This window comes from Rana temporaria, chromosome 7 (genome assembly GCF_905171775.1).
Source record: "Rana temporaria chromosome 7, aRanTem1.1, whole genome shotgun sequence".
Lineage (NCBI taxonomy): Eukaryota > Metazoa > Chordata > Amphibia > Anura > Ranidae > Rana > Rana temporaria.
Window position 1 is genome coordinate 5,318,462 of NC_053495.1, and position 72,089 is coordinate 5,390,550.

Below are 72,089 nucleotides of genomic sequence, written 5' to 3' on the forward strand. Positions count from 1 at the left end.
GGAGGGCGCTCAGGTCAGCGGGGCCCCCAATGCGCCCTTCTCCCCTCCACACGGGGACACAGCAGATCTCTCACTAATACAGGAGGGGGAGGGGAGCCGACAATCGGGGAGACGCAGGAAAAATCCACCAAGAGTCGCGGGAAGATCAACGATAAAAAACACTGCGAGGAAAATGTGAATATTAGAGGAATAGTGGGTGAATAATAGGTGAATGATGGGGGGATAGCAGAGGACTAGTGGGTGAATAACAGGGGAATGATGAGGAGAAGGCAGGGGAATATTGGGTGAATAAAGGGGATGGCAGGGTGCAGTTGCTGTGGGTTGCATTTCTGAATGAGGAAGTCAGAATTTGGCCAAGTTTGACCCGGGATATTTCGATGGCGGCCTCCAGCGGTCCCCTTTGAAGTATGGCTACCTATAGAAGTAAATATATCCATTTTCTGGATTGTTCTCCCCCCCTTGACTTTTATTGGAATAAAGTTGTATCGATTTTTGTTACAGCCAGTCTCAGCGGTGTTCCCCTTTAAGGTGCCCAGGCTGGCGGGTGAGGGGCATGGCCCCTTCTATCGGGAATCCGGTGCTGAGAACTTGTGCCGGGAAATTCCAGCTCTGCGCAGCTCTCAAAATAATCCTCCCGGCGTATTTGGATAGGTGCTTGGCAGGGACGTCAGATAAGACGCCGAGTCATCCCGCCTGTGGGTGTGATAGAACGAGCGGAGAGATCGGAGCGCGGCACCGCTGTGCAGGGCAGCAATCGGGAATTATGGGGCCCCTTACACAGCTTCAGGCATGGGCCCCCTGCAGAGAAAAGCGGGGGGGGGGGTGCTGCCACCTGAAATTAAGAAAGCGGGGGGGGCTGCCGCAAATTGGGAAGCGGTGGGGGCCCTTTACAAAAAAATAAGAAATAAAGAAAAATATTTATAAAAAAGGGGGGGGTAGCCATCTGGGGACCTCTGGGCCCTTTAATAAAAAGAAATAAAAAATATGTATAATATATAATAATACATATCAGATCGGAGAGCGGCACCGCTGTGCGCAACATCAGCTTCCGACTCCGGAGCGGAGAGATCGGAGCGCGGCACCGCTGTGCGCAACATCAGCTTCCCACTCCGGAGCGGAGAGATCGGAGCGCGGCACTGCTGTGCGCAACATCAGCTTCCCACTCCGGAGCGGAGAGATCGGAGCGCGGCACTGCTGTGCGCAACATCAGCTTCCGACTCCGGAGCGGAGAGATCGGAGCGCGGCACCGCTGTGCGCAACATTAGTTTCCCACTCCGGAGCGGGAGAGATCGGAGCGCGGCACCACTGTGCGCAACATCAGCTTCCCACTCCGGAGCGGAGAGATCGGAGCGCGGCACTGCTGTGCGCAACATCAGCTTCCGACTCCGGAGCGGAGAGATCGGAGCGCGGCACCGCTGTGCGCAACATTAGTTTCCCACTCCGGAGCGGGAGAGATCGGAGCGCGGCACCGCTGTGCGCAACATTAGTTTCCCACTCCGGAGCGGAGAGATCGAAGCGCGGCACCACTGTGCGCAACATCAGCTTCCCACTCCGGAGCGGAGAGATCGGAGCGCGGCACTGCTGTGCGCAACATCAGCTTCCGACTCCGGAGCGGAGAGATCGGAGCGCGGCACCGCTGTGCGCAACATTAGTTTCCCACTCCGGAGCGGGAGAGATCGGAGCGCGGCACCGCTGTGCGCAACATCAGCTTCCCACTCCGGAGCGGAGAGATCGAAGCGCGGCACCGCTGTGCGCAACATCAGCTTCCCACTCCGGAGCGGAGAGATCGGAGCGCGGCACCGCTGTGCGCAACATCAGCTTCCCATTCCGAAACGGAGAGATCGGAGCGCGGCACCGCTGTGCGCAACATCAGCTTCCCACTCCGGAGCGGAGAGATCGGAGCGCGGCACTGCTGTGCGCAACATCAGCTTCCCACTCCGGAGCGGAGAGATCGAAGCGCGGCACCGCTGTGCGCAACATCATGTCCCACTCCGGAGCGGAGAGATCGGAGCGCGGCATCGCTGTGCGCAACATCAGCTTCCCACTCCGGAGCGGAGAGATCGGAGCGCGGCACCGCTGTGCGCAACATCAGCTTCCCACTCCGGAGCGGAGAGATCAGAGCTGATGAGACTGCACTGATAGGCTGCACTAATGGGCCCTGATAGGCTGCACTGATGGGCATTGATAGGCTGCACTGATGGGGCTACACTGATGGACACTGATAGGCTCCACTGATAGGCTGCACTGATGAGACTGCACTGATAGGCTGCACTGATGGGCACTGATGGGGTTGCACTGGTTGTGATCCCATCAGTTTGTGGCTGCTCCTCGTTGTAATGGGGGTGTGTCCTTGACCAGGCTGCTCACACTCTGTAGACTGTACTGAGGTCCATGGGAGAGCAGAACCTGGCTGTGGTGTCTGGCAGGGGTGCTCAGATCACAAGACTGGCCGAACAGAATCACAAATCCCTTGGCAGATTGGACATACTGTGTTTAGCTGTCCGCCTGGCGCTCTGAGTCTTCTCTGTGTATGAAGAGTCTGTCCCGGGACGATCGGAATGTTGTGGGAATGCCGGGATGAACTGCGACCGTCTCCAGCACTCCATTATCATGCCAGAGGCTCCTTATCAAAGGACAGACTGAAGTGCCGCCAGAAATAAACCGTCCGATGGAGATGACAATGAGCCGATTGTTACCCAACCACAAAGACTGAATTCAGAGGAGCCGGCCAATGACGTCCCTCCAGTGTCACCGCAACACAGGATCAGTGTACAGAGCGCGGTCACCCACGGCAACCAATCAGAAGGCGGCTTCCATCCTTCTGGTGAAATCTGATTGGGTGATGGCCCCCTGTGCTGCTTTATTAAAGAGACACCCACTGAGAGGAATAGTGCCCCATCATTGGTATCAGTGGGAGGAATAGTGTCCCATCATTGGTGTCAGTGGGAGGAATAGTGCCCCATCATTGGTGTCAGTGGGAGGAATAGTGCCCCATCATTGGTGTCAGTTGGAGGAATAGTGCCCCATCATTGGTGTCAGTGGGAGGAATAGTGTCCCATCATTGGTGTCAGTGGGAGGAATAGTGTCCCATCATTGGTGTCAGTGGGAGGAATAGTGTCCCATCATTGGTATCAGTGGGAGGAATAGTGCCCCATCATTGGTGTCAGTGGGAGGAATAGTGTCCCATCATTGGTGTCAGTGGGAGGAATAGTGCCCCATCATTGGTGTCAGTGGGAGGAATAGTGTCCCATCATTGGTGTCAGTGGGAGGAATAGTGTCCCATCATTGGTATCAGTGGGAGGAATAGTGCCCCATCATTGGTGTCAGTGGGAGGAATAGTGTCCCATCATTGGTGTCAGTGGGAAGAATAGGGCCCCATCATTGGTGTCAGTAGGAAGAATAGGGCCCCATCATTGGTGTCAGTGGGAGGAATAGTGTCCCATCATTGGTGTCAGTGGGAGGAATAGTGTCCCTTCATTGGTGTCAGTTGGAGGAATAGGGCTTCTTCGCCTGTACTGATGAATGGGGGTGACTTTAGCACAGCTGCAGTGTTTTGCAGTCACTTTTCTTTCATTATTTGGTACCCCGCCGCTGTGTACATTCTTCTATTTAATCGGTCAGCTCCAGCGGCTCTGGGCGAATCCCGACACCGATGGCGCTGACTCAGCGATTTCACACTTAGTAGAGCAACTTTCACAATAACGGCCGGAGGGGAGCGGAGGGATCCGGGCCGGGAAATTCGTAATAAAGTGATATCACCATGAATAACGTCTTTATCAGACGCTTCGCTCCGCCCACTTCTCCTGCGGCTCCCATTCACAGAGGAGGCCGAGGAAATAAATATTTTTTGTATCTAAATTGTATGAATTGCGGTCAGAGAGACGCGTCCCAATCATCCCAACATCCATTCATTTCATCCATTCACACTGTCATGGGGGGAGGGGAGGATGGACAACGTTTGTTTTTGTTCAGACCGTAAACTGAAAAAAATCTCGCAGTCTGCGGCCGGCGTAACGCAGTTTATTATTTACTACATTCAGCAGGCCTTTCACAGTGTTTTCAGTAGGTCTGCAGCCGGTTTAATCTGCATATTTAGCTGTTTGTCTGGACTGTAGTTTTAGTGTCACATTGTATTGGGAGGGTTAATTGTGGCGCTCATCCGCGGCGATCTCTCAGCGTTCCTCTATCACCGAGCGCTCAGCCCAAACTTCCTTCCTCTACCTCTGCCAAGCTGCGAGCCCTGCAGGGTGGGGTGTCAGATCCTCCTGGAAGGTCTGGCGGGGGGGGGGGGGGGGTGTCAGATCCTCCTGGAAGAACTGGAGGAGTGTAGCATCTCCTGGAAGGGTTGGAAGGTCTGGCGGGGGGGGGGGGTGTCAGATCCTCCTGGAAGGTCTGGCGGGGGGGGGTGTCAGATCCTCTTGGAAGAACTGGAGGAGTGTAGCATCTCCTGGAAGGGTTAGGAGGATGCAGGTTGGGGTGTCAGAGCCTCCTGGAAGATCTGGTGGGGTGTCAGGGCCTCTCAGAAGGGGTGGTGTGGATGCAAGGCGGGGTATCATGTCCTTCTGGAAGGTCTGGATGAGTGAAGCATCTCCTGGAAGGATTGGCAGGATGCAGGTTGGGGTGTCAGAGCCTCTTGAAAGATCTGGTGAGGTGCAGGGTGGAGTGACAGAACCTCCTGGAAGGACTGCTGGATTGCAGGGAGGGGTGTCATATCCTCCTGGAAGGTCTGGCGGGGTGCAGGATGGGGTGCTATATCCTGGACGGTCTGGCGGGGTGCAGGATGGGGTGTTATATCCTCCTGGAAGGTCTGGCGGGGTGCAGGATGGGGTGTTTTATCCTCCTGGAAGGTCTGGTGGGGTGTAGGATGGGGTGTTATATCCTCCTGGAAGGTCTGGTGGGGTGCAGGATGGGGTGTCATATCCTCCTGGAAGCTCTGGTGGGGTGTCAGGGCCTCCCAGAAGGGCTGGTGGGGTGTCATGTCCTCCTGGAAGGTCTGGAGGAGTGCGACATCTGCTGGAAGGATTGGCAGGATGCAGGTAGGGGTGTCAGAGCCTCCTGGAAGGACTGTTGGATTGCAGGGAGGGGTGTCATATCCTTCTGGAAGGTCTGCTGGGTCCAGGATGGGGTGTCATATCTTCCTGGAAGGTCTGGCGGGATGCAGGATGGGGTGTAATTTTCTCCTGGAAGGTCTGGCGGGGTCCAGGATGGGGTGTCATTTCTTCCTGGAAGATCTGGCGGGGTGCAGGATGGGGTGTCATATCCTCCTGGAAGGTCTGGCGGGGTCCAGGATGGGGTGTCATATCTTCCTGGAAGATCTGGTGGGGTGCAGGACGGGGTATCATCTCCTCCTGGAAGGTCTGCTGGGTCCAGGATGGGGTGTCATTTCCTCCTGGAAGGTCTGGCGGGGTGCAGGATGGGGTGTTATATCCTCCTGCAAGGTCTGACAGGGTCCAGGATGGGGTGTTATATCCTCCTGGAAGGTCTGGCGCGGTGCAGGATGGGGTGTCATTTCTTCCTGGAAGATCTGGCGGGGTGCAGGATGGGGTGTCATATCCTCCTGGAAGGTCTGGCGGGGTCCAGGATGGGGTGTCATATCTTCCTGGAAGATCTGGTGGGGTGCAGGACGGGGTATCATCTCCTCCTGGAAGGTCTGCTGGGTCCAGGATGGGGTGTCATTTCCTCCTGGAAGGTCTGGCGGGGTCCAGGATGGGGTGTCATTTCCTCCTGGAAGGTCTGGCGGGGTGCAGGATGGGGTGTTATATCCTCCTGGAAGGTCTGACAGGGTCCAGGATGGGGTGTCATATCCTCCTGGAAGGTCTGGTGGGTCCAGGATGGGGTGTTATATCCTCCTGGAAGGTCTGCTGGGTGCAGGATGGGGTGCCTGAGAGTGTAAAGTTGCACCAATAAAATGCATAAAAAACGCAACAGTTGCATTTTTGTTGCGGTTCCTTTGAAGTCTTTTGCACCAAAAACGCACAGAAAGTCCCCGACCCTTTAACAAAAACGCACGGGACTGAAAACACACCGATGGGAACGTCTCCCGTAGGAAACCATGCAAAATGGCTGAAAAACGCCCTAAAAACGCATTGGTGTGAAGAACCCTCCGCCACAATACAAAGCCTTTGTGTGAAGAGGCCGGAGGGGCATGCTGGGACTTATAGTCCCTCCGTGTTACCAGGACTGCCTTTTGTAAAGCGTCCACAATCCAGACGCAGCCCGGCGACCTCTGGAGGAAATGGCAATAATGACAGGAAATGGCGTCATCACACACAATAAATATTATTCGTCGCCTCGTTACCTTATCAGCCTCCGGAAAAAAAAAAAAACGTTCCGCTGCAGATTAGCCAATCACAGCCGAGACCCAAATTCTGCGCAGGAACAATGGAGGCGGCGCGCACAATGGGCTCCTTTATACTTTGTAATAAAGCGATAACGCCCGTCCAGGTCATTGATACCCGGGGGGGGGGGAATAAATTGTATCAAACGAGTTCTAGGGGGTGATTCTAACTGTTAGGGGGGCGTGGCTTGCCGTGACACGTCACTGATCATTGCTCCCGATGGGAACAGACGATCGGTGACATGTCACTAGGAAGAACGGGGAGATGTTGTGTTTACACCGACTCATCTCCCCGTTCTTCAGCTCCAAGACCCAATCGCGGGACACTGGGGGACATCGAGTCTGCGGGTCCCACGGGCGCGGTCACGGAGCTCGCAACAGGGTCGAGAGTGCACCGCTGGCAAATGAAAGGGGACGTATATATACGCACATTAGCGTAGCCGTGCCATTCTGTCGACGTAAAAAAACGTGTGCGGCGGTCGGCAAGCGGTTAATCTGTAGGGGGGGGGGTAAATTTGGGTCACGCCTGAATTTCTCGGCATCTACAGGGAGGAGGTGGCAAGCCGGAGAACCGACCGCGGCGCGGATTTTCCACAGAGGTCCTATGACAAGAGTGCTGGAGGACGCGCATGTTTATTATTATATTAACATTGTTATATAGCGCCCAAAATGTACGCAGCACTTTACATACCGAACGTCCAACGTCAGTTTATTGCGTTTGTAGACACCGGCCGCCCTGTGCTGAGTGATGAGTTCTAAAGTCGCCGCCAAACGATGCGGCAATGAGCCCCATAAACTATTGGTGGCGCACGGCGAGAAATCGCATCTGGAAAAAAAAAATGCAAATTGATCCACATCATCTATTATATTGCAATAAGCGTATTTTATAAGGAGTCTCGAAGCACACGCTGTGCCGGGCGCACAAATGCGCCTATGTTAGACGTATAAAATAAATGCGATTCTTTTCAATTTGTGAGATTTCTGTGAAATGTTGCAAAACGTAATTTCCCAAATTTCACAGGAAAATGCAATTTTTTTATTTTTGTTGTTGTAAAAGCACAAATGTTGCAATCTGTTCTATTTTAGTGTTTGTGCGCGACTAAAATAGCGCAAGTTCCTTATTTATGGCGATGTGCCAAAAAAAGAATGAACTCCCCGCCCCCGATGCATAATCCTAGAGAACAGGGGCAACCGTTTTTCAACTTAAGGGCCAGAATCAATGTGAATGCAGGGAGGGCCCCATTTTCCTGCTAATAAATGAAGATAATGATCTGGAGGCCTTTACATTACACAGCCCCATAACTCTGGACCCCTTAACATTACACAGCCCCATACCTCTGGACCCCTTTACATTACACAGCCCTGCACCATTGGACCCTTTACATTACACAGCCCCATACCTCTGGACCCCTTGACATTACACAGCCCCATAACTCTGGACCCCTTTACATTACACAGCCCAGCACCTCTGGACCCCTTGACATTACACAGCCCCTGTACCTCTGGACCCCTTTACATTACACAGCCCCTGTACCTCTGGACCCCTTTACATTACACAGCCCCTGTACCTCTGGACCTCTTTACATTACACAGCCCCATAACTCTGGACCCCTTTACATTACACAGCCCCTGCACCTCTGGACCCCTTTACATTACACAGCCCCATAACTCTGGACCCCTTTACATTACACAGCCCCATAACTCTGGACCCCTTTACATTAAACAGCCCAGCACCTCTGGACCCCTTTACATTACACAGCCCCATAACTCTGGACCCCTTTCGATTACACAGCATGCACCTCTGGACCCCTTTACATTACACAGCCCCTGTACCTCTGGACCCCTTTACATTACACAGCCCCATAACTCTGGACCAATGCTGTATCCTGGCCTAGGCCAACAAGGCCCAGGCCTAGGGCAGCACTTTGCAGGGGGGCAGCACGGACAGTGTCCCCGCCGACTTGCGCTACACTGTTGGGCAAATTAGTTTCGCGCCCCCATAAATCCGCCGCACTGCTTCCAGTATGTGGGTGGCTGGCATTCTGCAACTGTGGGGGGGGGGGGGGGCGTCGCTTCTAATTTTTTACCATCCCTGTCCCATTGTAGAGATTTCCCTTCACTTCCTGTCCCATAGCCAAACAGGAAGTGAGAGGGAATATATGCAAATTAAGGGAATCCATTGCCCCCCCCCCCCAGACCATCAGAATTAGTGTCCCCACTTGAAAATTTCAGGGTGGGTCTTAAAATGCAAGGGGTGTGGCCTTGACAGGAAGGGGTGGGTCATATTTAAATTAGGGGGTGCACGAGTTTAGTCAGGCCTGGTGCAGCACAAAACCTAAATACACCCCTGCTCTGGACCCCTTTACATTACACAGCCCTGCACCTCTGGACCCCTTTACATTACACAGCCCTGCACCTCTGGACCCCTTTACATTACACAGCCCTGCACCTCTGGACCCCTTTACATTACACAGCCCCGTACCCCTGGTGTTTCCTAACACTGAGCAGCCAAACAGGCACTGTGTATGGAGGCCTATAAGGCATCCAATTATAGCAGAGGATGGGAGAAGACATCAAGGAGCGTGGAGGACATCGCCGCCATCACCCGTTTCCTCACCAAGACAGGTAAGTGTCGGTCGGGCGATGCACACTGGCAGCATTTGATGGGCACAGTAGTTGCAATTGATGGACACGGTGGCAGCAATTGATGGCCACAGTAGCAGAAATTGATGGGCACAGTGGCAGCAATTGATGGGCACAGGGGCAGCAATTGATGGGCACAGTGGCAGCAATTTATGGGCACAGTGGCAGCAATTGATGAACACAGTAGCAGCAATTGATGGACAAAGTGGCAGCAATTGATGGGCACACTGGCAGAAATTGATGGGCACAGTGGCGGCAATTAATGGGTACACTGACAGTAATTGATGGGTACAGTGGCTGCATTTGACAAGCACAGTGGCTGCAATTGATGTTTTTTTTTTTTTCAGTTTGTTTGCGCCCCCCCAAAAATTTTGAGCAGCAGCCGCTACTGGACAGTGGCATGAATGCTACTTACACATGTGGTCATTGGGATGCATTGCCCCCTTACAGATAGCTATATGGTGTCAGTGGGAACGTATCTGAGAGACAGAAATTGCTCAAGGAACCCCTAACAACCTCTGGAGAAACCCTGGTCTATCACCTAAAATCCCAATAAAATACGTTTACGTTTTTGGTTGTAACATGACAAGATGTGGAACATTTCAAGGGGTATGAATACTTTTTCAAGGCACTTTAAATGTTGCAACTTGTTTGTTATGTAATGAAGAAGATTGCATACGGTTGTGGTGTAATAGTGGATTGTTGTGCAGAACTCCTTATGTAACATAATACTGTAAATACTTTGTTGCAATTTTGCAGATCATTTTCCTGTTGGAATTCCTCCCTCCGCACCGACAATAGTTTATTGGGACCGATATTTTGTACAGTTAAAACAAAGCAATCTGGATTGTATTCAATTTGTAGAATTATATGAGATTTGTATGAGAATTGTATGAGATTTGTATGAGATTTATATGAGATTTATATGAGAATTGTATGAGAATTGTATGAGAATTGTATGAGAATTGTATGAGAATTGTATGAGAATTGTAGGAGAATTGTAGGAGAATTTTATGAGAATTGTATGAGAATTGTATGAGATTTCTATGAGATTTCTATGAGATTTGTATGATCACTGTATGAGATTTATATGAGAATTGTATGAGAACTGTATGAGAACTGTATGAGATTTGTATGAGAATTGTAGGAGATTTATATGAGAATTGTATGAGAATTGTATGAGATTTATATGAGAATTGTATGAGAATTGTATGAGATTTATATGAGAATTGTATGAGATTTTTATGAGATTTGTATGAGATTTGTATGAGATTTGTATGAGAATTGTATGAGAATTGTATGAGGCCGGGTACACACGAGAGGATTTCCGCGGATAAATCCTCTGGCGGATTTTGATCTCATGGTTGTACTAACCATGAGATCAAAATCCCCGCGGAATTCCGTCCGCGGTGACGTGTCGCGCCGTCGCCGCGATGATGACACTGCGACGTGCGCGACGCTGTCATATAAGGAATTCCACGCATGTGTCGAATCATTACGACGCATGCGGGGGATGGATTCGGACAGTTTGATCCGGTGAGTCTGTAGAGACCAGCGGATCAATCCGTTGGACTGGATTCCAGCGGATCGATTTCTTAGCATGTCAAGAAATTTTGATCCGCTGGAAATCCATCCCCGGGGACAAAAATCCGCGGAAACAGATCTGCTGGATCGTACACACCAGGGATCTATCCGCTGGAGCCGGTCCGCGGATCAATTCCAGCGGATCGATCCTCTCGTGTGTATGGGGCCTGAGAATTGTATGAGATTTGTAGGAGAATTGTATGAGATTTGTATGAGATTTATATGATATTTGTATGATATTTTTATGATATTTATATGAGAATTGTAGGAGATTTGTATGAGATTTATATGATATTTGTATGATATTTTTATGATATTTATATGAGAATTGTAGGAGATTTATGCCCCGTACACCCGATCCGATTATCGGACGAATGATCGTCCGTTTTATTTTGTATGCTAATCTCATGTCGAATCTGATGAGTTTACTAAAGTCACGAAAATTCTCGTACGGCAGAATAAAAAATCGGAAGTGATGTCATGTGTTGTAATGCATTTGTATTGCATTTTCGAACGACAGCTGTACTGATTGTACGAAAATCGGACGATCTGGCATCGTACGAAAAAGATTTTTGTGCATGTCCGATAAATAAAATCGGATGAACTGTCCCGATCGGCTCTCGGAAGCGCTGTACTAATGATCTGATTATCGTACGATCATTTCGAAAGCGGCATTTTCCGTACGATTTTCGGATCGTGTGTACGGGGCATAATATGAGAATTGTAGGAGATTTGTATGAGAATTGTATGAGAATTGTATGAGAATTGTAGGAGATTTGTAGGTGATTGGGTGTGTGTGTGTCTCTGGTCGCAGCGGCGGAGGATTTCTGCACACGGAAAATTTAGTCCTGGAAGAGAATTCCACCTGTCAGCAGATTCCAGACTCCCCCCCCTCCCCCCCCTGCGTCCAGCATCATCACCTCCTCCAGTGCAGGCGGCGCAGGACCCCCAAGAAGTGACAATCCCCTCCATTATCAGATCCGATCTGCGCTCGCCCCGCGTCTGTACTCGCACCGAACACCGCCCTGGCCTCTGTCAGCACCGGCAGCCATGAGAAAACATCCGATTCCATTCAGGAGAGGAAATCAGCAGAGATTTGGGTGGGGGAAGCCGGGCAGGAAGGAAAGGGGGGGGGGGGAGAGCAGCGGGGGACGGGGTGAGATAGAGAAGAGACGCGGCACAAGTGCACAGCGGACAGGCAGCGGAGGTGGCAGGACCTCATACGGGCGCAGGTGAGCGAACGGGGTGTCGTTGGGGCGGAGGGGACACATTGGGGCTGATTTACTAAAGGCAAATAGACTGAGCATTTTCCAAGGGATCTATGAGGTGCAAAGAATATCCAATCACATGCAAGGATACGGACTAAGACTGGGATGGCATTAAAGTTCATGTGCGTGTAAAGGCAGGCGTCCCAATACTTTTGGTAATACAGTGTGGGCTGGATTCAAGAAGCAATTGCGCCTGTGTAACCATAGTTACCCCGGCGTAACGAATGCTCCTGATTCAGGAACCTCGTTCCCCCGACTGCAGCCTAAGATATGCGCGGCATAAGGCTCTTATGCCCGCATATCTTAGGCTGCATTCTTGCGATGGCCGCTAGGTGGCGTTCCCGTTGTGCTCAGCGTATAGTATGCAAATTGCATACTAACGCCGATTCACAACGTTGCGCGAGCCCTGCGTACGCAGTTTACGTCGTTTCCAGACGGCGTTTTTCACGTAAGGCTGCCCCTGCTATTAGCAGGGGCAGCCAATGTTACGTATACCCGTCGTTCCCGCGTCGCGAAATTTCAAATGTACGTAGTTTGCGTAAGTGATTCGTGAATGGCGCTGGACGCCATTCACGTTCACTTTGAAGCAAATGACGTCCTTGCGACGTCATTTGCCGCAATGCACGTCGGGAAAGTTTCCAGACGGAGCATGCGCTCTACGATCGGCGCGGGAACGCGCCTAATTTAAATGATTCCCGCCCCCTACGGGATCATTTAAATTGCGCGCGCTTACGCCGGGCATTTTGCCGGCGCGCCCACGCAATTTACGGAGCTACTGCTCCGTGAATCAAGGGCAGCGCAGTAAATTTGCAGGGGCGCAGGGCAAAAACGTTGCCCTGCGCCTCCGTAAAAGCTGCGCAAAGGTACCTGAATCTACCCCTGTATGTATAGAGGAGGACAGGGAGGTGTGTGTATATATATGTGTGTAAAGGCAGGCATCCCAATACTTTTGGTACTATAGTGTATATGTGAATATATGTATATGCGAATTGTGGTCCATAGACATATAGAAAAAAATTCGATCCGGATGGCCGCACTCCAACAACAACTTCTTTATTGGTTAACCACTTCCATACCGGGCACTTACGCACCTTCCTGCCCAAGCCAGCTTTCAGCGCTGTCGCACTTTGAACGACAATTGCGCGGTCGTGCTACACTGTACCCAAACAATTTATTTATAATTTTGTTCCCACAAATAGAGCTTTCTTTCGGTGGTATTTGATCACCTCTGCGATTTTTAGTTTTTGCGCAACAACTAAAAAAAAAGACAGATTTTTAAAAAAAATAAATATTTTTTATTTTTTTCTGTTAATTTTTTTTGTAAATAAGTACGTTTTCTTCTTCAATTACGGGCACTGATAGGGCGGCATTGATGGGCACCGATGAGGTGGCACTGATAGGCGGCGCTGGTATGCGGGACTGATGGGTACTTATGGGTGGCACTGATGGGTACTTATGGGTGGCACAGATGGGTACTGATAGGTGGGCACTGGGCATAGATGGGCACTGAGAGGTGGCCCTGATGGACACTGAGGGGTGGCACTAATGGCATTGCTGGGCATCACTTGTTTATTTGCTAATTTTTGCCAGTCAGTGCCCATTTGTGGGCACTGATTGGCATCTATTGTGCTTATTTTTTTTACACGTGGATGGCCATGGGGGATGTCCCTGGTCGTCCACATGTTGCCCCTTCCCTGGTGGTCCAGTGTGGGCATCCGAGGGGGGGCTGCGCTGATAAACAATCAGCGTGAACCCCCCCTGTCAGGAGATGCGCCGATCGGCTCTCCTCTACTCGGGTCTGTCAGACGCGAGTGAGGAAGAGCCGATCAACGGCTCTTCCTGTTTACATCGTGATCAGCCGTGATTGGACGCGGCTGATCACATGGTAAAGAGCCTCCGCCGGAGGCTCTTTACCAAGATCGGAGATGCAGGGTGTCAGATTGACACCCCGCACCACCGATCGCCGCTCTGCGTGCCCTCACGGGCGCGCGCCGGCATGGTACCCTGCTGGACGTCAACAGACGTCCAGTCAGGATAACGCAACCACTTCCCGGACGTCAATTTACTATTGGCCGGGCGGGAAGTGGTTAAAAAAAGCATGCTGGTTGTACCCAAGTTGATGGATCGATTTGGGTACAATCAGCCTACCCACAGCGATGGTCCGGATCTCAGCTGGTCCCTGCTGAACCGGTCACCATCTATGGTCGCTCCCTGTGTGGATGTATAAGTAAAAAGCGTCAGACGGAATGGGCTGTTGGTCTTTTTCTGCCGTCACTCTTCTACGTCTCTTATTATAATCTCCGGGGGATGGGCGGGTTTATACATCGGTTTATGACTTTGGCGGGTTCTGGCAGTAGAGGTGACCTGGGTGGGGGGAGAAGTTGGGGGATCCTCACCCCGGCAGTGGGTGTGCCCGGCCTGAGCGCTCAGTCCCACGCTGCCATGGTGTCCCTTTTCTCGTGACGGGACTCCGCCCATATTTGTTTCTTCTCCATTAATCCATCAGAGGAGGGTGACACCATCACTTGGCTTTGCAATGGCTGCAGCAGTTTGGTGACAGATCCTCTGCCGGGGGGGGGGGGGGGGGGGGCATTCCCTGCTGGGGAGAGATAAGGAGCCGGATCTAACTTTTCACCAACCGTGGTAAACAAAATACCAGTGTTGGGTGGAGTTGGTTGGCACGCTCTGTGGATCGCTCGCCCTGAGTGCGCCTGTAAATAACGTACAACCCTCATAGTCTGCCCACGGCTGAATGAGGACCGGGTACAATCAGATTCAAAATAGATACAATCAGATACAAAATAGATACAATCAGATACAAAATAGATACAATCAGATACAAAATAGATACAATCAGATACAAAATAGATAAAAAATAGATACAGTCAGATACAAAATAGATACAAAATAGGTACACTCAGATACAAAATAGATACAGTCAGATACAAAATAGATACAAAATAGATACAAAGGCCCAGATTCACATACATTGGCACATATTTATGCCGGCGTAGCGTATCTTTTAACGCTACGCCGAACTAGCGCAGAGAGGCAAGCACAGTATTCACAAAGCACTCGCCTCCCAAACTGCGCTGGGTTTCCTCTGTGTAAGCCGGGGTAGGTGGAAGTGGGCGTGAGACATGCTAATGAGGCGTGACCCCATGCTAAAGATGCGCCGAGTGCCAGACAAGTACTTTAAATGAACGGCGCATGCGCCGTCCCGTGGACGCATCCCAGTGCGAATGCTCAGAATCACGTCGGAACTACTCCCTAAGATACGACGGATCACTGCCTGAACGTAACCTACGCCCAGCCCTATTCACGTACTACGTAAACAACGTAAAATACGACGGCTGTGTTCCCTGGTGCAGCAATTTGCATGGATGCTGCTGACCTACCCCTGCTTTATGGGGCATAACTTTACACCGGACGTACGACTTACGCAAACCGTGTATATTATGCGCCGGGCGCAAGTACGTTCGTGAATCGGCGTATCTCCCTCATTTGCATATGTGAATAGAAAATCAATGGGAGCGCCAAATACGTCCAGCGTAAATATGCGCCCAAGATACTCCGGGGTAGGAAAGTTACGTCGGTCGGATGAAGCCTATTTTCAGGCGTATCTAGTTCTGTGGGTATGGGCGCACAGATACGACGGCGCATATTTACACTTACGCGGATACATCGGCGTAAGTGCTTTGTGAATCCGGGCCAAAATAGATACAATCAGATACAAAATTGATACAAAATAGATACAATCAGATAAATATTCAAACATTTCACTTGGACTGATTGGAATTGTTCGGAAGTTTCCTGTGAAGGATTTTAGTTCCCTCTTACTGTGCTTTGAAAAAGTATTCATACCCCCTGAAATTCCCCACATCCTCTCATGTTACAACCAAAACGTGAATGTATTTTATTGGGATTTTATATGATGGACCAACACAAAGTGTCACATAATTGTGAAGTGGAAGGAAAACGATACAAATAAACATGTGAAAAGTGTGTGTGTGTGTGTGTGTGGGGGGGTGCATTTGTATGGCGCCCCCCGGAGTCAATACTTTGTAGAACCCCCTTTCCCTACAAGTCTTTACCAGCTTTGCACATCTAGAGAGGGACATTTCTCCCCATTCTTCTTCTCTGTAAAATATCTCAAGCTCTGTCAGATTGGATGGAGAGCGTCTGTGATCAGCTATTTTCAAGTCTTGCCACAGATTCTCAATGGGATTTAGGTCTGGCCTGTGACTGGGCCATTCTAACACATGAATAGGCTTTGATCTAAACCAGTGGTCTCCAAACTGCGGCCCGGGAGCCAGATGTGACCCCTTGCTTGATTTTATCCGGCCCTTGGGGTGCTTTTTTATTCATTGGCACCAATGATGGGGCAGAATTCCTCCCAATGACACCAATGATGGGGCAGAATTCCTCCCAGTGATGGGGCAGAATTCCTCCCAATGATGGGGCAGAATTCCTCCCAATGACTCCAATGATGGGGCAGAATTCCTCCCAATGACACCAATGATGGGGCAGAATTCCTCCCAATGACACCAATGATAGGGCAGAATTCCTCCCAATGACACCAATGTTGGGGCAGAATTCCTCCCAATGACTCCAATGATGGGGCAGAATTCCTCCCAATGACACCAATGATGGGGCAGAATTCCTCCCAATGACACCAATGATGGGGCAGAATTCCTCCCAATGACTCCAATGATGGGGCAGAATTCCTCCCAATGACACCAATGATGGGGCAGAATTCCTCCAAATGACACCAATGATAGGGCAGAATTCCTCCCAATGACACCAATGATGGGGCAGAATTCCTCCAAATGACACCAATGATGGGGAAGAATTCCTCCCAATTACAGGTCAGTATTCCTCCCAATGACACCAATGATGGGGCAGAATTCCTCCCAATGATAGGGAAGAATTCCTCCCAATTACAGGGCAGTATTCCTCCCAATGATGGGGCAGAATTCCTCCCAATGATAGGGAAGAATTCCTCCCAATTACAGGGCAGAATTCCTCCCAATGACACCAATGATAGGGGATTTTGTACTCCTGATGGCCACAGTCCGGCCCCCTTAAAGTCTGAAGGACAGTAATCCGGCCCTTTGTTTGGAGACCCCTGCTCTATCACATAAAATCCCAATAAAATACATTTATGTTTTTGGCTGTAACATGAGAACATGTGAAGAATTTCAAGGGGTATGAATACTTTTCGATGTTCCTCTTCTCTCTGATCCCAGTCCTATAATATCACTATTGGCTGCAGAGAGTCCCCGTCAGACCTCCAGCAGATAACGGGGTCTCCGGCGTCCTCTACTTTGGCAGCCTCTTTCATTCTTCTCTACTAAGGAGTTCTGACTCTTTTTATTTTTTTCGGATGACTTATAAAGTCACATTCTCTGACACATTTTCCTGTTTCTGTGGGTTGAGGGGGGGGGGGGGGCAGAGTAGCCATTACTCACAATGCAGGTTGATTCAACACTGATCGCCCGCTGCTGTGATCTCCAGCAACGGAATCTCTCGCTGCAGTGGACGGAGGGGGCACAGAGCGGGACATTGTAGGAGGTTGGTGGTCACCGGATGCCTTGTGTGTGCGGTGACAGGGGGGGCTGCCGGCGTAGACTGGGAATTGTAGTCCAGGAACAGCTGTGCGGTCCGGGAGTAATGACTGAGGTCAGAGGTCAGACCCGGGCGGTTTGATTCAGCCGGCTGGAGTGAGGCAACAACAGAAAAAGGGGAAAGTGACCCCTCAGGGCTATTCCCGTGTCACGCAATGGGCGGAGCTAGCTTATCGTAAATTACAGCTACAAGGGCTTTAATCATAGATACTAAAGGCCCTTAACCACTTCAGCCCTTGACCATTTAGCTGCCCAATGACCGTGGCTACTTTTTACAATTCGGCGCTGCGTCGCTTTAACTGACAATTGCGCGGTCGTGCGACACGGCTCCCAAACAAAATTGGCGTCCTTTTTCCCCCACAAATAGAGCTTTCTTTTGGTGGTATTTGATCTCCTCTGCGGTTTTTATTTTTTGCACTATAAATTAAAAAAAGAGTGAAAATGTATAAAAAAAAACAAAAAAAAACAATATTTTTTACTTGTTGCTAATAAATATCCCCAATTTTTTTTTTACAAAACATTTTTTTCCCTCAGTTTAGGCCGATACGTATTCTTCTACATATTTTTGGTAAAAAAAAATCGCAATAAGCGTATATTGATTGGTTTGCGCAAAAGTAACATTGTCTACAAAATAGGGGATAGTTTTATGGCATTTTTATTAATATATATATATTTTTTTACTAGTAATGGTGGCGATCAGCGATTTTTATCGTGACTGCGACATTATGGCGGACACATTGGACACTTTTGACACATTTTTGGGAACATTGCCATTTTTACAGTGATCAGTGCTATAAAAATGCACTGGTTACTGTGAAAATGACACTGGCAGGGAAGGGGATTAACCACTAGGGGGCGTTGAAGGGGTTAAGTGTGTCCTAGGGAGTGATTATAACTGTTAGGGGGAGGAGCTACCAGTGACACGTCAGCGATCACTGCTCCTGATCACAGGGGACATTCGATCAGTGACAGAACAGGGGAATGCCTTGTTTACAAATGCATCCCCCCATAGGCGTGCGCACAGGGTGTGCCAGGTGTGCCTGGGTACACCCTAATCACCCTGTGTGGTGCACATTGTACCAAAAAAATACTACATTAAACTGGCACTAACACACAGAAAAATACAGCATTAAACGGCACATAACACACCAAAATATACTACTTTAAACGTGCACTAATGCACAGAAATATGCTGCATTAAATGTGCAGTAACACACTGGAATATAGTGCGTTAAACATGCAGTAATGCACAGAAATATACCCCCAATATTTCACAAAAGCTCCCTAATGGGGCTCCTAAAAAAAAAAAAAAAACTACTGACACTGTCCTCTGCCCTACTGATACCGTCCACCGCTCTGCTGACACCATCAGTATACTGTATATACACATGCAAATATGTTTGAGCTTTGGGGTTCACACCCTAATGCAATAGGCTGCGCACACCTATGCATCCCCCCCCCCTGTTCTGCCTTTGCTGACCACGATCGCGGGCCGCCCCCCGGAAACATCCAGTTCCCGGGACCCACGGGCGCACTCACGATGCACGCGGCGGGGCGCATGCGCGCGCGCACAGGGCGGCAAATTTAAAGGGACGCGCAGGTACGCCCATTTGCCTGCTCGTGTCATTCTGCCGACGTATATCGGCGGTCGGCAAGCCCTTAAGAGAGTGCTCCTAATCTCAGCTTGTTACCTGTATAGAAGACACTTGGGAGCCAGAAATCTTGCTGATTGATCGGGGATCAAATACTTTATTTCTCTTGTAAAAATACTAATCAATTTATACCTTTTTTGAAATGTGTTTTTCTGGATATTTTTGCTGTTATTCTCTCACTGTTATTATAAACCGACCAATAAAATTATAGACCGATCGTTTCTTTGTCAGTGGGGCAAACGTACAAAATCAGCAGGGGGGTCAAATACTTTTTCCCCTCACTGTATAAATAATGGGTAGATGGTGTACTTCATATATCCGACTCTCCCACTCTTGGCTGCGCTGGGGCTTTGTGCTCACGGATGTGTCATGGCGTGCGCTTTGTTGTGTCGCTGTCACCTCTCCATGATTACACCGCGGTGTGGAGAGCGCAGACGGGGCAGATGCTATGGGGGGTGGGGGGGCACATTGTTTGGGCATTCCGCACATAGCACAGACGTGTCTAGACAGAGAGAGGAGCCCAGGAACAAAGAGAGGAGAGCGCACCTCCCTCTACCACTCACCTGGGGAGGGCGATCACCGGGACTGCACCTCTTTATATACGAGGTACGGGAATATTAAAAAATAGCATTAAAGGGATTTGGATGAGTTTCTCATCATTATTGCTAATATAATTGTTTTATCTTTTTCATTATTATTATTATATTTTAAATAATTGAATGAGAAAAAATACTAAACAAAATGGTTTAGCTGAGTCTTTTGTATTTTTATTATTATTATTTCCAATATTATTATTTTTATTATTATTTCTAATATTATTATTTTTATTATTATTTCTAATATTAGTATTTATGGGCCAGATTCACGTAGAAGTGTGGCAGCGTAACGTATCATAGATACGTTACACCGCCGCAAGTTTTCATCGCAAGTGCCTGATTCACAAAGCACTTGCAAAAAAATTCCCGCCGTGCTTTGCGCGAAGTGACGTTATTTTTTCGAACGGCGACGTGCGTAGCGTAATTCCGTATTCCCGGACGTCTTAAGCAAGAAGGAAAAATTTTTTAAATTCGACGCGGGAATGACGGCCATACTTTATACAGCACATACGTGTGCTGTGTAAAGTTAGGGCACCCAAAACGTCGACTAACTTTGCGACGGGAAACTAGACTAGCAGCGACGTAGCGAACGCGAAAAACTGTCGTGGATCGCCGTAACTCTTAATTTGCATACCCGACGCTGGTTTACGACGCGAACTCCCCCCAGCGGCGGCCGCGGTATTGCATCCTAAGATCCGACGGTGTAAAACAATTACACCTGCCGGATCTTAGGGCTATCTATGCGGAACTGATTCTACGAATCAGTCGCATAGATACTCTGAGAGATACGACAGAGTATCTCTGCTGTGAATCTGGGCCATTATTTCTAATATTATTATTTTTATTACTATTTCTATTATTATTATTATTATTTATAATATTATTATTATTATTTATAATATTATTATTATTATTTTTATAATTATTCCTAATATTATTATTATTATTATTATTAATATTATCATCAAAACAGGGTGTATTCTTATTATATTCAGATATTTTCGTTTAAAACATTTAAGTCGACTAACTCAACCGCATGCCGACTGCGGCACGAACATTTACAATCGGCAGAATGGCACGGCTGCACAAAGGGACATACCTGTACGTCCCTTTGAATTTGCCGACGGGCGGGCGAGCGCGAGCCCCGTGACCGTGCCTGCGGGACCCGATGTCCGCGATCATGTCACGGAGCGGCAGAACAGGGGGGTGTCTATGTAAACAAGGCATTTCCCTTGTTCTGCCTAGTGACAGGACACCGATCATCTGCTCCCTGTGATCGGAAGCTGTGATCACTGTGGTGTCACAGGTAGCCCAGCTCCCACACAGTTAGAATCCCTCCCTAGGACACACTTAACCCCTTCATTGCCCCCCTAGTGTTTAACCTCTTCCCTGCCAGTGTCATTTACACAGCAATCAGTGCATTTTTATAGCACTGATCGCTAAATAAATGACAATCGTCCCAAGATTGCGTCAAAAGTGTCCGATATGTCCGCCGTAATGTCGCAGTCACAATAAAAAACGCAGATCGCCGCCATTTCTAATAAAAAAAATATTAATAAAAATGCCATAAAACTATCCCCTATTTTGTAGACGCTAGGGGCCAGATCCACGTAGCGGATTGTAATTTTCGGCAGGCGTAGCGTATCGTATCGTATTAACGCTACTCCGCCACAACTTTGAGTGGCAAGTGTTGTATTCACAAAGCACTTGCCTCTAAAGTTACGGCGGCGTAGCGTAAATCTGCCGGCGTAAGGGCGCGCAATTCAAATGGATGAGATGGGGGGCGTGTTTTATGTTAATACGTCTTGACCCGATGTAAATGACGTTTTTTTTTTAACGGCGCATGCGCCGTCCGTGGGGGTATCCCAGTGCGCATGCTCCAAATTAACCCGCAACGCGCCAATGCTTTCGACGTGTACGTAATTCTACGCAAAGCCCTATTCGCGAACGACTTACGCAAACGACGTAAAATTTTCAAAATTCGACGCGGGAACGACGTCCATACTTAACATTGAGTACGCCTCATAATGGCAGGGGTAACTATACGCCGAAAAAAGCCTTACGGAAACGGCGTAAAAAATTGCGCCGGCCGGGCGTACGTTCGTGGATCGCCGTATCTAGCTAATTTGCATACTCGACAAGGAAATCGACGGAAACGCCACCTAGCGGCCAGCGTAAATATGCACCTTAGATCCGACGGCGTACTAAGACGTACGTCAGTCGGATCTAGCACAGCTTCAGGCGTATCTTGTTTTGTGGATACCTCCGGGGGCTGAAATGGTTAATACCATTTTAGTCGACTAAAATACAACTAAAACAATTGAGATGACTAAAATATAACTAAAACTAAAATGCCATTTTAGTCAAAGGAAACTAAAACTGAATTGAAATTTGATGTCAAAATGAACTCCGCTCTCCGCCTTTCTCTGTACGGTGCGCCATGTTCTCTGGCACTACAGTATTGGCCCTGGAGGTCAAGGAGGCCGAGAGGCTCCGCCCACCACCAATTAGTGAGAGTGCGGCCATTAGTGAACAGCTGGGAGGATGATGATGGATTGTGTGTAAACAGCTGGGGACTCAATTTCCCGATACACAACCTCCTGGTTCATCGGTAATGGAGATCTCCGCTGGCCATCAGATCCCCGGGGGAGGGGGTGAGGGTAATACAGAGTGCTGCAAGGAGGGGCAACACAGATGTCTGACTGTAGGAAGTGTGTGTGCTGCCCCCCGATATGGGACACCTCACCCCAAATATCCTCAATATCCACCCCAATCATCCACCTTATCCCCAACTACCCCAATCATCCACCTTATCTCCAACTACCCCAATCATCCACCTTATCCCCAACTACCCCAATCATCCACCTTATCCCCAACTACCCCAATCATCAACCTTATCCCCAACTACCCCAATCATCCACCTTATCCCCAACTACCCCAATCATCAACCTTATCCCCAACTACCCCAATCATCCACCTTATCCCCAACTACCCCAATCATCAACCCGATCCCCAACTACTCCAATCATCCACCTTATCCCCAACTACCCCAATCATCAACCTTATCCCCAACTACCCCAATCATCCACCTTATCCCCAACTACCCCAATCATCAACCTTATCCCCAACTACCCCAATCATCCACCTTATCCCCAACTACCCCAATCATCAACCCGATCCCCAACTACCCCAATCATCCACCTTATCCCCAACTACCCCAATCATCAACATGATCCCCAACTACCCCAATCATCAACATGATCCCCAACTACCCCAATCATCAACCCGATCCCCAACTACCCCAATCATCCACCTTATCCCCAACTACCCCAATCATCAACCTTATCTCCAACTACCCCAATCATCCACCTTATCCCCAACTACCCCAATCATCAACCCGATCCCCAACTACCCCAATCATCCACCTTATCCCCAACTACCCCAATCATCCACCTTATCCCCAACTGCCCCAATCATCCACCTTATCCCCAACTACCCCAATCATCAACATGATCCCCAACTACCCCAATCATCGACCTTATCCCCAACTACCCCAATCATCAACATGATCCCCAACTACCCCAATCATTAACATGATCCCCAACTACCCCAATCATCAACATGATCCCCAACTACCCCAATCATCAACCCGATCCCCAACTACCCCAATCATCCACCTTATCCCCAACTACCCCAATCATCAACCTTATCTCCAACTACTCCAATCATCCACCTTATCCCCAACTACCCCAATCATCGACCTTATCCCCAATTATCGCCCTTATCCCCAACTACCCCAATCATCCACCTTATCCCCAACTACCCCATTCATCCACCTTATCCCCAACTACCCCAATCATCCACCTTATCCCCAACTACCCCAATCATCCACCTTATCCCCAACTACCCCAATCATCAACATTATCCCCAACTACCCCAATCATCCACCTTATCCCCAACTACCCCAATCATCCACCTTATCCCCAACTACCCCAATCATCCACCTTATCCCCAACTACCCCAATCATCCACCTTATCCCCAACTACCCCAATCATCAACCTTATCCCCAACTACCCCAATCATCAACATGATCCCCAACTACCCCAATCATCAACATGATCCCCAAATACCCCAATCATCCACCTTATCCCCAACTACTCCAATCATCAACCTTATCCCCAACTACCCCAATCATCCACCTTATCCCCAACTACCCCAATCATCCACCTTATCCCCAACTACCCCAATCATCCACCTTATCCCCAACTACCCCAATCATCAACATGATCCCCAACTACCCCAATCATCCACCTTATCCACAACTACCCCAATCATCAACCTTCTCCCCAACTACCCCAATCATCGACCTTATCCCCAACTACCCCAATCATCAACCTTATTCCCAACTTCCCCAATCATCAACCTTATCCCCAACTACCCCAATCATCAACCTTATCCCCAACTACCCCAATCATCGACCTTATCCCCAACTACCCCAATCATCCACCTTATCCTCAACTACCCCAATCATCGACCTTATCCTCAACTACCCCAATCATCGACCTTATCCACAACTACCCCAATCATCAACCTTATCCCCAACTACCCCAATCATCCACCTTATCCCCAACTACCCCAATCATCAACCTTATCCCCAACTACCCCAATCATCGACCTTATCCCCAACTACCCCAATCATCAACCTTATCCCCAACTACCCCAATCATCCACCTTATCCTCAACTACCCCAATCATCCACCTTATCCCCACCTCCACCTATTCTGTCCACAGACCCCACCTCCACCTATTCTGGAGGGGCAACACAGATGTCTGACTGTAGGAAGTGTGTGTGTGCTGCCCCCCGATATGGGACACCTCACCCCAAATATCCTCAATATCCATCCCAATCATCCACCTTATCCCCAACTACCCCAATCATCAACATGATCCCCAACTACCCCAATCATCCACCTTATCCCCAACTACCCCAATCATCCACCTTATCCCCAACTATCCCAATCATCCACCTTATCCCCAACTACCCCAATCATCGACCTTATCCCCAACTACCCCAATCATCGACATTATCCCCAACTACCCCAATCATCGACCTTATCCCCAACTACCCCAATCATCCACCTTATCCCCAACTACCCCAATCATCCACCTTATCCCCAACTACCCCAATCATCGACCTTATCCCCAACTACCCCAATCATCGACCTTATCCCCAACTACCCCAATCATCAACCCGATCCCCAACTACCCCATTCATCCACCTTATCCCCAACTACCCCAATCATCGACCTTATCCCCAACTACCCCAATCATCAACATGATCCCCAATTACCCCAATCATCGACCTTATCCCCACCTCCACCTATCCTGTCCACCGACCCCAACCATCCCCACCTCCACCAACCCCAACCATCTCCACCTATTCTGTCCACCAACCCCAACCATCCCCACCTCCACCCATCCTGTCCACAGAATCCGAATATTTGCACCAATATTCCCAGCCATTGCCTCCGACTTCCTAGTTCTTGTTTTATTTGAAAACACATAACTACCAGGAATACACAAAATGATTCGGTATTTCCCTGTAAATATGAATATTATATCTTTACTAACAAGTAATTTACTGACACTAACCCCCCCCCCCCCCCGCAGTGCTGTGCGCCCACCAGTACAGGCACCGGGGAGTCCCGCACATTGTCAGCGGTGCCACCTCCCGGCACGGTGTGTCCCTTTAACCTCCAGACTCCGCCCCCATAGTGGGCGCTTCCATAGAGAGGGGTGTGCCGGGCCCTGGACAGGAGGAGGAGGCGGGGGGAGAGGGCGGCCCCCCCCTGTACTGCCGGGTGGAGATGGTACAGTCCGGACCGAACTCTTTATGTGAATGAAAGGCCGGAGAGGAGATACAATGTATCCGGGGGAGTGAGGGAGAGGACTACCACCCCCACCGGGGACTCAGGGGTGAGTACTACTACTTCATCATCTACTACCATGAGTGCGGGATACTAAGGGGTGAGTACTACGACCCCCACCGGGCACTGCGGGGAGTACAACCCGTATTACTGTATGTACTACTACCCCCATCCTACACAATTACACTATTCGTTCTCCTCTATGTACTACTACCACCCCCATCCTACACAATTACACCATTCGTTCTCCTCTATGTACTACTACCCCCATCCTACACAATTACACTATTCGTTCTCCTCTATGTACTACCACCCCCATCCTACACAATTACACTATCCATTCTCCTCTATGTACTACCACCCCCATCCTACACAATTATACTGTCCATTCTCCTCCTATACTACTACCACCAGACAACTATCCCCACTCCTCTATATACTACCACCCCCATCCTACACAATTATACTATCCATTCTCCTCTATGTACTACCACCCCCATCATACACAATTATACTATCCATTCTCCTCTATACTACTACCACCAGACAACTATCCCTACTCCTCTATGTACTACTACCCCCATCCTACACAATTACACTATTAATTCTTCTCTATGTACTACCACCCTCATCCTACACAATTACACTATTCGTTCTCCTCTATGTACTACTACCCCCATCCTACACAATTATACTATCCATACTACTACCACCCCCATCCTACACAATTATACTATCCATTCTCCTCTATACTACTACTACTACCACCACCAGACAACTATCTCTACTCCTCTATGTACTACTACCACCCCCTTCCTACACAATTATACTATCTATACTACTACCCCCATCCTACACAATTATACTATCCATTCTCCTCTATACTACTACCACCAGACAACTTTCCCTACTCCTCTATGTACTACCACCCCCATCCTACACAATTATAATATCCATTCTCCTCTATACTAGTACTACCACCCCCATCCTACACAATTACACTATTTATTCTCCTCTATGTACTACTACCACCCCCATCCTACACAATTACACTATCCATTCTCCTCTATGTACTACTACCACCCCCATCCTACACAATTACACTATTCGTTCTCCTCTATGTACTACCACCCCCATCCTACACAATTACACTATCCATTCTCCTCTATGTACTACCACCCCCATCCTACACAATTATACTGTCCATTCTCCTCCTATACTACTACCACCAGACAACTATCCCCACTCCTCTATATACTACCACCCCCATCCTACACAATTATACTATCCATTCTCCTCTATGTACTACCACCCCCATCATACACAATTATACTATCCATTCTCCTCTATACTACTACCACCAGACAACTATCCCTACTCCTCTATGTACTACTACCCCCATCCTACACAATTACACTATTAATTCTTCTCTATGTACTACCACCCTCATCCTACACAATTACACTATTCGTTCTCCTCTATGTACTACTACCCCCATCCTACACAATTATACTATCCATACTACTACCACCCCCATCCTACACAATTATACTATCCATTCTCCTCTATACTACTACTACTACCACCACCAGACAACTATCTCTACTCCTCTATGTACTACTACCACCCCCTTCCTACACAATTATACTATCTATACTACTACCCCCATCCTACACAATTATACTATCCATTCTCCTCTATACTACTACCACCAGACAACTTTCCCTACTCCTCTATGTACTACCACCCCCATCCTACACAATTATAATATCCATTCTCCTCTATACTAGTACTACCACCCCCATCCTACACAATTACACTATTTATTCTCCTCTATGTACTACTACCACCCCCATCCTACACAATTATACTATCCATACTACTACTACTACCCCCATCCTACACAATTATTCTATCCATACTCTATACTACAACTACCCCCATCCTACACAATTATACTATTTATTCTCCTCTATGTACTACTGCCACCCCCATCCTACACAATTATACTATTTATTCTCCTCTATGTACTACTGCCACCCCCATCCTACACAATTATACTATCCATTCTCCTGTATACTACTACCCCCACCAGACAACTATTGCTACTCCTGTATATACTACTACTACCCCCACCAGACAACTATCCCTACTCCTCTATATACTACTACCCCTACCGGACAACTATCCCTACTCCTCTATATAATACTACTTCCACCCCCACCAGACAACTATCCCTACTCTTTTATATACTACTACTTTCCCTACTCCTCATTTATATACTACTACCACCCCCACCAGGCTACTATCCCTACTCCTCCTCTATATACTACTACCCCCACCAGGCTACTATCCCTACTCCTCTATATACTAACCCCCCCCCCCCCCACCAGACAATCAATACAGTGGAATACCACTACTACTCCTGTATATATACTACTATCACCCCCGCCCGGCCCTGCTTGCTATATCGCTTCACGCGCCCTGCCCCCTAATCTACATGCAGGGAGCCGGACACATGGATTCCAATGGGGTATTTTTATTTTTTATTTTAAAACGCATGATTAGAGCCTGAGGCTCTAATTGGCTTCAAAAAGGGGTGGGCTCGGGGCGCAGAGCACTGCGACCCCCGAGACCACCCACTTGTGTGACGATATCAAATTTAATATTCGCTATTGTCTTCCTGATTCTCCTCCCGGCCAATCGGAAAACCGGGTCCTGAGACCCGATTGGCCGAGAGGAGAAGCGACCGCATTGGCTTTCGAGGAGGAGGAGGAGACGCTGGAAGGATCTGCCAATGCCTGCGACCTAGATGGTGGCAACTGCGGAGCTGGGGTGCGAGCTGACTGACGGACGAGCAAGTCCCCCCTTGCCCTGTCCCCCCCCAAAAAAATGGAGCAACAGCTGGCACTGTTGCTGATAGGACGAGAGAGCAGAGTGACAGAGAGATGATCATATCTCTTTGCAGCATATGCATTTACTGTCCAATCATGGACTGGGGGAGGGTCCAGGACGACCTAGGCTCAGGGGAAGTGCTTTGCCTCGTGCGGAGTCCATGAGACTGAGGACATCTAGTGGCAGAAAACAATCCAGGGATATCTCTGGATTGAAGGTGAAAGTTGCAGCAAAAGCTGGTTATAGTTTATTCTTTTAATGGGCTTTTCATTCGTAAGCTGTCGTGTCTTATCGCTGACCGCGTTCGCTTTTAACTTCCACGCCAAGCGGGAGGTCCGAAGAGCTGACCATCTAGAGAAGGTCCTGTGTCAGCGGCGCAGGAGATAATTGTATATCTTCAATGACACCGAGAAACCGCAGAATCACTTCCAGACACGCCGCAGTCGCACATCCAGCACACGCAAACCACATGTTACTGCAAGCTGCAATCATCGGATGGAGAGGGGGGGGGGCTTTTACTACGCTGCGACCCTGGGGGGGGGGGGGGAGAGTTGGGGGCCAATTGTGGAGCCAGGGGGGCACGGGATGTGGGTGCCGGGTGACATTGGGTAACCACAGGAGGGGAGGGTGATGGAGAGGACAGCGCGGGGAGACATGGCAATACAGATGAAGATAATTGGCTTCATTTTAGAACAACTTTCTCATTTTATTTTATTACTTTTGGGTGCCATAAAATTCTTGTATTTGACGTCACAAAAAAAAGCAAAAAAAAAACAACTTCTCCAATAACAAACTCCAAATGTAAAGTGAATGTAAATCTGATCTAAAAGTAACTTAATTTTAAACCTGATTGATATAATCCCTGTATATGTGATCCTACGTTGGCACATCCTTGTTCAGGCACTTCCTGTTATAGGGTGACAACGCTTTGTCCCTCTTTCCCAGTTGTGCTCTTGGGTTGTCACCCGCTTGTCTTTATTCAGGCACGTCCTCTTATAGGGTGACAACGCTCTGTCCTCCCAATTCTGCTCCTGGGTTGTCACCCTGTTGTCTCAGTTCAGGCTCTTCCTGTTATAGGGTGACAAAGCTCTGTCTCTCTCTCCCAGTTGTGCTCCTATGTTGTTACCCGCTTGTCTTTATTCAGGCACATCCTCTTATAGGGTGACAACACTCTGTCCCTGTCTCCCATATGTGCTACTGGGTTGTCCTTGTTCAGGCACTTCCTGTTATAGGGTGACAGCGCTTTGTCAGTCACAATTGTGCTCCTGCGTTGTCACCCTGTCATCCTTGTTCCCACACTTCCTGTTATAGGGTGACAACACTTTGTCCCTCTTTCCCAGTTGTGCTCTTGGGTTGTCACCCACTTGTCTTTATTCAGGCACGTCCTCTTATATGGTGACACCGCTCTGTCCTCCCAATTGAGCTCCTGGGTTGTCACCATGTTGTCCTTGCTCAGGCACTTCCGGTTATAGGGTGACAACGCTCTGTCCCTGTCCCCCAATTGTGATCCTACGTTGTCACCCTGTTGTCTCAGTTCAGGCTCTTCCTGTTATAGGGTGACAAAGCTCTGTCTCTCTCTCCCAGTTGTGCTCCTATGTTGTCATCCGCTTGTCTTTATTCAGGCACATCCTCTTATAGGGTGACAACACTCTGTCCCCGTCTCCCATATGTGCTCCTGGGTTGTCACCATGTTGTCCTTGTTCAGGCTCTTCTTGTTATAGGGTGACAACACTCTGTCCATGTCTCCCAATTGTGCTCCTGGGTATTCACCCACTTGTCTTTTATTCAGGCATGTCCTCTTTTAGGGTGACAACACTGTTGTCCTTGTTCAGGCACTTCCTGTTATAGGGTGGCGGCGCTTTGTCAGTCACAATTGTGCTCCTGCGTTGTCACCTTGTCATCCTTGTTTCCGCACTTCCTGTTATAGGGTGACAAAGCTCTGACCCGGTCTTCCAATTCTGCTCCTACATTGTCACCCTGTTGTCTCAGTTCAGGCACTTCCTGTTATAGGGTGACAACACTCTGTCCCTCTCTCCCAATTGTGCTCCTGGGTTTTTGTCCTTGTTCAGACCCTTCCTGTTATAGGGTGACTGCACTTTGTCACAGTCTCGCACTTGTGCTCCTGCTTTGTCACCCTTGTTCCCGCACTTCCTGTTATAGGGTGACAACATTCCTGTCTCCCAATTCTGCTCCTGTGTTGTCACCCTTTTGTCTCGGTTCAAGCACTTCCTGTTATAGGGTGACAACACTCTGTCCCTGTCTCCCAATTCTGCTCCTACGTTGTCACCCTGTTGTCTCAGTTCAGGCTCTTCCTGTTATAGGGTGACAAAGCTCTGTCTCTCTCTCCTATGTTGTCACCCACTTGTCTTTATTCAGGCACATCCTCTTATAGGGTAACAACACTCTGTCTCCCATATGTGCTACTGGGTTGTCACCATGTTGTCCTTGTTCAGGCTCTTCTTGTTATAGGGTGACAACACTCTGTTCCTGTCTCCCAATTGTGCTCCTGGGTTGCTATATAGAATAGAATGAGATAATAAAATAAAAAAATTGAAAAGGCTAGAATAATAGAAAATAATGGAAGAAAATAAAAATAGAAAATAATGGAATATAATAGAAAATAATGAAAGAAAATAAAAATAGAAAATAATGGAATATAATAGAAAATAATGAAAGAAAATAAAAATAGAAAATAATGGAAGAGGGGGGGGGGGGAAATAGAAAAGGTTGGAAAAGAATAGAATAAAATAGAAAATAAAAGAATGCAAAAGAAAAACAATTGAAAATATTGGAGGAGAATCTAAAAATAGAAAATAATGGAAGAGAATGGTAAAGGGGAAAATGAAAGCCTAGAATACAATAGAAAATAAATGAATAGAATATAATAGAATGGGAAAGAAGAAAAGTAGAAGACAAAAGGCTAAAATAAAATAGAAAATATAGGAATAAAATAGATAAGAATAGAAAATAATAGCAAATAAAAGAATAGGATAAAATAGAAAATAATGGGAAAAGAAAATAATAGAAAATAAAAGCATAAAATAAAATGGAAAATAAAAGAATAGAAAATGAAAGGCTAGAATAAAATAGAACATTAAAAGTATGGAAAAGAAGGAAAATGGAAGATAAAAGGCTAGAATAAAATAGAAAATATTGGAATAGAAAATAATAGAAAAAATAATAGAATATAATAGAGAATAAAATAGAAAATAATGGCATAGAAAATAATAGAATATAATAGAACAATGGAAGAAAATGGAAAGGGGGGGAATAAAATAAAATAAAAGCATAAAATAGAAAATAAAATAATAGACTATAATAGAGAATAAAATAGAAAATAATAGAAAACAATGGAAGAAAATGGAAAGGGGGTAGGGGAGTGGGGAAGAAAATAAAATAAAAGCATAAAATGGAAAATAAAATAATAGAATGAATATATCCATCTTCTGAAATTCGAATATCAAAATATGGGTGTAGTCCTCATATGGGTGTACGTTGTTGGGCGAAGGGCCGCGTTTACCCACACGGGGATGTACAGGTGTTCCAAGCACCCCCCATTCATGTCAATTGGGAAGCAGCAGCTGCACGGATGCAGACACTCCCCCCTCCCCCCCCCTTCCATCTGACATCTGGGGGGGGGGGGTACGCTGCCCCGAACTCACACTGATGGGGGAATCGGTTTTATTTTATTTTATCAGCCTGCCAGCTTATCGAATAAGAACTGAGGTCAGCTTTAGCTGGTGGATTGGCAGTGGGGATTGCTTGGGCCATTTTGTGGCCCCCTCCTATATACTGCCCCCCCCCCCTCCTTCAGGACAATCCCACCATGTGATGACTCTGCCGCTAACCACAAGGTCTCCACCTGCTGATCTCTCTGTATGATTATACGGGGAGGGGGAGGAGAGGCGACAGCCCAGACATATAAAGGGGGAGAAGATGCGGAATGTGTGAGACAAAGAGACCCGAGGACAACAAAGACACTCCAGGGGGATTCCGGGGACTTAATAGTGAGAGAGTGGGGGAGGGAAGAGATGGCCACACATAATGCAAAGTGCTCTTCCCCCATTGTGCTGTATACACAATGTAGGGTTCATGTCCATGATGGAGGTCAGGTGTCTCCAGTGAAAGGTCCTGGTAATCGTTCATCGTACAAAGACATTGTAGACAGTTGGGGTCTTCCAAGCTTGTGGTAGGAGTTTGGTGAAGACCCTTTAGGACTGACCCCTGTGTACAAAGCTGGCTCCATAAAGTCACGGGGTGACCAGTTTGGTGTGGAGGAAATTGAAGTTGAATTGAAGTCCTGTACAGAGCCCGGACCTCAACTCTACTGAATACCTTTTGGGATGGATTTGAACGTCAATAGTAAGTCAGGTCTTCTAATCCAACATCAGCGCCTGAACTGACAAATGGGAACTGATTCCCACAGACGGCCCCAAAATCTTGTGGGAAGTCTTCCCAGAAGAGTGGAAGATGTTCTAGATACCAAGGGGTGAAACTTCATATTAATGGTAATGTAGAGGGGGTGACAATTTTAATGGCTATGGGTGGCAATTCCCTATTGATGGTCATGGGGTGGGGAAGGACCCCATATTAATGGCCATGGGGGCAGCTCCATGTTGGTCATTTGGTGGGGAAGGACTCCCTATTAATGGTCATGGGGTGGGGAAGAACATATTAATGGAATGGGAGGATCCAATTTTAATGGCCATGGGAGGCAACTCCATATTATGGTCTTAGGGTGGGGAAGGAACCCATATTATTTGCCATGGGGGGGGGGAAATTCCATTTTAATGGGGTATGACCCCATATTAATGGCCATGGCGGAGCCACTCCATATTGATGGTCATGGGGTGGGGAATGAAAACTATATTAATGGCCATGGAGGGCAACTCCATAGTAATGGTCATGGAGTGGGGAAGGACTCCATATTGATGGCCATGGGGGGCAACTCCATATTCTGGTCATAGGGTGGGGAAGGAACCCATATTAATGGTCATGGGGGGCAACTCCATGGGGTGGGGAAGGACCCCATATTAATGGCCATGGGGGCAGCTCCAAATTAATGACCATGGGGTAGGGAAGAACTTCATATTAATGGAATAGGAGACTCCAATTTTAATGACCAAGGGAGGCAACTTCATACTATGGCCATAGGGTGGGGAAGGAACCCATTGTAATAGCCATGGGGGGGGGGGGGCAATTCCATATTAATGGGGTAGGACCCCCATATTAATGGCCATGGCATGGCCACTCCATATTCTGGTCATAGGGTGGGGAAGAACTCCATATTCATGGGTCAGTCCCTGGAAACCCATACAAGTGAATGGGACCGACGGTGACAATTTGTCTGTTTGTCTAGAGTTCAACTTTAAAGAACTCCAGATGTCCGGTGTCATCAGACCAAACAAGTCAGGAGATGGAGACGGTGTGCGAGGGGTCGGGGTAATTACCAGGCAGCAACTGTCAGACTTTAGATGACCTCTGACCCCCGACACAACCTGAAGTGTTAGACAGAATAAATAGAAATCTTCTGTCACTCAGATCAGTTCCAGGAATGTAAATCCCAATGGATGGCCCAAAAATAGATTGGCGTTCCGGTACACCTTGTACTAACGGCGTCCGATATCCCAGTCCTACATTCCCTGTCACCACAGTTGTGCCGGGAGTTTCCCCGCCAAAATTATTATTCCGGGACGTTGGGCATAGACACTTTTTTTTTTTTTTTTTTTTTGCACATTGCCACGCTCCATGCATAGGACATCCTCTTCGTTTCAATGGGTTGCCTTGCATGTGACGAATGCGACCGAGAGGCTCATGTACCTCCTTTGAGCGTCATGTGTCCTTTATCCATGCATCGTGCACTCGGTAATCGGCACCCCTTAAATCTACATTCACACTGTAAAATAAGTTTGCACGCGTTGGGCAAATGCGCTAAAGCCGCTTGTCGTGCTTGTAGTGCCATTCATTGTTAACGGCACACCAAACTCGACCAGCAAGAAAATCGCGTGCCAAACCTCACCATGGCTTGATAGGACCGAGCCTCTTGAGGTTTGTTGTTTACAAGCTAAAAACAGTTTTTTTTTTTTTGCTAGAAAATTACTTAGAACCCCCAAACATTATTCTTTTTTTTTTTTTCTAACACCCCAGAGAATAAAATGGCGGTCGTTGCAATACTTTATGTCACACTGTATTTGCACAGCGGTCTTACAAATGCACTTTTTTGAGTTAAAAAAATAAGACAGTAAAGTAAGCCCAATTCTTTTTATATATTGTGAAAGATAACGTTGCGCCGAGTAAATTGATACCCAACATGTCACACTTCAAAATTGCGTCCGCTCGTGGAATGGCGACAAACTTTTTAACCTTTTAAAAATCTCCATAGGAGACGTTTAAGAAAAATTCTACAGGTTGCATGTTTTGAGTTACAGAGGAGGTCTAGGGCTAGAATTATTGCTCTCGCTCTAATGATCGCGGCGACACCTCACATGTGTGTTTTTGAACACCGTTTTCATATGTTGGCGCTGCTCACATATGCGTTTGCTTCTGCGGGGGGGGGGGGGGGGGGGGTAGGTGCATGCAGAAGGTGTGTGTGTGTGTGTGTGTGTGTGTGGGGGGGGGGGGGGTGGGGGGTTCTGACAGGGGAGCAGAGAAATCGTCTGTTTTTGTGGGACTGCGACATTGCGGTGGATACATTGGACACTTTTTTTATGGGTGTGTTTATATACAGATTATGGTCATATTGATATACAGGGAGAGATCATGTGTCGGTTATAATGTATACAGGTGTGTTATATAGAATGTAGTTCTATGGAGGGGATCATGTTCCGGTTATAATGTATACAGGTGTGTTATATAGAATGTAGTTCTATGGAGGGGATCATGTTCCCGTTATAATGTATACAGGTGTGTTATATAGAATGTAGCTCTATGGAGGGGATCATGTTCCGGTTATAATGTATACAGGTGTGTTATATAGAATGTAGTTCTATGGAGGGGATCATGTTCCGGTTATAATGTATACAGGTGTGTTATATAGAATGTAGTTCTATGGAGGGGATCATGTTCCCGTTATAATGTATACAGGTGTGTTATATAGAATGTAGCTCTATGGAGGGGATCATGTTCCGGTAATAATGTATACAGGTGTGTTATATAGAATGTAGTTGTATGGAGGGGATCATGTTCCGGTTATAATGTATACAGGTGTGTTATATAGAATGTAGTTCTATGGAGGGGATCATGTTCTGGTTATAATGTATACAGGTGTGTTATATAGAATGTAGTTGTATGGAGGGGATTATGTTCCGGTTATAATGTATACAGGTGTGTTATATAGAATGTAGTTCTATGGAGGGGATCATGTTCCGGTTATAATGTATACAGGTGTGTTATATAGAATGTAGTTCTATGGAGGGGATCATGTTCCCGTTATAATGTATACAGGTGTGTTATATAGAATGTAGTTCTATGGAGGGGATCATGTTCCGGTTATAATGTTGCTTTCTCTTCTTTTTTTCCTCTAGGTCTTTTCCAAACTCCATTTCCATTTTTTTCAGAATGACGCCCCGCATCGGCCTCTCCTGCGTCCTGTGGTGTCTCCTCGCCATCGGCGATGATGCCCAGGCGTCCAGCAAGGATCAGGACAAGCCCACCGCCAGACCTGTATTCAGCAGTCGCCCTTTCATGGTGGCGTGGAACGCGCCCACTCAGGACTGCCCGTCGCGCTTCGACATGCCTTTCGACCTGCGGCTCTTTGACCTCAACGCCTCCCCCAACTTGGGGTTCACCAGGCAAAACCTCACCATCTTCTACAAGGAGCGCCTGGGGTTCTACCCTTACATCACCGAGCGCAACGTTTCCATCAACGGAGGCGTGCCCCAGAACGCCAGCCTGCGGTCGCACCTCGACGAGATGCCCAAGGGGATCAACAAATACATCCCGGAAGCGGATAAGGAGAAGGACGGGCTGTCGGTCATCGACTGGGAGGAATGGCGTCCCATTTGGATCCGGAACTGGCAGCCGAAGGACATTTACAGGCAGGTTTCGCGGCAGCTGGTGAATTCTCGCCACGCCAACTGGACGAGCGAGGACCAGGTCAAGCAAGCTCAGTATGAGTTTGAGAACGCCGCCCGCGAGTTCATGGCGGAAACGCTGCGGTACGGCAAAAACTTTCGCCCCCGCCAGCTCTGGGGGTATTACCTGTTCCCGGATTGTTACAATCACGACTACCTGACCAACCGGGACAGCTATACCGGCAAGTGCCCCGACGTGGAGATGACGCGGAACGACAAGTTGTGGTGGCTGTGGGAGGAGAGTACCGCCCTTTTCCCATCCATCTACCTGGACTCCGTGCTGAAGTCTTCCGCAAACGGGCGCAAATTTGTTCACCACCGGGTGAAAGAGGCCATGAGGATCGCCTACAAACACCACCGAGACTACTCCGTCCCCGTCTTTGTGTATACGAGACCCACCTACACAAAACGACTAGATCTCCTTTCCCAGGTGAGATGATTGCAAAGCATTCCGGCCTACCGTATTTTACCTGCATTCCTCATTAAACAATTGACTTTCCATCATTTATATGCAATGGGCCAGATTCTCGTAGATTGGAGTAAAACTGTGAGGGCGTAACGTATCTCGTTTACGCTACGCAGCCGCAAGTTTTACGGGCAAGTGCTTGATTCACAAAGCACTTGCCTGTAAAGTTGCAGCGGCGTAGCGTAAATTCTCCGGCGCAAGCCCGCCCAATTCAAATGATCGTACTGCGCATGTGCCGTCCCTAAAATTTCCCGACGTGCATTGCGCTAAATGACGTCGCAAGGACGTCATTGGTTTCGACGTTAACGTAAATGGCGTCCATCGCCATTCACGGACGACTTGCGCAAACGACGTACTTTTTTAAATTTCGACGCAGGAACGACGGCCATACTTAACATTGGTTGCCCCTCATATAGCAGGGGCAACTTTACGTGTCGCAAAAGCTACGGAAACGTTGTAAATTCACTGCGTCCACCGCGCGTACGTTCGGGAATCTCGAGTAAATAGCTAATTTGCATAGACGACGGGGAAAACGGCGTCGGGGACACCTAGCGGCGGGAAAAAAAATGCATCTAAGATCTGACAGCGTAAGAGCCTTACGCCTGTCAGATCTAATGGATATCTATGCGTAACTGATTCTAAGAATCAGTCGCATAGATACGCCGGGCCAGATTAGGACTTACGACGGCGCAAATGGCGTTGCGCCGTCGTAAGCCCTTTGAGAATCTAGCCCTTATTTTTATTTTTTTACGCTGAAGCTTCTCCTCCATACCTTTACCAGTTAGGGAGTCTACTAAAACATTCAAGAATTTGTGTAGCAATCTCGAATGATTGTGAGCTCCATCTAGTGGTCATAATGTGGCATTTTCCTGAAATACCCAAGTCCAGAAAATACTGCATTGTGGCCACTAGATGGAGCTGATGATTACAGGAAACACAGATATACTTTCATGCTAAAAAAGCATGGGAATACAAAATGCTTGAAGGCTTTGGATGGGGCTGTGTGTCAGTGTGGGGGATAGGGGTTCTGATTGGCCCAAGTGGGAGGAGTAGTGCCCCTTCCGGGGTTTCAGTGGGAGGAATAGTGACCCAAGGGCTGGATAAAGGCAAGCAAAGGGCTGCAGCTTGGAGACCACTGATTTTTCATCATACAATCCCCATTATGTTCTATTTTGTATACAACCTGCCCATAGCACAGCAGCATAGCTCACCGTCATTGGTGTCGGTGGGAGGAGTAGTGGCCCCCCCCCCCCTCTGTGGGTGTCGGTGGGAGGAGTAGTGGCCCCCCTCTGTGGGTGTCGGTGGGAGGAGTAGTGGCCCCCCTCTGTGGTGTCGGTGGGAGGAGTAGTGCCCCCCCCTCTGTGGGAGGAGTAGTGGCCCCCCCTCTGTGGGTGTCGGTGGGGGAGGAGTAGTGGCCCCCCCTCTGTGGTTGTCGGTGGGAGGAGTAGTGGCCCCCCCCTCTGTGGTTGTCGGTGGGAGGAGTAGTGGCCCCCCCTCTGTGGTTGTCGGTGGGAGGAGTAGTGGCCCCCCCCTCTGTGGGTGTCGGTGGGAGGAGTAGTGGCCCCCCCCCTCTGTGGGTGTCGGTGGGAGGAGTAGTGGCCCCCCCTCTGTGGGTGTCGGTGGGAGGAGTAGTGGCCCCCCCCTCTGTGGGTGTCGGTGGGAGGAGTAGTGGCCCCCCTCTGTGGTGTCGGTGGGAAGAGTAGTGGCCCCCCCCCTCTGTGGTGTCGGCGGGAGGAGTAGTGGCCCCCCCCTCTGTGGTGTCGGCGGGAGGAGTAGTGGCCCCCCTCTGTGGGTGTCGGCGGGAGGAGTAGTGGCCCCCCTCTGTGGGTGTCGGCGGGAGGAGTAGTGGCCCCCCCCCCCTCTGTGGGTGTCGGTGGGAGGAGTAGTGGCCCCCCTCTGTGGGTGTCGGTGGGAGGAGTAGTGGCCCCCCTCTGTGGTGTCGGTGGGAGGAGTAGTGCCCCCCCCCTCTGTGGGAGGAGTAGTGGCCCCCCCTCTGTGGGTGTCGGTGGGGGAGGAGTAGTGGCCCCCCCTCTGTGGTTGTCGGTGGGAGGAGTAGTGGCCCCCCCCTCTGTGGTTGTCGGTGGGAGGAGTAGTGGCCCCCCTCTGTGGTGTCGGTGGGAAGAGTAGTGGCCCCCCCCTCTGTGGTGTCGGCGGGAGGAGTAGTGGCCCCCCCCTCTGTGGTGTCGGCGGGAGGAGTAGTGGCCCCCCCTCTGTGGTGTCGGCGGGAGGAGTAGTGGCCCCCCTCTGTGGGTGTCGGCGGGAGGAGTAGTGGCCCCCCTCTGTGGGTGTTGGTGGGAGGAGTAGTGCCCCTCCCCTCTGTGGGTGTCGGCGGGAGGAGTAGTGGCCCCCCTGTGTGGTGTCGGCGGGAGGAGTAGTGGCCCTCCCTCTGTGGGTGTCAGTGGGAGGAGTAGTGCCTCGTCCGTGGGTCTTGGTGGGAGGAGCAGTGCCCCATGCGTGGGAGGAGTAGTGCCTCGTCCGTGGGTGTCGGTTGGCAGAATAGTGTCTTGTGTCAGTGGGAGGAATTGTGACTTAAGGGCCAGATAAAGACAAGCAAAGGGCCACAGATTGGAGGCCACCAATTTTATATCCTACAATCCCCATTATGTTCTATCTTAGATACAACGTGCCCATAGCACAGCAGCAGAGTCAGATAAGAGAGGATTGTGTTACATAGAATCTGTATTTTTCTTCTCCTTGTCCACATTGGCCAACTTGTGATAGGATGAGGAATGGCCACACCCAGGAGGTAGAAATCGGAGCGAAGCACATGGACCATTACGTGGAAATTCTATGTGGATACTTTGTATAAAGGGTAAGCTCTGAGATCGGAACAGCTGATTGGCTGACGGGGATCATCTCCCCTTTTATACAGATCATGTGACTCTGCTGTAATGCTGCACAGCTGCTGCTGAGGAACTAAAAGTATCAGCAATCCTGCATGCAGAGGTCTGTGGGACATGCTGGGACTTGTAGTTCCTGCGTGCAGATATGGATGATGGTGATGATGATTCCTAGCAGCCAATCAAAATTCCTCACATAGGCTGACAGCAGTAGAAGTAAATCTGGTTATTATGAGTAACGCACTGCGGCAACTCGCTGTGAATAATCTCAGATGACAGCAGCCGTCGGAGGTGCCCAACCCCAGGCGGGAATCTGGCCCCGCCCACACATCGGGGGCAGAAATGTTTTCATGGGAGAGGGAAAGGAAAGGGCAAAAAACTTGAATTTCTGCAAGACGAGGCGCGTCCATCCCAAACAAGCAGCTTTCAGATTAACCCGTTGAATTTGGCTTCGGCTCTGCGCAATCTGTGACCCCCCCCCCCCCCCCCCCGCGGCTCAGAAATTCTAATTTCACAAAACTTGTTCACCTTGTGTTTAAGGAGTAATTCTGGCTACACACACATATATATGTGTGTGTATAAAATAAAATTTTTTTTTGACGATTCTAACCCCTGCCATGTCTATATTCCTCTGTGTCCCAGTTGGGGAGATTTCACCTCACTTCCTGTCCTAGTGACCACACAGGAAGTAAGCCAAAACAATTTTTTTCCAGATATGACGAGGTTCTAACCCTTGCTCTGTCTACTCTGCCAGTCATTTGATGTGGAGTGGAGTAGTGCAGATGTTCCCTGGTTAGTAATGCATGTGACATTGAAGCAGAACTCCAGGCAAATGCTTAAATGGACAACCTACCAGAGGATTTGTATCTATCCAGTCCTGAGATTTACACGGCTCTGCCGCACAGCCCTCTCTGGCAGGAGACATGAGAAAATTATCTCTATCATCTCTATCATCTCTATCATTTCGATCATTTCTATCATTTCAATCATTTCTATTATCTCTATTTCTATTATCTCTATTTCTCTATTTCTATTATCTCTATTTCTCTATTTCTATTATCTCTATCATTTCTATTATCTCTATTTCTATTATCTCTATTTCTATTATCTCTATTTCTATTATCTCTATTTCTATTATCTCTATTTCTATTATCTCTATTTCTATTATCTCTATTTCTATTATCTCTATTTCTATTATCTCTATTTCTATTATCTCTATTTCTTTTATCTCTATTTCTTTTATCTCTATTTCTCTATTTCTATTATCTCTATTTCTTTTATCTCTATTTCTCTATTTCTATCATCTCTATCATTTCTATCATCTCTATTTCTATCATCTCTATCATTTCTATCATCTCTATTTCTATCATCTCTATTTCTATCATCTCTATCATCTCTATTTCTATCATCTCTATCATCTCTATTTCTATTATCTCTATTTCTATTATCTCTATTTCTATCATCTCTATTTCTATTATCTTTATCATTTCTATTATCTCTATTTCTATCATCTCTATTTCTATCATCTCTATTTCTATCATCTCTATTTCTATCATCTCTATTTCTATCATCTCTATTTCTATCATCTCTATTTCTATCATCTCTATTTCTATCATCTCTATTTCTATCATCTCTATTTCTATCATCTCTATTTCTATCATCTCTATTTCTATTATCTCTATCATTTCTATCATCTCTATTGTGTTTTTTCTCTCTCTCTCTTTTTTTATTTATTTTATTCATTTTCTAGTCCCCTTGCTGTGGGAGTGGCATTAGTATTTTTATATTTTTTTAAGCCCCCCCCCCCACCTAATTTTCACCTGGTGATCCTGCCAGGAACACCTTCTGTCCTAGGGTGACAAGAGAGATACTTTATTATAAAAAAAAAAAACATTTTATATTGCACACTGTACACTCTTGCTTCAGCCACTGCAGCCCCTGTATGTGAATGTCATTGGGAGGTGATGGATTCTTGTCAGATCGGATCTTCTTCCTTCCTGAAAGTGAAGAACTGAACATCTTGTGCTGCCCCCCCCCATCCTCCCCCATCCCCCCCCCATCCCACACACATCCCAGGGTCTGCTCCTCACATGACAGATAATGTGATCTCAATTAACCCTTGTGACGCCGGTTTTTAAATGCCCCCCTTTGTATTTGGCTATACAGTGCATGCGTAATTATTGATAAATCACAAGTATGAAATATTTTGTAAAGTTCAACAAAAGTTCGGATCAGAATTTGGCTGTTTAGATGTATGGCGGCACATTCTCGCCTTCGGCAGGAGCCGGTTGTTCTGTATACCGGCAATATTGCTACCGATAAACACTGGGCCAGGGTTTTAGAGATGAGGCCCTTGTTATCCTTAGCGCAGCCAGGTTGTGTGCTCAGAAGGGTCTGGTATGGGTTGACCCATTTTTTGTGTGTGTATGTATATATTATTAATAATAAAAAATGATAATATATTATTAATAAATTATTAAATTATTATTTTTTTATAAAAAAAAATTCATGCATAGCAAAGTCGTTCAATCACTTTTTTTTTCCATGCAGGCTTCCTTTTATTTTGTATATATTGCACTGGGAACCCCCCCCCCCCTCTGGAAATACATACCAGACTCTCATCATCCTTGAGGGTCTGTTTTGTGTTTTGGGGGATTCGATATGCATTATTTACAAAACCAAAGGGGCTCGCTGGGAAAAATTGAACCAATAGCCTTTGAGGCTAGGTTCACACTACTGCAAATTCAAAATCGCGATTTCGCGGCTGCGGTTTTGTCGCGATTTCGGCCGCGATTTAAGAGACATCTGTGCAGGGTTCAATGTAAATCGCGGCCCGAAATCGCAAAAAGTAGTACAGGAACTACTTTTTGAAATCGGTGCAGCGCCCCAGATGCGGCGTCGCACCGATTAGGATGGTGCCATTGCCGGCAAATGCCGCCGATTTTGAGATGCGATTTGACATGTGAAATCGCATCCCAAATCGTACCCAGTGTGAACCTGGGCTTAAACTGCTTTTTTTTTTTCCCCCCCCTTTTGTAAATGGTACGATTTTGTTTACATGGTAGAGATGCACCACTTAACAGATCAGTTTAGGGGACCTCACCCCCAACAAGTGTAGTTTCTAAAGAAATTATGCATCTTTTTTTTGTTTGTTTTGTTCCATTAAATGTATTGCTCCCCTGCACAACTGTATTTTATTGTATTTATTGCATTGCCCCCCTGTGCTTAACCCCCCCATGCAATTTTTGTCTATTCGCCTAAGAAACTCGATTTAGCTCCTGTTGATTTGAATTTGGCATCCAAACTTTTTGATGTGTGTGTCCGTCCAAACCTTCATCTCCTCCCCATTTTAGGAGTATTGGGGTAACTATGGGGGTGCAGTGCAGGCTCCTGGGGCACAAGCGGGGCAGTGCAGGGAATGTCCACTCAATTCTAGACTCAGAAGTTGAGGGCTTCAGATTTATTCAACGTTGAACTTGACAAATGATGCGCAATGTCTGGGCTGTTCCTATGATGCTCCTGATCCAAGACTTCTGAATTCTAACTTTATTTTGAATCTTCTTCCTCCAGGAGGATCTCATCTCCACCATCGGGGAGAGCGCCGCGCAGGGGGTGGCCGGAGTAATATTTTGGGGTGACGCGGAATACACCAGAAATAAGGTGAGTGTCCCCCCTATACACAGACCTGTACCCCATGTCCTGATCCTGAGTTCCATCCTGTGTGTGTGTGTGTTGTGTGTTTTTTTTTTTTTTAATAACCCTCTAATTCCAAAAATGAATATATAAATTTAAATAATTAAAAAAAGATATAATTATAAAAAAATATTTATTTGCTAATAAAAAATATTATTATTTTTTATAATATGTATATGTGTATATATTTGTGATGTATGTATGTATTTTTATTTATATATATATATATATATATATATATATATATATATATATATATATATATATATATATATATATATATATATATATATATATATATACCCGGATTCAGAAAGGACTTACGCCAACGTATCTTCTGATACGCCGTGTAAGTCCACGGATGCGCCGTCGTATCTATGCGCCTGATTCAGCAAACAAGATACGCCTGAATTTTGTCTTGATCCGACCGACGTAAGTCTCCTACGCCGTCGTATCTTGGGCGCATATTTACGCTGGCCGCTAGAGGCGCTTCCATTGATTTACGTGTCGAATATGTAAATGACCGAGATACGCCGATTCACGAACGTACTTGCGCCCGTCGCTGTAATCTATGCCGTTTCTGTAAGGCGTATGTCCGGCGTAAAGTTAAGCCTCATAAAGCAGGGGATAAGTCATGTTAGGGTATGGACGTCGGAACAGCCGTCGGATTTTACGTCGTTTACGTAAGTCGTACGTGAATGGGGCTGGGCGTAGGTTACGTTCACCTCGTAGGCATTGAGCCGTCGTATCTTAGGGAGTATATGCAACGTGATTCTGACCATGCGCACGCATGCGCCGTTCGTTCGGCCATTCATTTACATGGGGTCACGCTTCATTATAATAGATCACGCCCACTACCTTCCTACTTTGAATTAGGCAGGCTTACCCCGGCCAATTTACGTTACGCCGGCGCAAGTTTGGGAGCGAGTGCTTTGTGAATACTGCTCTTGCCTCTCAGAGTTACGTCGGCGTAGCGCATATGAGATGCGCTACGGCGGCACAAAGATGCGCCGCTGTACGTGAATCCGGGCCATAATCTCTATCTCTCTCAATTATACTTTTTTTTTTTAATTACTAAATATAATTATAAAATATGTGTGTGTGTGTGTGTGTGTGTGTGTGTGTGTGTGTGTGTGTGTATATATATATATATATATATATATATATATATATATATATATATATATATATATATATATATTTTTCATATAAACTTTTTTGGATTTACAGAAGGTAATAATAATATTATTATAATATTTTTTCCCAACTCCTGTTCGGTTCGGTTTTGCAATGCTTGAAAGGTGATTTGAGCTGCGATTGCTGGTTAGAGCCCAGTTGATCCATAATGATGATGATGATGATGATGATGATGATGATGATGATGATGATGATGATGATGATGATGATGATGATGATGATGATTAGTAATCTGCCTCTCCTCCCTGCAGGAAACCTGCCAGAAGATTAAGTCGTATGTGGATGAAGATTTGGGGCGATACATTGTGAATGTCACCACCGCGGCTTCTCACTGCAGCCAGGCGCTGTGCGGCGGCAACGGACGCTGCCTGCGCAAAGAAAACGTCACCGACGCCTTCCTGCACCTCAACCCCGCCAACTTCCGTATTGTGACCGCCAAATCTCCCACGTCCAACGCCTCGGTCCCTATATGGGCGGAGGGTCAGCTCTCGGCGGGGGACGTGGCCCTTCTGCAGACTCAGTTCCGCTGTCAGTGTTACATTGGCTGGCACGGGGGCTCCTGCAGCCTGCAGAATAGTACATATAAAATCGCGGGAGCCGCGGAGCTCTTCTATGGCCGCGTCTGGCTGTGGTTATTAATGGCGTCCCTTCTAATGCTGCTTTAAGTGTCGTGACCTCGCGGGACCCTTGAACTTTTTTAGACACTACAGCGGCCGCCGGACGCGGTCTCCAATCCGCAGCGATGAAAGGGGAGCGTGAACATTATTTATTTGTTACTGAACTCTCCATTCTGAGCCGGGATGGCTCTGTGTATTCCTACCTCTAGGACCTGATGATAGGGGGGGGAGGGGTCCCCCCTCCGCACACCTGCCGCTACACCAGCAGTAGGTACAAGGGGCGAGCGGGTCACCTCGGAGCCCGCCAATTCTAAGAACTGTGCAATATGATTCTCTTCCAGTGTCCGGAGATTCGGGAAGCTGCTTAATTTTTTTTTAACCAAGTTGATGCCTTGCTAGCGATCGTTGCGGTCCTTTTCCGCCGCGGTCTCCGGCAGTGCTAATGGTGGCAAGGCGCTCAGGAAACGTACCATTGTGCCACTCACCACCGGTGCCTCCAGCCGTTTGCTGCTCCAGTCTTTTTAGCATTTTGTAGACTGATGTTGTGCCTTTGTGTCTTTATAGAAGCTGCATATTGTCTGCAGTGTCATCATGAAGCCTCCATCTTTGTATGAATGGGAACCCCCAAATCCAGAGAACCCAACTGGTGACTTGTCATCTCTTCTACCAGCTCTGCCTAACCCGGCACCAGACACCGGAGAAACCTGGAAGAATAAAATCTTACAACTTTTCAGAGTTGCGTCTTTTATTGTGTTTAACCAAAAGTTTGTGGTGTATAGCATCAAAGAGTTGACCTCCCCCCAACGCGCCCCCCCCCCCCCCCGAGCTCTGTGGTTCCTTCCACCAGCTCCCAGGGCCGATCCTAGGGTCACAGGCGCCTGGGTGCAGAAATATTTTATGGCGCCCCCACATGGGCGTGGTCATTTTTACTAACTCCTCCCCTTTACACATGTTTCTATGGCAGTGATGGCGAACCTTGGCACCCCAGATGTTTTGGAACTACATTTCCCATGATGCTCAACTACACTGCAGAGTGCATGAGCATCATGGGAAATGTAGTTCCAAAACATCTGGGGTGCCAAGGTTCGCCATCACTGTTCTATGGCAATGACTCAACCACAGAAATGCTCCCCCACAAAGTCTTCATTAACCTGGGATCCTTACATGATCTCCTAACAATAAACAAAATACAGGAAGAGAAGCAGAGTACTTTATTGGGACCTGGAGGGGGGGCTCTGTGATGGACACAGAGGGGGCTTCTGTTAGAGAGTCTGTTAGAAAGACCCCCAGACATACTACAGACATGATACAGGAGATGGTCAGAGACTGCAGACTTGGTACAGGAGATGGTCAGAGACTGCAGACTTGGTACAGGAGATGGTCAGAGACTGCAGACACAGTACAGGAGATGGTCAGAGACTGCAGACACAGTACAGGAGATGGTCAGAGACTGCAGACTTGGTACAGGAGATGGTCAGAGACTGCAGACTTGGTACAGGAGATGGTCAGAGACTGCAGACACAGTACAGGAGATGGTCAGAGACTGCAGACACAGTACAGGAGATGGTCAGAGACTGCAGACACAGTACAGGAGATGGTCAGAGACTGCAGACACAGTACAGGAGATGGTCAGAGACTGCAGACACAGTACAGGAGATGGTCAGAGACTGCAGACACAGTACAGGAGATGGTCAGAGACTGCAGACACAGTACAGGAGATGGTCAGAGACTGCAGTCATAGTACATGAGACGATCAGAGACTGCAGACTTGGTACAGGAGATGGTCAGAGACTGCAGACATAATACAGGAGATGGTCAGAGACTGCAGACACAGTACAGGAGATGGTCAGAGACTGCAGACATAATACAGGAGATGGTCAGAGACTGCAGACACAGTACAGGAGATGACTGCATCCGGATGATGCCCACCAGAGGGGTGACACCATCAAGTAAGAAGTGATGTCTGAATGCAAAGGTGTCACCCCCCACCCCATCCATGACAGCAGGGGGTGGGTGGTGTGGTGTTGGCACCATGTGTCATCAGGGCACAGTGGCAGGCTAGACAGGAGAGAGCCTGATTGGGGGGGGGTGATACCATATTTTAAAAGGGTACTGTGGCAGGTTAGACCAGAGAGGGCCTAATGGGGGGTTGGTGGTGACCTCATTTTTTACCAGGGCACAGTGGCAGGCTGTTTAGAAGAAAGTCAGATTTAGGGGGCAGTGGGGGTGACACCATGATTCTGTGGCAGGTTAGACAGGAGTGAACCCAATGGGGAAGGACTTGGTAACACCATTTTTCACCAGGGCATAGTGGCAGGCTAGACAGGAGGCAGCCTGATATGGGGGGTGTTTTGGGATTGACATGTTTCACCAGGGCACAGTGGCAGGCTAGATAGGAGACAGTCCGATTTAGGGGGTAGTGGGGGTGACGCCATGATTCCCCAGGGTACTGTGGCAGGTTAGACAGGAGTGAACCCAATGGGGGGGGTTGGTGGTGACACCATTTTTCACCAGGGCACAGTGGCAGGCTAGAGGGAAGCAGTCCGATATGGAAAGGGGGGTGTTTTGGGGTTGACATCATGTTTCACCAGGGCACAGTGGCAGGCTAGATAGTAGAGACTGAGTCTGGGGGGGGGGGGGGTTTGTTGGGAGTGACACCATGTGTCACTAGAGGACAGTGGCAGGCTAGACAGGACAGGGCGTGATGGGGGTTGTTGGGGGGTGACACCATGTTTGACCAGGGTCCTGTGGCAGGCTAGACAGAAGAGTGCCCAACTTAGGGGGGGTTTGTTGGGGGTGACTCAGTGTTTCAGCAGGATATTGTGGCAGGCTAGACAAGAAAGAGCCTGATGGGGGGGGGGGGGGGGGTTGGTGGTGGGGTGGGTGACACCATGTTTCACCAGGGCACCGTGGCAGGCTAGACAGGAGGCAGCCCGATATGGGGGGGTGTTTTGGGGTTGACATCATGTTTCACCAGGGCACAGTGGCAGGCTAGATAGGCGAGAGTCTGGGGGGGGGGATAAGTGTTGTGGAGGTGACACCATGTTTTACCGCACCAGGTGACACCAACCCTAGTGATGCCATTGGTCTTTAGATCACCTTCACACTTACGAATGGGCCCAACACCCATTACATGCGAGAACTGTCTGCATTTATACACCGGTGAGTGGCCTATGGGGGTGCCTCCCACAGCTTATTACCGGGAACCCCCCCTGCTGGGGTTCTTGCATGTGTTCGGTGTCGGGCCATCCACAAGTGTGAATATGGCCTAAACCAGCGGTTATTTTTTTTTTTGGGTGGGGTGATGGTGTGGGGTAGGTGGTGGTGGTCTGGGTGGTGGCGCGGTTCTTAAACTCAGTCCTCAAGTGCCACCAACAGGCCACGTTTTGGGAATTTCTCTTAGATAAAACAGCTGTCCAAAAATACCAAGCCATTGACTCTGACTTAAAGCACCTGTGCAAGACAAAGAAAATCCTGCTAACATGGCCTGTTGCGGGTACTCGAGGACTGAGGCCTAAACTACGTCTAGCCGACATCCCATTGTTGTCTCCGGCGAGCCTCCATTAGCCTGACACGGGTGATAAATAATGGAGAACAATGAGCCGCACTTCACAGGACGTAAAAATACGACTTTCACAGCCGTATTCTGGTGGTAAATTGGCGTAGAAGCTTCCTGCCGCGCTCTGCACGCCCATTTCAGCTTCTCCCGGCTTAATGGCTTTTCTTAAATGATCCTTTAATTGCCTTTCTTCAGCTGGGCTGTTGATCCTTTTCCTGTGAAATGCAGACGATTCCTCGGAGTCCATGACTCTCCTCTTCTTCCTCTTCTCTGACCTCCCCGACCAGAACAAAGAGAAAAACAAACTCCAAAATCAGGAAGTTTCATTTTTAATAAAAGAAAGTGCAAAAACTGCTCCCCCCCCCCCCCCCCATCCGACACGTCAGGATTTTATTTATTTTCTCTGCAGAGATTTTGGGACAAAATTCTAAGTAAATTTGCACAGTTGAGTATCAAGTAAAACATCCCAATGTCCTAAAAACTGATACATTGTGGCAGATTTACTAAGTGCCTGGAGGAGATCATCTACAGCCCAGGGGGAACATTTCAAATTACCCCCCCCCCCAAGATGTATGAGCATTATGTGTCTGAAAATCCCCCCCCCCAAAAAAAAAAAAAAAAAAATTGAGTACTACTAATCTGCATGCTTACCCAAAGTATAGATTCACCCTCCTCCCAATAAAAATCTCCCCCCTTGCGGAAATCCCCTTCCCAGCTCAAATCTTTGCCCTTTCCCCCAGCTCAAATCCTCTCATTCCCCATATACCCCCAGCATAAACCCCCCCCCAGAAAAAATTTCCCCCACTCCTAGTACAAATTCTCTACCCTTCATATTTCCCATTTGAGGGCAAATCCTCACCCCCCCATTCCAAATCCCCTCCTCCCAGCACAAATTCTCCCCAACCCCCCCCCCCACACACACACACATTTCCTCTCCTAGCACAAATACCCCTCCAAGAAAGGATTCCCTTACTATCACAAATCCCCTCCCTTCCTACCCCATTACCTTTTCCAGCACAACCCCCCCCCCCAAAAAAAAAAAAAATTCCCACTCCTAGCAAAAATCTTCTCCCCCAAAATTCCCCCTCCTAGCAAAAATCTTCTCCCCCAAAATCCCCCCTCCCAACATATCCCCCTTAAATTACCACTACCTAGCACACCTCCCCATATTTCCCCTCTGAGTACAAATCCTCACCCCCCATTCCAGAGCCCCTCCTCCCAGCACAAATTCTCCCCAATCCGCCCCCCCCCCCCCCACACACACACACACATATTTCCTCTCCTAGCATAAATACCTCCCCCTCCCAAAAATAATTCCCCTACTATCATAAATCCCCTCCCTCCCTATCCTCTTACCTTTTCTAGCACAAACCTCCCAAAATAATTCCCCTCCTAGCAAAAATCCCCCCCCATACCCCCTCCCAACAAATCCCCTCAAATCACCACTACCTAGCACACCTCCCCAAATTTCCCCTCTGAGTACAAATCCTCACCCCCCATTCCAGAGCCCCTCCTCCTAACACAAATTCTCCCCAATCCCCCCCCCCCCCCCACACTCACACACATTTTCTCTCCTAGCATAAATACCCCCCCCCCCTCCCAAAAAGAATTCCCTTACTATCATAAATCCCCTCCCTCCCTCCCTATCCTCTTACCTTTTCTAGCACAAACCTCCCAAAATTCCCCCTCCTAGCAAAAATCTCCACCCCCCATACCCCCTCCCAACAAATATACCCTCAAATCACCACTACCTAGCACACCTCCCCAAATTTCCCCTCTGAGTACAAATCCTCCCCCCCCCCATTCCAGAGCCCTTCCTCCCAGCACAAATTCTCCCCAATCCCCCCCCCCCCCCCCCTTACACACACATTTCCTCTCCTAGCACAAATACCTCCCTCTCCCAAAAAGAATTCCCTTATCACAAATCCCCTCCCTATCCTATTACCTTTTCTAGCAATAACCTCCCAAAATTCCCCCTCCTAGCAAAAATATCCCCCCCCCCCTCCCAACAAATATACCCTCAAATCACCACTACCTAGCACACCTCCTCAAATTTCCCCTCTGAGTACAAATCCTCACCCCCCGATTCCAAATCCACTCCGAGCACAAATTCTCCCCAATCCCCCCCCCCCCCCCTCACACACACACACACACACATTTCCTCCCCTAGCACAAATACCTCCCCCTCCCAAAAAGAATCCCCTATCACAAATCCCCCCCCCCTTCCTATCCTCTTACCTTTCCTAGCAAAAACCTCCCAAAATGTGCCACCAATAAGTACCCATCAGTGCCACCCATGAATGCCCATCATTGCCGCCTATGAGTGCCCAGTGCCGCCCATGAGTGCCCATCAGTGCCGCATACCAGCACTGCCTACCATTGCCCATCAGTGCCGCCTCATCGGTGCCCATCAGTGCCGCCATATGAGTGCCCGTGATTGAAGAAGAAAAATTACTTATTTAGAAAAAAAATTAACAGAAAAAAACAAAAACTTAATTTTTTTTTAAAAAATTTCGGTCTTTTTTTAGTTGTTGCGCAAAAAATTAAAATTGCAGAGGTGATCAAATACCACCAAAATAAATCTCTATTTGTGGGAACAAAATGATAAAAAAATTGTTTGGGTACAGTGTAGCATGACCGCGCAGCGGTGGTGCGTCCATAGTGGGTGCAGGAGCGCCGCCCCCCCCTCTCTCCTGCACCCGCTATGGACGCACCGCCACTGAGATGGACCCCAAAAAGTGAGAAGCACTTGGGTTATTAGGGCAGGACGAGGGAGATTTGTCTGTCTGGGGTCATTTTTATTGAGGATTGAGACGTCGCTGAGTCTGGACCTCCAAGATTGGGCCTCAGGGGTGGGTAGAATTGGTACAGATGGGCCTCCAAGAATGAGAAGCACCCGGGTTATTAGTGCAGGTCTAGGGAGATTTGTCTGGCTGGGGTTATTCTTAGTAAGAACCGAGAATTTCCTGAGTCAGGGGCCCCTGTAGAGAAGTTTGGGCCCCTGTAGAGAAGTTTGGGCCTCTGTAAGGAGTAAGAAGCCCACGAAAAACAGATGGGCCCTAAACAAAAGAACACCTGGGATTTTAGGACAAGGAAAGGGAGCTTTACCTGTCTGGGGTCAGGTTTATAAAAGATTGAGTAGTGGCTGAGCCGGGGGGCCCCTGTCCAGTAGTTTGGGCCCCTGTAAGTGATAAGAAGCCCACGTGGTACAGATAAGCTCTCGGAACTCAGGAAAAGCCCAGATTCTTAGTGTAGATTTGTCTGTCTGGGGTCAGTCTTAGGACGGATTAGGAAGGGGCTGAGTTGGGGGGCCTCTGTAGGGTGGTTTGGGCCTCTGTAGGTCGGTTTGGGCCTCTGTAGGGTAGTTTGGGCCTCTGCAGGGTGGTTTGGGCCTCTGTAGGGTAGTTTGGGCCTCTGCAGGGTGGTTTGGGCCTCCGCAGGTTGGTTTGGGCCTCCGTAGGGTGGTTTGAGCCTCTGTAGGGTAGTTTGGGCCTCTGTAGGGTGGTTTGGGCCTCTGTAGGGTAGTTTGGGCCTCTGTAGGGTGGTAAGAAGCACATGTGGTACAGATAAGCTCTCGGAACTCAGGAAAAGCCCAGATTCTTAGTGTAGGGTTTGGGGAGATTTGTCTGTCTGGGGTCAGTCTTAGGAGGGATTAGGAAGGGGCTGAGTCGGGGGGCCTCTGTAGGGTGGTTTGGGCCTCTGTAGGTCGGTTTGGGCCTCTGTAGGGTAGTTTGGGCCTCTGTAGGGTGGTTTGGGCCTCTGTAGGGTAGTTTGGGCCTCTGTAGGGTAGTTTGGGCCTCTGTAGGGTGGTTTGGGCCTCCGTAGGGTAGTTTGGGCCTCCGTAGGGTAGTTTGGGCCTCCGTAGGGTGGTTTGGGCCTCCGTAGGGTGGTTTGGGCCTCCGTAGGGTGGTTTGGGCCGCTGTAGGGTAGTTTGGGCCTCTGTAGGGTGGTTTGGGCCTCTGTAGGGTAGTTTGGGCCTCTGTAGGGTGGTTTGGGCCTCCGTAGGGTGGTTTGGGCCTCTGTAGGGTGGTTTGGGGCTCTGTAGGGTGGTTTGGGCCTCTGTAGGGTAGTTTGGGCCTCTGTAGGGTGGTAAGAAGCACATGTGGTACAGATAAGCTCTCGGAACTCAGGAAAAGCCCAGATTCTTAGTGTAGGGTTTGGGGAGATTTGTCTGTCTGGGGTCAGTCTTAGGAGGGATTAGGAAGGGGCTGAGTCGGGGGGCCTCTGTAGGGTGGTTTGGGCCTCTGTAGGGTGGTTTGGGCCTCTGTAGGGTGGTAAGAAGCACATGTGGTACAGATAAGCTCTCGGAACTCAGGAAAAGCCCAGATTCTTAGTGTGGGGTTTGGGGAGATTTGTCTGTCTGGGGTCAGTCTTAGGAGGGATTAGGGGCTGAGTCGGGGGGCCTCTGTAGGGTGGTTTGGGCCTCTGTAGGGTGGTTTGGGCCCCTGTAGGGTGGTAAGAAGCACATGTGGTACAGATGGAAACCAAAACGTGAGGAGCATCCAGATTATCGGTGCAGCTCCAGGGAGATTTGTCTGTCTGGAGTCAGTCTTAGTAAGGATTGAGAGGAGGTTCTGTAGAGTAGTTTGCACCTCTGTAGGGTGTAAGAAGCCCATGCGTCACAGACGGGCCCCCGAAAAGTGAGGAGCGCTCAGATTATAAGTGCAGGGATGGGGGGCTTTGTCTTTCTGGGGTCAGTCTTGGTAAGCCTTGGGAAGAGGGTGAGTCTGGGCCTCTGTAGGGGGGGGGTAATAAACCCACTCCAGTTGGCCGCATAGCCGGTTTCCAGTGCAGAATTGGCACCAATCTGATCCCGGAGAAGTTGCATAACAGAAGATAAGAATCTCCATGTACGTTGGAGGCGGTTTAGGTGTTGCATCACCAGGAGCCGTGTATGGGCCCCCCAATGCTGTGCAGCTCCTCCCGCCGCGTCCTTTCCTCTCCGTTCACCACTAACCCAAACACCTCGTCCTGCAACGTCTTCCAGATGTGACATCCAAAATTTTCTGCATCCACTGACGAGAATCCCCCCCCCCCCCCCCCCCCCCCCAGGGTGGGAAATGGGAATTAACTCTTTCATGGCTGGTCATAAATAGGATTGTATGCTGAACGTGTACCAGGGACGGGAAACTTAAAGGACAAACTGGTCCGTGTGAAAGAGGTTTCTATGGACGGTGATGGAGAAAAGTTTCCAGAATTATCAGAGCCAAGTGGGGGGAAGATTTTTCCAGCGCACAGTTGACTTCCTGTTCAGTATTCCCATAGAACACATCCAACTGTCACTCTCCAGCCTCCTTTGGATGTCAGTTCTCATGGTGAACAAAAGGTGACACATCGGTCTCTGTGACGCACCCAAGGAAACGGGATACAAAATGTTATTAAAGTGACACCCCGACCCCATCAATTTACAAATAATTTTATTTATAGAGCTTTAATAACATTAATAGTCATGTACTTCCGTAAGTTGCGGCGGCGTAGCGTAAATGGGGCCGGCGTAAACCCGCGTAATTCAAATGTGAAAGGGGGGCGTGTTTTATGCTAATGTGTGATGACCTGACGTAAAATTGACGTGTTTTACGAACGGCGCATGCGCCGTCCGTGTACATATACCAGTGTGCATTGCTCCCAAGTACGCCGCAACGACGTATTGGTTTCGTTGTGAGCGTAAATTACGTCCAGCCCTATTCGCGAACGACTTACGCAAACGACGTAAAAAATTCGAATTTCGACGCGGGAACGACGGCCATACTTAACATTGCGTGCGCCACCTAATAGCAGGAGCAATGTTACGCCGTAAAAAGCCTCAAGCAAACGACGTAAAAAACTACCGCCGGGCGCACGTACGTTTCTGAATCGGCGTATCTAGGTAATTTGCATACTCTACGCCGAAAACAACGGAAGCGCCACCTAGCGGCCAGCGTGACAATGCACCCTAAGATACGACGGCGTAAGAGAATTACGCCAGTCGGATCTTAGGCTAATGTCGGCGTATCTTGCTTTCTGAATACAGAAAGAAGAAACGCCGGCGCAGATTTGAATTTACGCGGCGTATCAATAGATACGCCGGCGTAAATTCTTTCTGAATCTACCCCAGTATTCACAAAGCTCTCGCCCCCACTCGCTCTTAAAGATACGCTGGGTTTCCTCGGCGTAAGCCGGCGTAGGTGGAAGTGGGCGTGAGCCAGGCTAATGAGGCGTGACCCCATGCAAATGATGGGGCAAGCGCCATAGAAGTACTTAAAATGAACGGCGCATGCGCCGTCCCGTGGCCGCATCCCTGTGCGCATGCTCAGAATCACGTCGGAACTACTCCCTAAGATACGTCGGATCACTGCCTACGACGTGAACGTAACCTACGCCCAGCCCTATTCACGTACAGCGTAAACGACAAAAGATGCGACGGCTGTGTTCCCTGGTCCATACCTTTGCATGAGTTGCGCCTCCTATATGGGGAATAACTTTACGCCGGACGTACGACTTACGCAAACCGCGTATATTGTACTCACTTTTGTTGCCAGCGGTTTAGACATTAATGGCTGTGTGTTGAGTTATTTTGAGGGGACGGCAGATTTACACCGTTATACAAGCTGCACACTCACTACACAACATTGTAGATACAAAGTGTCATTTCTTCAGTGTTGAAAAGATACAAGAAAAGATTTACACAGATGTGAGGGGTGTACTGACTTTTGTGAGATACTGTACACTATAAGGTTACTTGTATCCACCATAAAAAAAAGAAATGCCTTTAGCATGGTGAGGACATTAGACTATGAGCCCCGGCGGGGGAGGGGACTGATGCAAAGGTATTGTTGGGTCACTGAGCTGGAACGCGCATGATCTGCTGATCTGCAAACTTCCCGTTCGTTAATCCTATAGAAGAATGCTGAGATCTTCACCTTGTGTGACTCCTATAGATGTCCCCATTGTTCTCCTGTCCTATGAGAAGTCACAATGTGTGGGGGGGGGGGGGGCAGGAAACCATCTAATCACATCGGTGTCATGATGAGGAAATGGGATTATTCTCACACACAATGCTTTCCTCTATCCCAATAAACACCAATCACTCAGCAATAAATCACATCCCGGGACATCCCATACATTGTATGGAGATCAGGGCTCTCAGTGAGGGGCAAGACTTTACTATGGAGCACATAATTAAAGGAGTGTGGCTCCACCTAGTGGAGGAATGGCAGAATGCAGGATCACAGACAATGGCCCAGATTCAGGTACGACTTGCGCGGGAGCAAGTGTGATTTGCACCGCGCAAGTACGGATTTGCTCCCAGGCAAATTTGCGGGTGACCCAGAAAGCAAGCTAAGCCTGAAATGTGCCATTTTTGCACAGAGGCAGTTTCTCTGCCCCGGCGCAATTAAGGGGCAATTTTGCTCAGGGAGCAACTTGCGCTCTCATGGTTTTCCCTCAGCAAATGAGGAACTGCCACTGATTCAAGAACTTGCGCATGTGAGGAGCATTTTGCTCCCAAAGCGCGCAAGCTGTTTAGCCGGGGCAAATTTGCACTTTATAAAAGCAGGGGCAAGTTAGCAACAGATGGCCACAGGTCAGCTGGAGAGAAACTACAGCACTCCTCACCGTGTGTAGGGACTACAAACAAAAACAAAAACAAAAAAACTTTGAGCATAAACTAAATATAGAAAAGCTCCTAATCTGAGCAAAAAAAAAATATCCCCAAAAAAAAAAAAATATAAGCATAATCAAAATAAATAGAAAAGGCTCATTATATGAGCAGCAAGGGATAGGTAAAAAATACAAAAATAAAAGGAAAATCATTATTTTTTTTTTTGGACATCCTTGTGCCAAGGGTGCCCCGGCTCTGGCTCCTCAGTCTGCGTGGTTAAGCCTGTGGTGGGGATGGAGCCTGGGCTGAGGATGGAGCCTGTGGTGGGGATCGAGCATGGGGTGGGGATGGAGGGGGGGGGAGGAGCATCAACCCCTACTTCATCTCTCCTGGCAGGTGGTGCCTGCATGCCCTCCATGGCGTTGGCCAGGCGGGTGAGCACGCTGTTGGTTTGGGCCAACATCCGCAGCTGCCGGGTGGTATTGGTCCTCTGCTGCTGCCGGGTTAATCTCCCCTCCTCCCGCACAGCAGCAGTGTTGGCCTCCACCGCACCTGCCAACCTGCTCACCTCCGCTGTTAGCAAAGCGTTGGCGCCCTGCTGCTCGACCATGCAGGTGACCATGGCTCCACAGTTGGCACTGACTTCCTCCAAGCTCTCAGTATCTCGTATCCCCCGGTCAGCATGCAGGGTGAGGGCCTGCTGCAGAGAGGAGGATGCCAGGCTGTCCGCCACCCGCCTCAAGTCTCCCACCATGTCCCCTATATGGCGGGTCTGCCGGGCCTGCTCCTCCTGCAGACCTTCACGGAGGCTGGAGGGTACACCCCTAGTTTTACATAGAGCCTTTCTTGGAGGAGAGGCTGGGGCACGAACTGAGGGAGAAGAAGGGGAGTGGGCCACACTGGAGGGAGGGACACTGGAGGGGGGGACACTGGAGGGGGGGACACTGGAGGGGGGGGACACTGGAGGGGCTTGCCCTGGAGGGGGATGACGTTATGGTCAGGGGGGTGGTGGGGAGGTCAGGGATGGTGGGATCCTCCTGGAGGTACACAGATTCATCCAGGTTGAGGATAATGGACTCCTCCACCACTTCCTCCTCCCTAGATGGACTATGGGCGATATCCTCCTCCACCAACATGCCCAGGATCTGCAGAGGGCCTGACTGCACCCCATGATGTTCTGGGGATGGCGTGGGTCGCCCTACAGCCAACGACGGCCCAGCCTCATCATCAACATCTGTGGATGACACAAAAAAAATATGTTGCTGGAGCAACACACTTATCACATGTTCCCTTCTACCCCCTCCCATGATACACAGCAGATATGAGAAATAAAAACTTTTTACATCTTCCCTTCTACCCCTCATATGTTCACTTCTACCCCCTCATATGTTCACTTCTACCCCCTCATATGTTCACTTCTACCCCCTCCCACGATACACAGCAGATATGAGAAACAAAAACTTGTTACATGTTGCATTCTACCCCCTCATATGTTCCCTTCTACCCCCTCCCATGATACACAGCAAATATGAGAAATAAAAACTTGTTACATGTTCCCTTCTACCCCCTCAGATATGAGACACAAAAAAACATAGCAGTCCCCAAGTCCCCAACAGTGGAGTCATAGCCTGGGACTCCCTCCACCTGCTCCAGCGCTAGACTCTGAGAGATGACCTCCTCCTCCGGATTGAGTCGCACAGAACAGGCTGGTCCTCCTCCGGTGCCCCTGCTATGCTTTCTGATTAGGACAATTTTGTCCCTGACTCGACGACGCATGTCAGTAAAAATTTTTTGGATGTCCATCCAAGTCCGGTCCTCAAAGCCCAGGGCATTTATGTCCAATGTAATAGCCTCATATATTGCCCTCCTTTGGGCTACGGTGGTATTCTTCCGCTCTGAACCAAAAAGAACGGCAGTATGGCGCGTCAGTGCCGCAAGCAGTATATCCATCTCAGCGGAGACAAAATTTGCTTTTCTTTTTTTTTTCCTTATCAGGAGGTGCCATCTCAGAAAAAAGGGCAAAATTACCTTGCTCAGGGGGGGTGGAACAAGCAGGATGTTATTTTGCACAGGACCTGCGCAGGTCTGCCCCTATTTATTTGCTCAGTGCAAGCAGGTGGGCAAAATTTGCCCTGAAAATAGGAGCAAACCACTGCTGAGTGGAAAAAAGATCATTTGCATAGGGCACACCCACTTTCACTTGCGCTGCCTTACGCCCTGATTTTTGCCTTACAAAGGAGCAAGTTAGCAGACAAAAGGAATCCTGAATCAGGTGGCAATCTTTCCAATTTGCCCCAGCGCAGAGCAAATCAGCTGCTCTTCACATGTGCAACTAATGGGCAAATCTACCTGAATCTGGGCCACTGTCTTCTAGCATTTAGGGTCCCAGAACAATGACACACTGACACATGGGGCCCCAGAACAATGACACACTGACACTTGGGGGTGCCAGAACAATGACAAATGACACTTGGGGGTTCAAGAACAATGACATACTGACACTTGGGGGTCCCAGAACAATGACACGCTGACACTTGGAGACCCCGGAACAATGACATATTGATATATGGGGGTCCTGGAACAATGACACACTGACACTTGGGGGTCCCAGAACAATGACACACTAGCACTTGGGGTCCCAGAACAATGACACACTGACAGCTGGGGGTTCAAGAACAATGACATACTGACACTTGGGGGTCCCAGAACAATGACACACTGACAGCTGGGGGTTCAAGAACAATGACATACTGACACTTGGGGGTCCCAGAACAATGACACACTGACACTTGGGGGTCCAGAACAATGACACCCTGACACTTGGGGGATCCAGAACAATGACACCCTGACACTTGGGGGATCCAGAACAATGACACGCTGACACTTGGAGACCCCGGAACAATGACATATTGATATATGGGGGTCCCGGAACAATGACATATTGATATATGGGGGTCCCGGAACAATGACATATTGATATATGGGGGTCCCGGAACAATGACATATTGGTATACGGGAGTCCCAGAACAATGACATATTGATATATGGGGGTCCCAGAACAATGACATATTGATATATGGGGGTCCCAGAACAATGACATATTGATATATGGGGGTCCCAGACGAGAGACTGACACAAATCCCAAACAATCTCCGTAGGAGGACCCAGACAATCCATCATCAGTAGCTGATCACAGGAGCTTACATTCTTTCTGCTCGTGACGTAATATTGAAAAGGTCAAAGATGGGATCAGCGAGGAAAGCACACCTTTTTGTTTCCGTCGGGGGTGGGGGCGCGGCTCCCTGCGATGAGGAACATAAAATAGAATAATACAGGTATGCAGCCCGACAGGTAAGTCCTATTGATGGTATGCGGTCCGCCCTGAACGCGACGATTCGGAAGGCCGATGGGACCCAACAAGAGGCGCTCCTGATTCTCAGGCTGGATTGGAGGCGGAGGGGATCCGGGACCGGGAAAGGTGTTTGAAATAGAAAACGTGGACATTAAATCCGGTGAGTCAGGATCTCATTAGAATTGATTAACCCCTTAGTCATTGTAACATTCCTGTGATAGAAATTGTTACACAATCCCAATTCTTCTGATGTGACGGAGATACAATGTATCAAGGTACAGAGAGGAGACGACTGCATCACATACAAAGCTACCACCCAGGTGGGGAGACCTGATCCCGGCAGAGGAGCTGACACTCTACGCGAGGTCAAGGTAAGCGCGGCCCTGAAAGGGTAAACTTGGTCCGGGATTAATAAGCTGGATTCAGGTAGACGTGTCTAACGTTAGGCAGGCGTAGCGTAACTCATATACGCTACGCCGCCGTAAGTCAGAGAGGCAAGCGCTGTATTCACAAAGCACTTGCGTCCTAAGTTACGGCGGCGTAGCGTAAATGTGCCGGCCTAAGCGCGCCTAATTAAAATTGTGAAGAGGTGGGCGTGTTTTATGCTAATGAATCGTGACCCGACGTGATTGACGTTTTTTACGAACGGCGCATGCGCCGTCCGTGAACATAACCCAGTGCGCATTGCTCCAAATTACGCCGCAAAGACTTATTGGTTTCGACGTGAGCATAAATTACGCCCAGCCCCATTCACGGACGACTTACGCAAAACGACGTAAAAATTTAAAAATTCAACGCGGTTCCGACGTCCATACTTAACATTGGCTGCGCCATCTTTTTGGTGGAATAACTTTAGGCCTGAAAACGCCTTACGTAAACGGCGTATGTTTACTGCGATGGGCAAGCGTACGTTCGTGAATAGGCGTATCTCGCTGATTTACGCATTCTAGGCGTAAATCAGCGTACACGCCCCTAGCGGCCGGCGTAAATAGACAGCTAAGATACGAAGGCGCCCGCGGTCGTATCTTAGCGAGATTTAAGTGTATCTCAATTTGAGAATACACTTAAATTTACGACGGCGCAGATTCAGAGTTACGACGGCGTATCTCTCTCTGAATCTGGCTAAAAGTGTATGTATAGACAATTTTATTTCAGCATTGGTCGGAGTTGAGAGGGATTAGAACCCCTGTCAGGCTTTTATTGCTGGTTGTGCCCCAAAAGCAGAATGTGGAAAGTTCAGATTTCATTTAATTTAGACTCTTTTAAAATTAACCAACGCGTTTCAGGTTTTCATATGGTTCCTCTTCTTCAGGGTTTGGCACAAAACCCACTGTGCCCATCAAATGCACCCATTGTGCTATCAAATGCTGCCCCTGTCCCCATCGAATGTCGCCACTGTGCCCATCGAATGCCACTAATGTTCCCGTCAGATGCTGCCACTGTGCCCATCAATTGCTGACACTGTTCCCATCAATTGCTGCCAATGTTCATATCAATTGCCACTACTGTGCCCATCAAATGCTCCCCTGTGCCCATCAAATGCAGCCATTGTGCGATCAAATGCTGCCCCTGTGCCCATCAAATGTCGCCACTGTGCCCATCGAATGCCACTAATGTTCCCGTCAGATGCTGCCACTGTGCCCATCAATTGCTGCCAATGTTCATATCAATTGCCACTACTGTGCCCATCAATTGCCGCTACTGTGCCCATCAAATGCAGCCTTACCAGCGCCCATCAAATGCAGCCCCATCAGTGCCCATCAAATGCAGCCCCATCTTTGCCCATCAATTGCAGCCTCACCAGCGCCCATCAACGCAGCCTCACCAGTGCCCACCAAATGCAGCCCCATCAGTGCCCATCAAATGCAGCCCCATCAGTGCCCATCAAATGCAGCCTCACCAGCGTCCATCAAATGCAGACTCACCAGCGCCCATCAAATGCAGCCTCACCAGCGCTCATCAAATGCAGCCTCACCAGCGCCCATCAAATGCAGCCTCACCAGCGCCCATCAATGCAGCCTCACCAGCACCCATCAAATGCAGCCTCACCAGCGCCCATCAAATGCAGCCTCACCAGCGCCCACCAAATGCAGCCTCACCAGCGCCCACCAAATGCAGCCTCACCAGCGCCCATCAAATGCAGCCTCACCAGCGCCCACCAAATGCAGCCTCACCAGCGCCCATCAAATGCAGCCTCACCAGCGCCCACCAAATGCAGCCTCACCAGCGCCCATCAAATGCAGCCTCACCAGCGCCCACCAAATGCAGCCTCACCAGGGCCCATCAAATGCAGCCTCACCAGCGCCCATCAAATGCAGCCTCACCAGCACCCATCAAATGCAGCCTCACCAGCGCCCATCAAATGCAGCCTCACCAGCGCCCATCAATGCAGCCTCACCAGCACCCATCAAATGCAGCCTCACCAGCGCCCACCAAATGCAGCCTCACCAGCGCCCATCAAATGCAGCCTCACCAGCGCCCACCAAATGCAGCCTCACCAGCGCCCACCAAATGCAGCCTCACCAGTGCCCATCAAATGCAGCCTCACCAGCGCCCACCAAATGCAGCCTCACCAGCGCCCATCAAATGCAGCCTCACCAGCGCCCACCAAATGCAGCCTCACCAGCACCCATCAAATGCAGCCTCACCAGCGCCCATCAAATGCAGCCTCACCAGCGCCCATCAAATGCAGCCTCACCAGCGCCCACCAAATGCAGCCTCACCAGGGCTGCGCCTCTGACACTATGAGCGAACAGAGCGGCCGCTGCATGCTGAGACTTAGTTGCTTGCTGCAGAGAGAAGAGAGTAGGAACACCAGTGGCAGGGCGCCCCAGGCAGCTGCCTAGTTTGCCTAGTGGTAGTATTTCTAACACTCCCCCTCCCCCACAGACTGACAACGATGCTGTTCAAAAGGTGCCCCCTGTGCTCCTTTATCCAGAGTGGGGGGGCGCTCTAATACAGGAGGTATGTTACTGGCCTGATCCCAGGTGAAAACAGGGGGGGAGCCATAAAAAATAAAGAAAACAAATGCAGCCACCACCTCTAATGATTGCAATATATAACATTTTTGTTTTTTCGTTTTTAGGTATGCAATGTGAATGGAAATATATAACAAAGATAGGGCTAGATTCAGAGAGAATTTACGCCGGCGTATCTATAGATACGCTGCGTAAATTCAAATCTGCGCCGGCGTATCTTCTTTCTGTATTCAGAATACGCCGACATTAGCCTAAGATCCGACTGGCGCAAGTCTCTTACACCGTCGTATCTTAGGGTGCATATTTACGCTGGCCGCTAGGTGGCGCTTCCGTCGTTTTCTGCGTAGAATATGCAAATGACCTAGATACGCCGATTTACAAATTTACGTACGCCCGGGGCTATTTTTTAACGTCGTTTACGTTAGGCTTTTTCGGCGTAAGGTTGCTCCTGCTATTATGAGGCGCACGCAATGTTAAGTATGGACGTCGTTCCCGCGTCGAATTTTGAATTTTTTACGTAAGTCGTTCGCGAATAGGGCTGGATGTAATTTACGTTCACGTTGAAACCAATGACGTCCTTGCGGCGTACTTTGGAGCAATGCACACTGGTATATCCTACGGACGGCGCATTCGCCGTTCGGGAAAAAACGTCAATCACGTCGGGTCACCAAGAATTAACATAAAACACGCCCCCTCATTTGAATTACGCGCGCTTACGCCGGCCCCATTTACGCTACGCCGCCGTAACTTAGAAGGCAAGTGCTTTGAGAATGCAGCACTTGCCTCTCTAACTTACGGCGGCGTAGCGTAAATACGATACGCTGCGCCGCCGTAACTATGCGCGCCCCTACCTGAATCTAGCCCATATAATATAGTGCAAAAATGGAAAGGTTTTGGGGCGTTAAGTGTTGAGTTTTAGGGTTTTATATTTTATGGTTAAGAGGCTGCATTCACACCTGAGCGTCGGTCGTTCGGTCGTTTTTTTCGGCGTTTTTTTCCCGGCGTTTTGTCGAGCGTATTCATGCTTATTTGCGCGTTTGCATACAGCGTTGTCCGACGTTTTTGTACTTCGACGTTTTTTATTTTAGCCAATAGGAAAAATTATCATCTTTTCATCACTTGTTGCTATGTTGGTAGATTTTTTTAATCTTCTGCCTGGGCGACAAGTTCTATTGATTTAGGCTCCATTCAACGCCTGAAGCGCGACGCTACAATACGCCGGAGGGTCGAAATTACATTATTCTCTATGGAGACTGTTTACATCTCAACGCCGAACGCTGAAACGACGATCGCCTGAAGGTCAAACAAGTCCCGGACCCTTTTTTGTCGCGCGTATCGGGCGGTTTGGGCGTATTTGAGTGTTTCCATTTCCCATAGAAAGTAATGGAAACGCTCGATTCAATCGACTTGCGCGACAACGGGCGTTTTTTTTTAGGGGCGTTTCGTCGCTTTAATCAATAGAACTTGTCATCCAGGCAGAAGATTAAAAAAATCTACCAACATAGCAACAAGTGATGAAAAGATGATAATTTTTCCTATTGGCTAAAATAAAAAACGTCGAAGTACAAAAACGTCGGACAACGCTAACGCGCAAATAAGCATGAATACGCTCGACAAAACGCCGGGAAAAAACGCCGAAAAAAACGACCGAACGACCGACGCTCAGGTGTGAATGCAGCCTAAAGCGACGAAACGCCCGTAGAAAACGCCCGTTGTCGCGCAAGTCGATTGAATCGAGCGTTTCCATTACTTTCTATGGGAGATGGAAACACTCAAATACGCCCAAACTGCCCGATACGCGCGACAAAAAAGGGTCCGGGACTTGTTTGAGCTTCAGGCGATCGTCGTTTCAGCGTTCGGCGTTGAGATGTGAACAGTCTCCATAGAGAATAATGTAATTTCGACCCTCCGGCGTATTGTAGCGTCGCGCTTCAGGCGTTAAAACGCCTAGGTGTGAATGGAGCCTAAGAGTTAATCGTTAATTTAAAGCTTGGGTAATATGAAGTGTTAATACGGGGGAGGGGAAGAACACTGAGCATTGGGCTGTTAATTGGCCGTTGTTGACTTGATCTTTTTCTGCAGGACTTTCTGAACTTGGTTGCCGATCTTCTCACCATGCCGCCCCATCCCGGCCTCTCCTGTGTCCTGTTGTCGATCGTCGTGGCCCATGGCCGATCGTCCATCACCGGGACCAACAAGCCCACCATCCCACCTTTATTTACCGATCGCCCTTTCATGGTGGCCTGGGCCGCTCCCACCCACTCCTGCCCGAACCGCTTCAACGTGACCCTTGACCTGCGACTCTTTGACCTGACCGCCTCGCCCAGCGAGAATATGGTGGACCAGAACCCCGCCATCTTCTACCGGGAGCGACTGGGGCTCTACCCTTACTACGACCAGCTTAGCGTCTCCGTCAACGGAGGCGTGCCCCAAAACGCCAGCCTACAAGACCACCTGCTCAAGATGGTGGACGGACTCGACAATTACTTACTGACCGCCAACAAAAGTGGATTGGCGATCATCGACTGGGAGGACTGGAATCCCATTTGGCTACGGAACTGGAACGCGAAGGACGTATACAGGCAAGCTTCGCGGCGGCTGGTGGCCTCTCGTCACCCCGACTGGCCGGCCGACGACGTGAACGCAGAGGCCCAGGTTGAGTTCGAAAACGCCGCCCGCGACTTCATGGCGGAGACGCTCCAGCAAGCCGGAAAGTTTCGCCCCCGCCAGGCCTGGGGGTATTACCTGTTCCCGGACTGCTACAACCACGACTACCTGACCAACTGGGACAATTATACGGGCAAGTGCCCCGACGTGGAGATGGCACGCAACGACCAGCTATGGTGGTTGTGGGAGGAGAGTGACGCCCTTTATCCCTCCATCTACCTGGAACCCCCCCTCCAGTCTTCCATCAACGGGCGCAAATTTGTCCAATATCGGGTGAAAGAGGCCATGAGGATCGCTCAACAACACACGGGCTACTCGCTCCCCGTCTACGTGTACACGAGACCCACCTACAAAACCAACCTCGACCTTCTCTCCCAGGTGAGGAAAACATCGAAATCTGTGTGAATTTAATGACAGGTCCCCTTTAAGGGCGTGTAAACCTCCAACAATTAACGTATCTTTTTTGCACCCTGTCCCTGTCGGTCTGTTAAATATCCCATTGGAAGTGGCTTGTTATGTCTGGTGGAGAAGTGGAAAAGAAAACACCTGTTGATCCTGCCAGAACTTCCTGTGCTCTCTGCCTGTGCCGAGTGTTACCAGTTACATTGGCCCGGATTCAAGTAGCAATTGCGCCTGTGTAACTATAGGTTTCACAGCGCAATTGCTTACTTGCCCCGGCGTTACGAATGCTCCTGATTCAGGAACATCGTAACGCCGACTGCAGCCTAAAATCTGCGTGGCATAAGGCTCTTATGCCACGCATATCTTAGGCTGCATTCTAGCGATGACCGCTAGGGGGCGCTCCCATTGTGCTCAGTGTATAGTATGCAAATTGCATACTAACACCGATTCACAATGTTGCGCGAGCCCTGCGTACGCAATTTACGTCGTTTCCGTACGGCGGGTTTAGCGTAAGGCTGCCCCTTCTAATAGCAGGGGCAGCCAATGCTAAAGTATACCCGTCATTCCCGCGTTGCGACGTTCGAATTTTACGTAATTTGCGTAAGTGATTCGTGAATGGCGCTGGACGCCATTCACGTTCATTTTGAAGCAAATGACGTCCTTGCGACGTCATTTGGCGCAATGCACGTCGGGAAAGTTTCCCGACGGAGCATGCGCTCTACGCTCGGCGCGGGAGCGCGCCTAATTTAAATGATTCCCGCCCCCTACGGGATCATTTACATTAGGCGCCCTTACGCAGGGCAAGTTTACACAGCGCACACACAATTTACGGAGCTACTGCTCCGTGAATCGCGGGTAGCGCAGTAAATTTGCGGGGGCGCAGGGCAAAAACGCTGCCCTGCGCCTCCGCAAATAAGGGGAAAATCTACCTGAATCCGGGCCATTGTTCCCAGTTCTCTCTATGGAGATGAGGAGAGGGCAAGGTTTTCTGAGGTCTTGTTCTAGATATAGATACAGTATATAGTGGCTGAGGGTTGTCACCCTAGAACAGGAAGCGTGTTACTGGCGGGATCACCAGGTGAAAACAAAATGCAGCCACTCAGTGCCGGGACAAGGTCATCCAGCACCCGGGGCGAAGATGGCAACCCGCCCCCTGGTAGGTAAGTCCCCCATTATATCAGGTGTCGCAAGTAGAATCCCGCTTTGCATCAGGTGTCTCCGGCAGAGTATTTGTCCCCCCCTCTTTGCATCAGGTGTCTCCGGCAGAGTCCCCCCTCCCCCTTTTGCATCAGGTGTCTACAGCAGAGTCGTCGTCCCCCCTCTTTGCATCGGGTGTCTCTGGCAGAGTCCCCCCCCCTCCCCGTTTGCATCAGGTGTCTCCGGCAGAGTCCCCCCCCCCCTCCCCGTTTGCATCCAGTGTCTCCGGCAGAGTCCCCCCCCCTCCCCGTTTGCATCAGGTGTCTCCGGCAGAGTCCCCCCCCTCCCCGTTTGCATCAGGTGTTTCTGGCAGAGTCCCCCCCCCCCTCCCCGTTTGCATCGGGTGTTTCTGGCAGAGTCCCCCCCCCCCCCCTCCCTGTTTGCATCGGGTGTTTCTGGCAGAGTCCCCCCCCCCTCCCCGTTTGCATCGGGTGTCTCCAGCAGAGTCCCCCCCTCCCCGTTTGCATCAGGTGTCTCCGGCAGAGTCCCCCCCCTCCCCGTTTGCATCAGGTGTCTCCGGCAGAGTCCCCCCCCTCCCCGTTTGCATCAGGTGTCTCTGGCAGAGTCCCCCCCCTCCCCGTTTGCATCAGGTGTCTCTGGCAGAGTCCCCCCCCTCCCCGTTTGCATCAGGTGTCTCTGGCAGAGTCCCCCCCTCCCCGTTTGCATCAGGTGTCTCTGGCAGAGTCCCCCCCTCCCCGTTTGCATCAGGTGTCTCTGGCAGAGTCCCCCCCTCCCCGTTTGCATCAGGTGTCTCTGGCAGAGTCCCCCCCTCCCCGTTTGCATCAGGTGTCTCTGGCAGAGTCCCCCCCCTCCCCGTTTGCATCAGGTGTCTCTGGCAGAGTCCCCCCCCCCCTCCCCGTTTGCATCAGGTGTCTCTGGCAGAGTCCCCCCCTCCCCGTTTGCATCAGGTGTCTCTGGCAGAGTCCCCCCCTCCCCGTTTGCATCAGGTGTCTCTGGCAGAGTCCCCCCCCTCCCCGTTTGCATCAGGTGTCTCTGGCAGAGTCCCCCCCCCTCTCCGTTTGCATCAGGTGTCTCTGGCAGAGTCCCCCCCCCCTCTCCGTTTGCATCAGGTGTCTCTGGCAGAGTCCCCCCCCTCTCCGTTTGCATCAGGTGTCTCTGGCAGAGTCCCCCCCCCTCTCCGTTTGCATCAGGTGTCTCTGGCAGAGTCCCCCCCCTCTCCGTTTGCATCAGGTGTCTCTGGCAGAGTCCCCCCCCCCTCTCCGTTTGCATCAGGTGTCTCTGGCAGAGTCCCCCCCCCTCTCCGTTTGCATCAGGTGTCTCTGGCAGAGTCCCCCCCCCCCTCTCCGTTTGCATCAGGTGTCTCTGGCAGAGTCCCCCCCCCTCCCCGTTTGCATCGGGTGTCTCTGGCAGAGTCCCCCCCCCCTCCCCGTTTGCATCGGGTGTCTCCGGCAGAGTCCCCCCCCCTCCCCGTTTGCATCGGGTGTCTCCGGCAGAGTCCCCCCCCCCCTCCCCATTTTGCATCAGGTGTCTCCGGCAGAGTCCCCCCCCCCTCCCCATTTTGCATCAGGTGTCTCCGGCAGAGTCCCCCCCCCTCCCCTTTTGCATCGGGTGTCTCCGGCAGAGTCCCCCCCCCTCCCCTTTTGCATCGGGTGTCTACTTCCAGATTCCACCTACATACAACATCTCTTCTGGTCAACGCATTTCGCCATGTGACTTTCATAGAGTTTGGTCAACTGGAATCTGTAGGATAACATTTTTTGACCTACACTAGTCCGGGGGGTCACAACTTGTTGGCGAACGTTTCATCTGCCCGCACATAACTGAAGAATTTGTGTATGGTTGCTGTTGCCTATTTATATTGCAATTTAGACTTCCATATATATATAATGGGTCGTAGAGTTCAGGTGAGCGTTCCGTCTTCCTGGTTGTGATTGTGAAAAAGGATGTGACTAATCCTTGGATTGTGAGGATAGCCTCCGTCTATATTATATATAGGAATGAGGTGTGAGGTGTGAGGTGTGAGGTGTGAGGTGTGACACATTACATTACAGGATTTTCCTCTTTTTTTCCTTATGACACCGTGAAGTGAAGGGGGGGAGGGGACAAAAACCGCCCATTGGAGAATGTAAGACACGAGCCTGCAAAATCTACCGCAGATTGGTGAGATCGTACTTTTCTGAAATTTTGGCAATTTTTATTTTTTTAGCAAAATTTGAAATGAAGATATTTTTTGGTCGTTTTTAAGGGTGTAATAGGCTTTAAATGATTTGGGGGGGGGGGGGGGCTACAGAAGCTCCTTCCAGTGGTAAATATGACCCATCAGCAGCCTCATTACTTTATGTTGTCACAAGTAATAAAAAAAGTAAAAGGGAACCCCTCATAATGGGCACAGCGGGTGTACAGACCCGGGAACTCAGCACAGGGATGGGGAACCCCTCATAATGGGCACAGTGGTTGTACAGACCCGGGAACTCAGCACAGGGATGAGGAACCCCTCATAATGGGCACAGCGGGTGTACAGACCCGGGAACTCAGCACAGGGATGGGGAACCCCTCATAATGGGCACAGCGGGGGGTACAGACCCGGGAACTCAGCACAGGGGTGGTGGGAACCCCTCATAATGGGCACAGCGGGGGGTACAGACCCGGGAACTCAGCACAGGGATGGTGGGAACCCCTCATAATGGGCACAGCGGGTGTACAGACCCGGGAACTCAGCACAGGGATGGTGAGAACCCCTCATAATGAGCACAGCGGGGGTACAGACCCGGGAACTCAGCACAGGGATGGGGAACCCCTCATAATGGGCACAGTGGGTGTACAGACCCGGGAACTCAGCACAGGGATGGGGAACCCCTCATAATGGGCACAGTGGGTGTACAGACCCGAGAACTCAGCACAGGGATGGTGGGAACCCCTCATAATGGGCACAGCGGGTGCACAGTGGGTGTACAGACCCCGGAAATTGGCACAGGGATGGTGGGAACCCCTCATAATGGGCATAGCGGGTGTACAGACCCGGGAACTCAGCACAGGGATGGTGGGAACCCCTCATAATGGGCACAGCGGGTGTACAGACCCGGGAACTCAGCACAGGGATGGTGGGAACCCCTCATCATGGGCACAGCGGGTGTACAGACCCGGGAACTCAGCACAGGGGTGGTGGGAACCCCTCATAATGGGCACAGTGAGTGTACAGACCCGGAAACTCAGCACAGGGATGGTGGAAACCCCTCATAATGGGCACAGCGGGTGTACAGACCCGGGAACTCAGCACAGGGATGGTGGGAACCCCTCATAATGGGCACAGCGGGTGTACAGACCCGGGAACTCAGCACAGGGATGGTGGGAACCCCTCATAATGGGCACAGCGGGTGTAGAGAACCTGGATAATACCCAAGAGCTGCTTTATTCTGTATCGCTCTGGATCCCGAGTTCTTCATGTTTATGATGACAGTCTTGGCTGCCTCTATAATACTTTTTGGTTTTCAATTTTTGTATTTTAATTGATATTTTTGTCTTTCGTCTCTTCAGATGGATCTCATCTCCACCATCGGAGAGAGCGCGGCACAGGGGGTGGCGGGGATGATATTTTGGGGTGATACGGATTACGCCTCGGACCAGGTGAGTGTTTCTGATAATAACACGACCCGGATTCTGTGTTCTGATCCAGAGGCCCATCTTCTGTCTCGGTTACTTGTGTTCCTTTCCCCTGTGCTTATTATGTATCAATCAACAAAGTAACAATAATAAAGATTTTCATGAGTCCAGGCATCTGAGACAAACCCCAAACCTACTGCTACCCCAAAATCAGCAAATTCTATCTGCAGCTATCATGTACCCACCATTACATCTCCTACCTAAGACCCACCACCTCATTACCCACCAGCTAACCTTTTCCATGTAGAAAAGCCCTCCTCCACCCCCAACCACCCAACTCCTATAACTCCTCCTCCACCCCCAACCACCCAACTCCTATAACTCCTCCTCCACCCCCAACCACCCAACTCCTATAACTCCTCCTCCACCCCCAACCACCCAACTCCTATAACTCCTCCTCCACCCCCAACCACCCAACTCCTATAACTCCTCCTCCACCCCCAACCACCCAACTCCTATAACTCCTCCTCCACCCCCAACCACCCAACTCCTATAACTCCTCCTCCACCCCCAACCACCCAACTCCTATAACTCCTCCTCCACCCCCAACCACCCAACTCTTATAACCCCTCCTCCACCCCCAACCACCCAACTCTTATAACCCCTCCTCCACCGCCAACCACCCAACTCTTATAACCCCTCTTCCACCCCTAACCACCCAACTCCCATAACCCCTTCTCCACTCCCAACCACCAAACTCCTATATCTCCTCCTCCACCGATACACACCCAACTCGTATAACCCGTCTCCCACTCCCAACAACCCAACTTCTATATCTCCTCTTCCACCCCTTACCACCCAACTCCCTTTAACCCTTCCTCAAACCCTAACCACCCAACTCTTATAACCCCTCCTCCACCACCCACCACCAAACTCTTATAACCCCTCCTCCACCCCTAACCACCCAACTCCTATGACCCCTCCTCCACCCCCAACCACCCAACTCCTATGACCCCTCCTCCACCTCCAACCACCCAACTCTTATAACCCCTCCAACCACCCAACTCTTATTAAGACAAACAGACAATTCTTTCACCGCTCCAGGTGAGCCTCGTGGATCATCAAGGGTCGTTGAACCACCAGGGTGCCGGCAATGCTGATTGTAGCACATAGACGAAAAAAACTCTGGACAGCCGCACTCCAAAATGACTTAAAAGAAAGTTGGTCTTTTATTGTAAAAAGTACATGCAGGCACTGCAAACAACGAGTACAGAATGGCCGACGCGTTTCACGCTGCAATTCAGCGCTTAGTCATGGCTAACACAGGTTCACACTAAAATAACATATATACCAATACCACCATCATGTGAGAAAACATT

The 72,089-nt window shown here is 49.3% G+C and overlaps 2 protein-coding genes across 7 annotated transcripts in view; both read left to right on the forward strand.

Annotated features, from left to right (window-relative positions):
* Positions 1-11,726: 11,726 nt before the first annotated feature.
* On the forward strand, positions 11,727-46,150 carry LOC120944967 (hyaluronidase-2-like). 6 transcript variants are annotated; one of them, XM_040358756.1, is made up of 4 exons: positions 11,727-11,796; positions 36,054-37,032; positions 43,479-43,568; positions 45,050-46,150. In XM_040358756.1, the coding sequence occupies exons 2-4, from the start codon at positions 36,088-36,090 to the stop codon at positions 45,461-45,463; spliced, it is 1,449 nt and encodes a 482-aa protein (XP_040214690.1). In that variant the 5' UTR covers positions 11,727-11,796; positions 36,054-36,087; the 3' UTR covers positions 45,464-46,150. The 6 variants fall into 6 exon arrangements, with proteins under 6 accessions (XP_040214690.1, XP_040214694.1, XP_040214692.1 ...); XM_040358760.1 differs by having other exon boundaries at positions 11,731-11,796; positions 36,087-37,032; XM_040358758.1 differs by lacking the exon at positions 11,727-11,796 and adding an exon at positions 19,620-19,717.
* Positions 46,151-59,879: 13,729 nt separating this feature from the next.
* Positions 59,880-72,089, forward strand: part of LOC120944969 (hyaluronidase-2-like) — a 16,007-nt gene continuing 3,797 nt past the window's right edge. The window contains exons 1-3 of the mRNA XM_040358762.1: positions 59,880-60,276; positions 64,966-65,928; positions 70,645-70,734. Of these exons, the coding sequence (XP_040214696.1) occupies positions 64,999-65,928; positions 70,645-70,734 (1,020 nt within the window). The 5' untranslated portion in view covers positions 59,880-60,276; positions 64,966-64,998. The remainder of the gene's footprint in view (positions 60,277-64,965; positions 65,929-70,644; positions 70,735-72,089) is intronic.

Coding starts and splice junctions, on each gene's coding strand:
- LOC120944967 (XM_040358756.1), top strand. CDS start 36,088: ATGACGCCCCGCATCGGCCTCTCCTGCGTCCTGTGGTGTCTCCTCGCC. Junction 37,033..43,478: donor GACTAGATCTCCTTTCCCAG/GTGAGATGATTG, acceptor TTCTTCCTCCAG/GAGGATCTCATCTCCACCAT. Junction 43,569..45,049: donor CGGAATACACCAGAAATAAG/GTGAGTGTCCCC, acceptor TCCTCCCTGCAG/GAAACCTGCCAGAAGATTAA.